Genomic DNA, 71,670 nt, shown 5'->3' with positions numbered 1-71,670 from the left:
TTCTTATATGGGCTCCTATTACCCTCACCCCCGTCCTGATTTTTCTCATTTGCTATCTGATCACCCTAAATCAGGAGCGTCACTGCTAAATACAAGGTGGAATGGATTGTTTAGCATAAGTAGTTAACACATTTCAAGGGACTGTTCATGGTGAAGTGGCCCGTTAACACCCCTCCAGTTATAGGGAGGAAGAGGGTTGGGGGAGAAGCAGCTGGAGAGGGCTGTTAGTGGGTTGCAGATTGTTGTAATAACCCGCATGGCTGCAACAACACTCCGTGCAGATATGTGGCATTTATAAGTTGTTATTAGAATGATTTCTTAGGTGTACATCACCATGGTAGCTGGGTGCTATTACAAAATTAGCTATCTAAAAACACACTCTTATTTGGAAGCTGCAATGGGGTGTAGTGATGAGTAAGTGCAAATTGCACAAGTTTAAGCTGCATGACAACTTTCCAGAGCTTGAACTCACCCACTGCAAGAGGATGTGTGTATGCAGATCATTTCACAAAGGCCTTTAGGCCCTGTAGGTGAATGGGGAGCATGAATATAAATACTTGTGGTTGGAAGGTTTGGTCCCATTCAGAGGGTGTTTCAAGCAGGTCTCTAAGCTATAGATAAGCAATGCTAATGTCATCCATTATTCATTAAGTGGTATGCATCTCCCCTCTTTCATTCTTCTACAAAGGAGAGCTGCCTGCTACCACTCCAAGAAGACACTGGAATCCATCTTCTGACCCAGGTCACAGAGGTCTGTGGTGTGGTGTGAAGGGAAGGTTTCAAAGTGGGAGTTACAAGGTAAATTTGGGGGTCGGTTTACTGGCGCAGGAAAGAGCGCCTAGTCTGGTGAAATCAGATAAGATAATTTTCCAGTGACTAACCCGATCCTCCCCAGAGAGAACCATGTTCCCCCCTGAAAGGGTTGGGAACGCAGTGTGTTGAGAGAAAGCATATGCCTACACTGCACTCCGGAGGTGTGGCTGCAGCATATGTAGATACATATGAGTCACAATAGCAGCGTGGCTAGCCTCCTGAATACAGTCCTAGCTGGGATCCTGGGGATCGAATCTAGTGGCTAGCCCTGGCTGTTCCCCATGCTGCCATGGCTACACTGCTATGGTTACTTGAGCTAGCCAGATCGGTCTGTCTACATGTGCTGCAGCTGCAGGGTAAACATGCCCTTGGAGTCAGCAGGTGACCCAGATTCTGTTCTAGCCCTGTCTCTGACCAGCTTTATGACCTGAGAAAATCACTGATTATTAGCATGGATAAAATTCACCCCTCAGCAGAGGGCCTAGCATGAGACCAATGTCCCAGTTTTTTGCCACATGCAGTCCTTGCTAATGCCACTTCTTAAATTTTATATTAAGCCAAACATTCACAGTCTGTGTCATGATCCATAAGCAACAGGAGGCAACTTCTGGTGATGGAATCAATGCAAGAGGAGAATTCATTCAGGATATTGGATCCCTTGGCAGGAGTTAGCTGAGGTCTAATTTTCTAAAGCTAACACCTGTGTAATCTTCTTGATCCCTGGAAAGATTACTACTTGGATTAAGGCCTAGATTGTGACTAGGAGTATGCACTTGTGCAGGGGAGTAAGAATCCCAGTTGAGCACATCTGTGAGACACTTGGACTTTGCATCAGCGCATGCTGGGATGAGCACAGGGCACTCACTGTTTCCTCCACGCTCCAAGGGCAGGTAGCCAGAGAGTGGCAGGACCCTTGACTTCAATCCCCTGCCTCCCCAGTGGACCAGCCAGGATGACTGAGTCATATATGGGGGGTGTTTTGCTCCTGGTAATAGCCAACAGCAAATTACCCAGTCCCCCTTCGCAGTACAAACAGGAAGTTGGGAGGAATAGTGACTCTGAGGAAAAATGACTTCTGGGTAGAACCTTTTCAATAGAAAATTGACACAGTAAAATTTTCTGTGAAATCATTTGCTCTCTCTGGAAAATTTTGACTTTTTTTTTTGGTCAAAAATGGAATGCCCCCAAACCAAAATATTTCTATTTGGAAATACTGCCATAGTGCTTCATGGGAACTGTAGTTCAATTGCCTGATATCTCCATTCTCCCTATGAGCTGGGCTTCCTAGCTGGACTACCTCTCCCACTGTGCACCATGGCCAGTGACTCCCATGATGCATTGCCTCTGCTCTCTAAGAGGGGGGGAGACGATGGTGCATCATGGGAGATGTTGTCCAACCAAGGAACTCTGGCCCAAGCCTCTAGAGGAGAATGGTATCCACATTGCAACTCCCATGAGGCGCTAGTGTGGCATTTCCAAATCAAAATATTTTGATTTTCAAATTTCCACTGCAAATCGAAATTTCAGTGGAAAAAGTAAATGAAAACGAATTTTTGTAATTGAAAACTTTTGTGGCATCCCTCCAGGAGCTGCTTCTGGGGAGGTGCAGTTTATGTACCACTTCTTGCTCAGAGTTGTGCCTAAAGAATAATCTGTCCTTTAAATGGCACTGTCTGTGGCTGAATTCCAATTGTGGGGCCTGGTGCTGAAAACACTTAAGCATATGAGTAATGTGACTCATGTGACTAGTGCCATGGAAGTCAATGGAACAATCTGTGGGAATGAAGTTACTCATATGTTTAACCATTTTCAGGATGGGGCCCTGATGCTTGTCCTTCCACATGTGCTATGTGCAAGCAAGCATATTACCAAATGGACCGTAAAAGCAGCAACTTCAATTTGTGCTGCCCTGAGAATGACGAGATACTTAAAGTGAAGATATTTCAGGGGATATTGGGATCCCAATTTTTTATGCCTCAGATCTGGGAAATGGCTTCTTCCCAGAAGTTATTGCATAACCAGAGCATACGCTATGGAGATATTTCTTCTCTACAGTCATCTGACACCAAGTAGAGTTACTTCTTACGAAAGAAGGCCATTGCACTGGCATGAGATATACAGTATGAAGAAATCTAGATGTACATAAGTGTTATAAATAACATGAAATAGATGAAACCTGTTTGAATGCAACAAATCAATCATCTCCCCTATAATTAAGGTTTAGTTCTTCCAAATTTAAGAACCCCTGATATTAAGATGTAATTGGCAAATTTTAGAAATGGGCTTGCATAAGGACTGTCCTATCCAGCGTATCTTTTCTAGAGCAGTAACAATCAGTTTGTCTTAATCTTGCCCTAAGTTCAGTTAAATCATGATGGATCCGGACATGGTGAAAAAAATGCTCTGAGGCTGGGATATTCCCAGTGGCTCTCTTCTGCTCGAATAGTTTCAAATCACCCTGTGGATTCAAGCCCCCTAGCAATAGCTAGTTATTTGGAGACCAGTGTAAGGGCAGGGTAAAATTGCAGTAACAGTGATGAACCAAGCCTTAAATTTCTCGAGTGAGATCCTCGTCCATGCTGCAGCCCCTGTACATGATGTAAAAAGGTTGGCGCAGCATAAAACATCTTTAAAAGCTGTAGTTCCAGTTAAGGAAGGTTCCTTGTAAAACCACAGAATCTAGCTTCCTTTACTTTTAAAACACCAGTCATATTCAAAACTCTCTCTGGCCCCATACATTACAGTCCAGAGCAAAAGAATCTCATACAAGACCAGTTCCAGAGCATCTCCCGGGGTCTCCATGACATACTCAAAATCACTTTTTCCACTCCCTCTCAGAACATCCCACATCCTCCTGGTTTTGTGGGTATTCTGTCTGATGGAATAATTTCTACCGGCACAGAACAGTCCCATAGACAGACCTGATACTCTTCTTTGGCTTTTTCCATAATCTCTTCCACAGGCACCTGCACTGAGCAGCTGGAACAAGATGTCACCAGCAGTATTTTCTTTGTAATCCATATTGATTTTGATAATTGACAATAGAGTCCAGGACAATGGAAATAGGATGAATAGGATGCTGCTTTTACAAGACTTTTCCTAGTCCCACTCTCCTATATCGGATCTCTCTATCTATCAAAGAGTAGCAGACTCAGCTGATGGCAAGATATCTGCAGTTTCCTTCCAGTAATAATTAACTTGGGTGGCGTGTGAAAGTACTCAAGAAACAAGTTGAATCTGCAAAGGAAATGCTTAGAGGTAGTATTGCATTTTTTTATTTATTTTTTGTTAAGCAGATGCTGAATGCAATACTTTTAACTGAATCTCCACTACATTCACAGTGAGCATTGAAATGTAAGTACTTTATGTCCACATACTACTCATTAGCCATGCCTGGTTTGGATAACATCTGGCATCAAAAGAGAACACAAAAAGAAATCTGTCACTTCAGCAATAAAACACAGGGTGTGCCATGCCGAAGATCACTAGGCCAGGTAGATCATTTAGGTACAAAGCTGTAGGCTGATTTATGCAATCATTTGAAGGTGGTGATGTCCTGTGACACACTCCCTGTCATAGATAATTGCCTTTGAAGATATTTTTGAACAGCAAACATATGATTACATACAAAAATACAATTCCATAACCCAGGATAAATTAAATTAATTTATGCACATAGTAAGAATTAAGCCTTTTAAAACTAAGTTTTCTTGTGCTACACAGAAGCTGGCCTTAGAACTGATTTTCTTTTTCGTTTGTTGTTTATTCATTTGATATCTGTTGGTTTTCCAGTCTGGAATAGAAATGAGCAACACACACAAAGGAGTGAAGACAAGAATACAAGCTGGCCCAAGCAGCCCAGTGCACATCACGTAGCCAGGTGACCCCTTGAAGCAGACTGTCCTCAGGGCAAGAAGCTCACACAGCTTCCACCTCCCTGGGTCTGACCTTGGAGCATTCAGCATCTTCTGCCTGTCCGTGCGCTTCCCACAGTGAGTCCACCCAGGTGGAGTCCTGGGAAAGCCACAGGGTCCTGCACACACACCCACTTCACAGTCAGATGTGACTCTTAACTAGCCAGTAAAACAGAGGTTAATTAGATGACAGGAACATGGTCTAAAACAGAGCTTGTAGGTAGAGAGAACAGGACCCCTCAGCCAGGTCCATTCTGGGGCCCAGTGAGCCAGACAACCCTGTCTGCACTCACTTCCCATCCCCAGCCAGCTCCAAACTGAAACCCCCTCCAGCCCCTCCTTTCTGGCCTTTGTCTGTTTCCCGGACCAGAAGGTCACCTGATCTCTTTGTTCACCTTTAGTCATCCTCTTGCAGGGGGGAAGGGCCCCGGCCATTTGTTGCCAGGAGACAGAGTGTCCGTGATTTATGCACACTGGTCTTTATCCCACCACCTAGAGACTTAAGAAATGCATAGGGGAAACTAAGGCACCCACACAGTAGTCAGAGGAAACATTAAGAACAGTCCCACTTCATCACAGAGTATCCAGTTTTAAAGCTCTGTAAGTGCAGTACTGTTCCTTTTAAGAAAAATAACTCTTAGTAAGGAAGCTGTGAGTTGCCAAATTTGGAGAGACCATCAGGAATACTCTAGCAGCGAACGAAGGGTGAATATTGAAAACAAAACAGCTCCAAGTATGCATCTGAATTTTAAACCAAGTTTACTTTGCACTTCTTGAAGTGTTCCCTGTCAGCAAACACTCTTCCAATGAGTGTACTGGCAGAAAAGCTCAGTGAACAGGGGAACATCAAGTGACTAGTGCAAAATATTCTGATAAAACAAATTCTGAAATTGCACTGTTGCCCACTCTCGCAATATTTGATGTTCTTCTTAAAGCCCCAATTCCTGGAGTCATTGAATTAAGTGAGAACCTCAGCTTTCATTAAAAGAAAAAGCAAGTTTCTAGCCTAGGGGTTGGCAAACTATGGCCCACGGGCTGGATCTGGCCCATCAGGGCTTTGGATCTGGCCTGTGGGACTGCCACCGCCATGGCACCGTGAGCCTTGTACAGCTCCAGGAAGCAGCCAGCCCCAAGTCCCTGCGGCCCCAGGGGAGGGGGGAGGGCAGAGGGCTCCACGAGCTGCCCTTGTCTGTGAGTGACTCCCCTGCTGCTCCCATTGGCTGGGAATGGGGAACTGTGGTCAATGAGGGCTTTGGGGGAGGTACCCAGAGCTGAGGACAGCATGTGGAGCCCTCTGCCCCCCCCCTCCTCCAAGGGCCACAGGGACATGGTGCAAGCTGCTTCTGGGAGTAGAGTGGGGCCAGGGCAGGCAGGAAGCCTGCCCTGGACCCAGTGCATGCTGCTGCCACTCCGGAGCCTCTCCAGTTAAGTGGCACCAGGCCGGAGCCTGCACCCCAAACCCTTCCTGCACTCCACACCCCAACTCCCTTCCCTGAGCTCTGCAGCACCCTGCCTGCACCCCAACCCCCTGCCCTGAGCCCCCTGCATCCCAACTCCTTGCCCTGAGTCCCCTACTGTACTCCAACCCCCAGCCCCCTGCTGTACCCCTCCTGCACCCCAACCCCCTGCCCTGAGCCCCTTCCTGCACACCTCACCTCCTTCCACGCCTCACATTCCCTCCCGCACCCCAATCCTCTCCCCAGCCCTACATTCATGGCCCTGCATGCAATTTCCCCACCCAGATGTGGCCCTCAGGCCAAAAAGTTTGCCCACCCCTGTTCTAGCCCTAATGATTGCAGAGAAAAGTTTGAAAATGTGAACCTTAAAGTCTCAGATACCAGAAAGCAAATGAAAATAAGATATTTTTAAAATCTCATGATATTTAGACCAATCTCATGGTTTTGGTGGCCTGCTCGTTGAATGTTCAGAGCTGGAAATTCTGAACTCATGATCACCAGCACCTGCAACAGAAACTTGATTCTAACCCTTACACAGTAGGGAACAGAAACATACCATGTGACCTATGTGCACAACGCTGACTATCAGACACTTGTAATGAACTGCTCTCAAAGAAGTCGCAGACCCAGAATTACTTGTAGGAATAATTTAACCAATAATTTTGAACAAAGTCAATTTGCAAAAATCATGGTCTTATCATTAGGCTTAGCAGAATTTGATTTTTATTTCTATAATTTTGATGGCTAATACCAATGTTTATTTTAAGCATTTTTTTCTATTTTTATCTATTTACATTTTCATCGTTGTGGGAAGTGGTGGGGGGGCAGACAATTATTTAATGGCATTAGATGTTGAGATTCAAAAAGTAAAACCCCGACACAAATTGCCAACATCACATCAAATTATACAAAGTAAATATCCTTAAAACAAACCCTAAGAAGTTCTGAAGCAGCATTTTTCTTACTTTGCCTATTTGTACATTTCAGTTATTGATGGAAATATTTGTTTTCAGTTTGTGTATGTGGGGTGAAGCTGACGCTTACTGACATTTACCAGTAAAAATCTAGTCCTTCGAAGCCTACTTATAATGGTCTATTCATGATCAAAAAATAGGCATAAAGAACCAAGAAATTATTTATGTCTGACTCACCCAAACCTCTACAAGTGTCAATGCACAATGTGAGTCCATACCTGCTCTTTTAGAAAGCCTACTTTCTTCACAGCCTCTTTGTACCAGGTTATGTTTTTAACCAGCTCAGCTTTTATGCTGATGACTGTGACCAAAGTCATCCTCTCATCACTGTTCTTCACTATGGTGCTTGCTGCTTTTCCACTCAGCTGTAGCTTGCCAACCAAAGGGCAGATACTTTTCAGGGATGCTGTGTGTTAGGCCATTCTCCTTTAGCAAGAACTGGCTGGGCAGAGGCCCACTGCCAGATCAGAACCAAGTGTGTAAAGCATTCTGGGATCCTTCAGAGTGGAAGGTGACCTAAGTCACAGTACTTTTTGCAGCATGGAAGAATATTAAGGAAACAAAGGAAGTGAGGGGAGACCAGTTGTTGGTCCATGGTGCTGTGAGACAGCATGCAGACCAGATCCTTAACACAATTATCAACCAGGGGAAAGGAATACAATCCAGAATACGGAACGAACAAATTAAAGAATTTTTCAATAAGTTAGATGTATTCAAGTCAGCAGGGCCTAACGAAATTCCTCCTAGGGCATTTAAGGAACTAGCTGAAGCACTGTCAGAAGAGCTAGCGATTTTCTTTGAGAACTCATGGAGAAGGGGTGAGGTTCCTGTTAACTAGAGAAGGGCAAACACAGGACCTATCTTTAAAAAGTGGAACAAAGAAAATTTAAAGGATTATAAACGAGTCAGCCTAATTTCAATACCTGGTAAACTACTAGAACAAATAAATAAACAATAAATGTGTAAACACCTAGAGGAAGGTAGGATAATAAGCAATGGCCAAAGTGGTCTTGTCAAGAACAAATTATGCCAAACCAACCTAATTTCCTTTTCTGACCGGGTTATTGGCCTAGTGAATTGGGACAAACATTAGATGTGATATATCTTGATTTTAGTAAGGTTTTAGACACAGTCCCACATGACATTCTCATCAGCAAACTAGTGAAACGTGGTCTAGATGAAAACACTAGAAGGTGAGTGTATAAATGGTTCAGAAACCAAGCCTCTATGAGAAGGATGTGTTTGACTCTAGCTTTTGTTGTACAGTTAATCATATGCAAAGACACAAGAGTTCCATCCACAGATGCAGGCTGTTGATGGCTGGGATATGAATCTGATGGAGTTACTCTTAATAGTTATTAAGATTTATAAAAGTTACTGGGAAACATCCCAAATTATCATAATCCCCCCCCATGCAGAATGTATTATTCTGGGATGATATGAAAAATGTTAGAGAAACAGAATTAAATTATTTGCTCTGGAATTAAACCAACCAGTATCTGCAGACTGCAAGAATATATTCTCAAATTTTGAAGCATTTTTACCAAATAAAGCCTTTTTCTTTTGAGCAGTACTTTTCCTTTAATTTGCATCAACAATCATTTGTAAAATTAATTTTAAGAAAGAAATTAGCAACACAGCATTTCATGTGGTTAATTGCCAAACTGGGGAAATCAATGCACTTGATAGTGGTATCAAATTTTCCTTGATTTCTGAGAACTTCAAGGACTGGATCCCACCTCAGGGTATGTCTACACTACCCACCAGATTGGGAGGCAGCAATCGATCTAGACATGATAAGTCGACCCCCGAGCACTCCCCGTTGACTCCTGTACTCCAGCGCCACAAGAGGTGCAGGCAGAGTCGACGGGGGAGTGGCAGCAGTCAATTCATTGTGGGGAAGACATCACGGTAAGTCGATTTAAGTACGTCGACTTCAGCTACGTTATTCACATAGCTGATGTTGCATAACTTAGATCGAACCCTCCCCTCTGTGTAGACCAGGGCTCAGTGAGTCAGTGAGTGTTTTGTCATTGACTCTAAGTGGAACAACATCAGGCCCTACTTTAAATAATACAGATGGACAAAACACAGTTCCTTAATAAAAACCACAGCAACAGCAATAACCACCCTGCACTTTGTGGATGTGGATTGTGCATCAGTTTGACCATGTAACTCCCCTCTTTCAGTCTGTCGTCACTATCACGTTGGCTTAAAGCATATTTTCACCAGCTCCAAAGTTCTATCAAACTTGTTGATAAATTATATAGTCACTTGCCTGACCACATTTTGGTTCATTATGAAATATACCAAAGAGACCAAATAACCAACCTCAGTTAGACAGTAATAATAATAATATCGGACAGGAAAATGGTTCTATATGGTACTCGTCTGCGGGATGCCGTCATATGCAGTGTTGCTACGTTCACCTTACACAGCGCGTTCCCGAAGTTACACTTCTTAAGTCATCTTTTTATAACCTGCCTGTCTAGAAGTAAAAGGTATCGTGTACGACATCAGAAACGAGATTTCACAAATCAACTTTCTACCTTGTTTTTCTGAACATATCCATTCTAGGTACCAGCGGGCATCAAGGCACCTCCCTAGATTTGTACCAGGGTAACATCGGGGTTTATAAGAACATAAGAAGGGACATAGTGGGTCAGACCAACGGCCATCTACCCAAGTATCCTGTCTTCCAACAGTGGACAGTGCCAGATGCTTCAGAGGGAGTGAATCCATCCCCAGTCCCCCAGTTTATCAAATAATCCATTCCGTCCTAGCCTCTAGCAGTCAGAGGTTTAGGAACACCCAGAGCATAGGGTTGCATCCCTGATCATCTTGGCAAAGACATTCATATGTCTTGTCCTCTTCTTTTGGGACATTCCAGGACAGGCCTGTGAGAATAACTCCCTACCTGCTGCCATAGTAAAATACTCATATATCCTGGTCCTGACTTTCCTATCTACCTAAGCCAAAACTTACTTCAGCTAATGCAAGGTGTTATAGGATATTTAGCATAAGTGAATAGGATTATAGGACATGTATAGGCCAATTTAGGCTATATAACTGCTATAATATTTGTGCTTAATGCTATTTGTTCTTAATGCAAACTAATACATATATGGTGCAGATATTACACATTATTAATATAATTATATACATGCTTGCCAGCAGATATTGGTCAACAGGACCCTGCTTGTCGCCCTGATGATTGTAATAGTCAAGGAGACACCTTTGCCAAATTAACATATGGAGCAGTGGTGAGAGCCTTTATATGTGATTTAAAGAGCTTTAAGTGGCAATACATAATTAACGCAGCCAAAACGAATACACCTTGTAACACAAGCAAAGCCTTAAGTGCAACTTCTATCCAAGTGTGGGAAATTAGTATTTCAAACCTCATCATGGATAAGGTTACTCACGTCTTGTTTTACCTTGTGCATGTCATTGCTAATGTGAATAATGTCTGTGTCTTTTCTGTCTAGTACTGTTTTTAAATTTAAAGTGGGTGGATTAATATGCATGTTAAAACTTGGTAGGTAAGTTTCAGCTTCATCCTGATAGTGGAGCTCACTTTGGATGATAGATTTATTTTGAAAAACTGGGATAGGCCTTCTTACAGTGCATCCCACGGTGCTACGGACATGAGGAGTAAAACAGAGATTTGGAGTAGTGACATTAAACGCGAGGCTTCCATATATAACTTCCTTGTAAGTAGTTACTACACGGTACTGTCCATCCATCGTATACGTCACCTTATTGCTGACTTGCCATTGCTGCGTTGTGTTGCTCCCCAGCCTTCTCTGCCTATCTGCCAGCTTCTCCCACCATCACCTCTGTGCCTTCTTAGACACAGTCCCATGTGCATGGTAAGACTTCTGTGAGCCCATCCCAAAAGCCCCTGCCCTCTCTGCAGGTAGAGCCCTCTGACAAGCTCACTTTCTCCATGCTGTCTGCAGGGAATCCTCTTGCCTTCAAGAGCTGCCTCAAATAGTTTGAATTTTTTCATTATTTTGCTTAGCCAGCTATAAAAATAGCTGCATTTCCTGCATTTCTTAAACAATTTTCTTGAGTTAGGCAAATTACATCCATCATTCCCTGTTCTCTTCCCCATAACCTCAGCCTACCTGTCTGTTGTCTGTCTGCCTTAAATTGTGAGCCACTCAGGGCAGGAACCACCTGTGATGGGTTTGGAGCTGCTCTGTAATAATTTATGAATACAATAGGTTGATTAGTTCCTGGGATGGTTACTGTTTGAACATACTGATTAGTCTAATGGGGGCGATCAGGAAACACGAGCAGGAAAGAAGCAACCATTTGAGAGTTGTCAAGAGCCAAAGTCTGGACAGGAACATAACAGATCAAAATAACTATAATGGCCTTTGAAAGGACTCTGTCTCAAGCAGTGGATGGGAGGGGAGTTGTTGAAGGAACCAGACTGAGACAGACGACATCTGTTGGAGGTGTCTGAAGAAATTAGGCTGGCTGAGGTTACCATGAAGGGATGGTAAGAAAAACTAGGTAAAATAGACATGCATGTACACTGTGCTTTAACAAAACCCCTTTGAAGCTTTGTTTCTACTATTAATATAAACAATACTCTGGTTTTAAGAAGGCTGTTTGGTCACTCAATTCACCATTGATTTAAGACTGCCAAAGGGAAGAAGTCCAGGATAAGAATGGCTAAGCTCTGATCTACACTACAAACTTGTGTCAGTATAACTATGTTGCTCGGGGTGTGAAAGTCAACAATCCCCGTATACCGACTGAACTCCTAGCGTGATGTTGACAGGAGAGCTTCTCCCATGGACATAGCTACTGCCTCTTGGGGAGATGGAGTACTTAAGCTGATGGGAGAAGCTCTCCCTTCAGCGTAGATACTATCTTCACTAAGCACTACCGCAGTGTTGTAAGTGTTGACAAGCCCTGGTACACAGGATACTGTAGCCCAGGGCCCAGTCTTGGAGTGGGAGAACTGAACACTTAGAAAGCTCCTAGCATATAGTGGGCGCTACCATAAACAAATAGTAATGAGGCCTGAAACCAAACCAAAACCTGACTGACAAAGCTTTCGCAAAACTGTCTCGGTTTCGTCCATTTCTAATAGTCAGCACTGCATTGCCTTACCTTATATTTACCTGTGTGATGCCTTTACTACCACCTTGCTGGGCAGGGATTGCAGAGGAAACAATGACGTACACAATGAATAACGCAACTGAAAGACCAGTCAAAACCAACAAACTGGTAACGCCCCATCCAAATTCCATCCCAGCCTATGGAAATGGGAATAGGTGGAAAGTCTGTATCGTTAGGTGGAAGTGACAGAAATAAAACGTAGACTATCAAATGCGAAGGAGTGAGGGGTTAAGAGGGGATTTCAAATGAAAATGAGACAAACAATAAGCACAGTGGGAGCAAGAGGTTTAGGGACAGCCGTCTGTGTCTGAACTCTGATCAGGTTCTGAAAAGCTGAAGGAAGGAAGAGGGTGAGGAGTGCTGAGGGAAGTACAGTATGTGTCAGCTTGAGAAGTAGGACCAAATGAAAATAAAGGTATAAACCTGAAAGCAACAACACAGAGCGATAAGTCAGTGAGTAGGAAGGCAGATCACAAAGTTAGGTGTGCTGCATAATTCAGAGCAAGCTAGCACATGGAATTGACTAGCACGGATAGCGCTGCAAAAGCTGAGGGCAGAATACTAAACCTTTTAGCACTGTCAAGAATAAGAAGCTTGAGGATATATTCAACATTCGTGAGATATGTGCACGGGAGGAGTGGTATTGGTATGCTTCAAAAATCAAGAGTCGGGCCTTGAAAATCACAAGATGGGTTTTCAAATAATGTTACATTCTTTGTATTTGTCTACTGGTTTTTGAACCTTTTGAGGTTATGTTTTCAAACTTCTTTTTGCAGCCATAAGGGCAAGAAAGATACTCTTCTAAAAAGGGAATCTAAAATTCTCATGTATTCATGACTCTAAAAGCTGACACTTTAAGATAAAAACACACCAATTATCACGAGACTTGCCATAGAACCACAAGATTTGGCAACACTGAGAATGGATTTTAAAAAAAAAGAGTTGCTGATCAAAAATGACAGCTAGATTTCTGGCAGTGGAGATAAGAAAATTGACCATGCTGTTAGTTGGAAAGGCAAGGAAAGGATTGGAGAGAGTGGGCAGAGAGAAGATAATTTCTCCTCTATCCTGTAGCTGCTGTATCAGATGACATCAGGCATTCTGTTGAGTCACTGGAATCCTGTTTAGTTCAGTCTCCTTTCAGCCTTGTAACAATGTGAATTTCAGGGTTGTGATTCATTCTAAATGCCAGCTGGTAAGAAAACTGGTCTAGCAGACTTTGGAAACTGTTGAAGCCATTGACATCTCCTTCACAGGCAATTGCTTAGACAACTACTCGTGATACGGAAAACTCCAGCAAGAGCAGGGTGCATGCACATGCTGCTGAGTGAGAGCAGGTAGAGCAGGTTCTTCCCCTTTTATTGCAGATTATATTTTCCTTATCACCTCCCATTGCTGCTACTGGTTTGTAAGTTGCTGTTGCCACTTCTTGTCTGGTAGCTTCCCTCAGGGATTCCCCTTTGCTCTGGGAACTAGAGGCAAAGCATGACCAGTGTTGCTTGCTTCCATGGTCTGCCTATATTATCATACCCTTAGGGACTGTCTGGCTAACCGTGATTCCCTGTCATCCAGATATGGGGTTGATGGAGGCGCTCTATGAGCTGATCCCAACCCCACTGAAGTTAATAGGTTTCAATGGGTTATAGCTGAGGCTCTGTTTGAAAACCCAGCACATAGGAACTATGCATGTGAGTGTTTTAGGAAGGAAAGGAGAGGCTTCCCTGGAAAGCCTATGCAAATCTCTGCAGAGAACAGAAGCACTTACCTGTCTGTAAGAAGATGAGCAATTGGTATGGGGTTTTTTTGTAATGAGACTGAGCCCTGTTTAGAAAAACATGGATAAAACAGGGAAGGTTTTGGGTGATGCTCTGGAAAAATGAGGAGAAAATCTAAACTATGACTACAACAAAAAATGCAGATGGTTAAGCTTATCCATGCTGGAACACCAGCAATTTCAGTGCACTTGCACCAGGGTAGAATTTAGCCCAGGATTCACACAGGAGGTCTGTGCCTAATCTGGAAACAGAACCCAGGACTCCTAACTTCCAGCCATGGCTATTATCATTGTTACTGTATACAGGTGGCACCTAACACCAATCCCCGTTGTGCTGGGCACCATACAATACTATAAAAAAGGCAGTCCCCATCACGAAGGGCTTACAATCTAAATTTAAGACTATAGGCAACAAGTAGTCACCTAATCCTGTGCGTCCAATAGTTGGTGCTGGTGCTTGGCTGCAGGATTTTAGCACTTTAGGAATAGACTTGGAATAGAGAAACTCCCCACGTTACCTTTAAAAGATGCTTATCGGACTTATTGTGATTAATCTGCTCTTAGTTAGGTTAAGGCCTATTTTTTCCAATGTCTTCTTTCATTGTGTTTTTCTGTACCAGGGTGCTAAGCCTGCAACAGCTAACTATGGCTGCAACCAAACCATCATTTTTCAGATTCTGCCAAAGTTTACTTTGCTTTTAAGCATTGGGTGAAAGAATCCTTTGGCTATCAAACTCCCTCGCTAAAAGCTACACACCATCAATAAAAATGTACAGGATTCTGTCCTTAGAATGTTAAATTTAAACTCTATTAAACTCGTCAATGGAATATAGCCACATTCTGCTCTTTGATAAGTCCACTCTGCACTAGCAAGTCATTGGACATTTATCCAAGGGCACAATTTGGTGGCTAATATCCAATAACTTCCTTCATTTCTCCAGTACAACAAAAACTGAGAAGAAAATAAGCAATACTACAATACACTGAATAGTCTGGGTGAAATTCTATGGCCTGTGGTATACAGGAGGTCAGACTAGATCAGGGGTAGGCAACCTATGGCATGCGTGCCAAAGACAGCACACGAGCTGATTTTCAGTGGCACTCACACTGCCCAGGTCCTGGCCACCAGTCCAGGGGCCTCTGCATATTAATTTAATTTTAAATAAAGCTTCTTAAACATTTTAAAAACCTTATTTACTTTACATACAACAATAGTTTAGTTATATGTTATAGACTTATAGAAAGAGACCTTCTAAAGATGTTAAAATATATTACTGGCATGCGAAACCTTAAATCAGAGTGAATAAATGAAGACTTGTGTATGGTACAATTCCCCACTCTGAACCTTAGCGTCCAAAACAAAGTCAGAAGTTCTAACGGGGGTGGTAGAGGAGGCCATGTTTCCTCTCAGCAGCCTTTTCCACGCTTTTCTAAAACACGTGTCCTTGGTAAGAAATGGCCTCCTCTGTCTGGCGCTGGGATTTATGGGGTATTGGTGGAGGGCCTTGGGAGGAGTTCTTAGAGGGGTCACCCCGATTGGTCAAAATCTCCTCTCGGGGTGGTCCTTTTGGGAGAAAACCCTCTCCTGATAGGTAGAGGGTGGTGGGAGGAGTTCTTAGAGGGGTCACATGAATAATCTTTTAAACGGGGTCACCCCACCCTGGAAGTCACCCTATTGGTCAAATCTCCTCTCGGGGGTGGTCCTTTTGAGGACCATTTAAAAGTGCTGCCACCAACCAGGAATTCCAGTGCCTGGTACACTCTGGTCTCCCCAAGACCTTGCCCGGGGAACCCCAAGACCCAGACCCTCTGGATCTTACCACAAGGAAAGTAAACCCTGTCTCCGCACCATTGGCCTCTCCCGGGCTTCCCCTCCCTGGTTACCCTGGAAGATCACTGTGATTCAAACTCCTTGATCTCTAAACAGAGAGAAATTCACCTTCCCTCCTCCTTCTCTCTCCCCTCGCAGACTCTCCCTGAGACAGAAAGTAATCCTAACACAGAGAGAAAATTAACCTCTCTCTCGCCCTTCCCTCCTTTCTCCCCCACCAAGTCCCTGGTGAATACCACCCCGTTCCCCTGGGGTCTTCTCACCAAAATAAAAAACAATCAGGTTCTTAAACAAGAAAAAGCTTTTAATTAAGAGAAAAAAATTATCTTTGTAAATTAAGATGGATTGAGGTAAGGGTTTATTTCAGCTATAGACCACTGCGAATACCCCCCAGCCTAAGTATACAAGTACAAATTAAAATCCTTCAGCAAAATACAATTTGAACTCCTTCCAGCCAAATACACAATTAAACTCCTTTCAGTCCAAATGCACATTTGCAAAAAAGAAAACAAACATAAGCCTAACTCAGCCTTATCTACTAGTACCTCACTATTTTGAACTGAAAGAGCCTGTATAGAGAGATTAGAGAGCAACTCTGGTTGCACGTCCTGTCCTCTCGGAAACCCAGAGAGAAACAACAAAACTAACAGCGCACACAAAAACTTCCTCCCTCAAGATTTTGAAGTATTCTGCCCCTGATTGGTCCTCTGGTCAGGTGACAGCCAGGCTTACTGAACTTGTTAACCCTTTACAGTCAAAAGAGATATAAAGTACTTCTGTTCTATTAACTTCTACTATCTGTTTATGACAACTTGGCACAGCACTTCTGAAAGATTGCCAACCTCAGTGCTAGATCATTCCAATGATCTCTTCTGGTCTGAACCTCTGTGGGTGATTCCTGGCCCCAGTGAACTCAATGGAAGGTTTGCCATTAACTTCAAAGGAGCCAGAATTTTACCCCTTGAATGTATTAATTTCCTTCTGGAAAACAACCATAGCTCATCAGACCCTGTAGTTTGGCCTCACTTTATTTCCTGTTCCCTACCACTGCTTATGTCTCTCTGGCCCTAGGAAACATCAGTCACCGGACCGAGAAGACAGTCCTTCCATGCTCTTTGCCCATAGGTGGGGCACATCATTTTCATGGAGACTCCTCCAGCTTCTGCCGAGTAGCTCCATAGCTGTCCTGTGATGCAGGTTGCGGGAAGATACTTGTGGCCTGGTTATTCAGCCATGGCCATTTGCTCCATTTTGAAGGCAAACAAGAGATAATAGCTCTTATTTTTTAACCCCACTTAGCGCTTTCCTTTTTGTGCTTACAATTTGCATTCAAAATGACATCCGTGATTATTTGCACTGGGCTAAGGCCCCTATGGAGAGAAGGCATTAGAACAGTGAAGGTTGAATCCTAACAAATAATTTGTAATGTAATTGTTTGTAATTATTTCTCTTTGAAAGAAAAAAAATACCCCCCCCCCCAAATTATAGCCAGCTTTATCATTAGCATCAAATGACTTCAGAACAAGAACCCTCCCGACCGCTGCACGCAAACTGGTGTACAGCCATGCTTCCTGCTCATGGAATTTAAAATAAAATAAAGGCGTGTGTAGGAAGGTAACGCGAAAGCCAAGCTAACAAATCACCCTGGAGGGATTTGAGGTACAATTCTTCTACTTTGCTAATCTGTGGGATGCAAAAAACAAGTTATGACACAGCTCAGGTGCTGACGAGAACCATAAGAATCAAAACTCTGTAGCTTGGAAATAATTAGCACCTGCCTGAGCTCTGTTTAATGAGGGGTGGTGTTTGAGGTCCCTGCACTTAGTGGACAAATATAATCACAAAACTGCCTTTTTGTCTGTTTTTGAACTCCCAAAAAAGAATTCCGGGGAAGGTGCTTTTTCTTTGTTGCAAAACTAAAGGTGGTGGAACCAAATTACTTTCAACTGTGCCTTTTTCAGTCTGGCCATTTAAACCACCTACCCTTTTCTAATGTGGCTGGTTTTTATAACTAACCTGCTGCTGCTTCCGATGACTGAATTGTTTTTCTAAAACAATTTGTTAGCCCATTTTTGGGTGGGGGAAAAAAAAGACCACAAGCTTGGTTTAGTACATCCTGCCTTGTCCCATTCTCCCCCCCACCACCTCTGCAGGGGACTGGATGTTATAGGATTATGCGGTAAGGAATGCACTGCTGAGCATAAGAGTGCACTAGCACAATTGAAAATAGAAGTGGCTTTCTTCTTGGAAGCAGACCCAGAAATCAAACTGCACCAAAGATGAACGTGTCATAAAAAATATCAGATAACCGTATGCCCACAGCTGGTACTGTTGCTTAGCACATGCTCTTGTCCTTTACATCAGTGGCTCTCAAACTTTTTTACTGGGGACCCCTTTCACATAGCAAGCCTCTGAGTGCGACCCCCCTTATAAATTAAAAACACTTTTTTATATATTTAGCAACATTATAAATGCTGGAGGCAAAGAGGGATTTGGGGTGGAGGTTGACAGCTCGCGACCCTGAGGGGTCTTGACCCCCAATTTGAGAACCCCTGCTTCACATGCTTTGCCTGTCTTGTGAGTAGCAGTTCCTCCAACAGCGAGTGTAGATGTTGCCTAGTCTGTACTGTTTTCTACAACAGTATGTGCCATATTTTCCAAACAGCTCCACACTTTGGATCAGCTCCTCTGATTTTATTTTGGTGCATAAACAGAAGCTGAACTTGGGGAAATCTGGTCCCAGTTGTGGGTTCTGAGCACTTCTGAAAATTCTGCCCTAAATTGCTTTGAAGAGCAACACTCAGCTGTTGACAAGCAAGTCACTATAGTTATATTTGTGATCCTGCTGCCAGACATGCCAAGGACAGCCAGCAGAACTGTCAGCCTGTGCTGTTGTATGAAAAGGAGTTGAGTCAGTAATACTTGCTAAGGATAAACTGAATGTAGAATCACAAGAATTGCTTGCGCAGGGATAGACAATGGATAGGGGAACTGTAAAATAATTACAGCTCTCTGTCTCTCTGGTTACTGTGGGCTACGCTTAGCTAGTCTTTTCCTCAGCAAAGCTGCTAAATAAACCTCTGTTAATTAGCTACCGAAAGCTGGTGGTCTGTTTAATGTGGAGCAGCTTTTGAACAACATACAATAGAGCAATGCTTAGCTTAACTCCAGCACTCCATGTTATAACCCAATAGGTGATGCTTCATCCTGCAGTAGTAATGATCCTTTCTGAAGTCACCATAAATCTGAGAGGCAGTTGATCCTATGGGTAGGATGCTGGATTGAGACTCAGGAAAGCTGGGTTCTAATTTTCTGAACTTCCGTGTGATGCGGGATAAATCACATCATTTCTCGGTGCCTCTAACTTGTGTATTTAAGCCTTGGCCCTATAAACGCATAAGCATATGCTTATTTTCACTTTTGTGACTCATCCCCTAATCACAGAAACGTAGGGCTGGAAGGGACCCCGATAGGTCATCACGTACAGCCCCCTGCACTGAAGCAGGACCAACTACACCTCCTAGACCATCCCTGACAGGTGTTTGTCCAACCTGTTCTTAAAAACCTCCAACAATGGAGATTCCACAGCCTCCCTTGCAAGCTCATTCCAGAGTTTAACTCTCCTTACAATTAGACAGCTTTTCCTAATATCTAACTTAAATCTCCCTTGCAGCAGATAAAGCCCATTAGTATTTGTCCTACCTTCAATGGACCTGGAGAACAACTGAACAGTCATCTTTATAACTGCCCTTAACATATTTGATCACTGCTATCAGGTCCTCACTCTGTCTTCTTTTCTCAAGACTAAACACACCCAGCTTTTTAAATCTTTCCTCATAGTTCAGGTTTTCTAAACCTATCATCACTTTTGCAGCTCTCCTCTGGACTCTCTCCAGCTTATCCACATCTTTCCTAAAGTGCGATGCTCAAAACTGGACACACCGCTCCAGCTGAGACCTCATCAGCGGGACAATTCCCTTCCAGATCTTACAAACAACACTCCTGCTAATACACCCCAGAATGATATTCGCCTTTTTTGCAACTGCATCGCATTGTTGGCTCATACTCTGGTTTTTATCCACTCTAACCCCTAGATCCTCTGGAGCAGCACTACTGTCCAGCCAGTTGCTCTTCACTTTGTAATTGTGCATTTGATGTTTCCTTCCAAAATGTAGCACTTTGCATTTTTCTTGATTGCATTTCATCATGTTGTTTTCAGACCAGTTTGCCAATTTATCAAGGCCATTCTGAATTCTAATCCTGTCCGCCAAATGTTAGCGACCCCTCCCAGTTTAGAGTCATCCTCAGGCTGTATCAGTATACTCTCCACTCCATGATCCAAGTCATTAATGAAAACATTGATTAGTACCAGACCCTTACGGGACCCCACTAGATACAGCCTACCAGTTGGACAGCGAACCATTGAGATCTACTCTTTTATTGAGGTCTTTCAATCAATTTTGCACACACTTTATAGAACTTTAATCTAGACCATATTTCCCTAATTAGCACATGAGAATGTCATGTGGGACCCTTCCAAAAGCCTTCCTAAATTCAAGATACATCACTTCTACAGCTTCACCCACACCCACAAGGCCAAAAACCCTGTCCAAGAAGGAAATTAGGTTGGTTTGACATGATTTGTTCTTGACAAATGTTTGTTGGCTCTTCTCTTTATAACCCTACTATCTTCTCAGTGGATAGTAAATAGTAACGTTAAGCACATGCATAAGTGTTTGCAGAATTGGTGTCTTACCTTGTAAGATGTTTGGGGCAGTAACCATTTTTTGTGTGTGGTTAGTACAATGAGGTCCTTATATCAGAATGAGGACATTAGGTGCTACTGTAATGCAAATAATAGCAATCACCTTTTAAAATGTAGTTCTCTTCCTGAATTGTACGTTGGATTCTCAATTTCTGATGTATTAAATGACTATTAGTATGAAAAACAGTTCATATGGAAAAGATGTTGCATATTGGCTCTCCTTAAATTATACAAAATATCTGTGTCTGGATGCTATTAGAACCGTGATGTTTTTAGTGGAGTCACATAAAGAGAATAAAGGAAGACAAAAGATTTTTTGAACATGATTGACTCAAATGGCATAGTCTCTGAATTGCTTTTATTTGCATGAACAATTAGCAAAACAATTAGTTATTGAGAAGGACCTAAAAAAAAATATTTAGGCCACCCAGAGGTTCTTTTAACTTACCAAAATTAATAAGTGATTAAATCAACCTCTTTTTTCCTATATCCTGTTAGTGTGCTGGATACAGAAACTGAGCATTACAATAGTGATTTGAAGCCAAGGAAGATAAAGAGCATTGCCATTAGTTTCTACCCTCTCCAGAGAGGGGAATCTGGGGTATCGCCTTGACAACTGCAAACACTGGAACTGTATTCTTCGTATATCCCTATTCAGTGTTGACCTGCTTTTCACTTTTCTCCATTAAAATGGCAGAATGCACAGTTAATTAAGTCTGATTGTCTGTGCACGGATGTAGAGCTTGGTACGAACAAAGTAACCCGTTTATATGATGTCTGTGATCCTGTTGTTACTGTTTGTCTTACCCTAGTCTCTCCTTATAATTTTCAGTACAATTCTCTTGCATTCTTGGACCAAACGAGCCCCTGGCGGTGGCTCAAAGCACAAGGCAAAACTGTAGTGAGCTCCTTTCTTCCTGCTGAAGCTTGTGATCATCACCAAAAAATGTATTAGCAGCAATTAGTAATAATTACACCTCTACCCCGATATAACACTGTCCTCAGGAGCCAAAAAATCTTACCACATTATATCGAACTTGCTTTGATCCACCAGAGTACACAGCTCTGCACCCCCAGAGCGCTGCTTTACCGCGTTATATCTGAATTCGTGTTATATCGAGGTAGAGGTGTATTCATTTTAAAAAGCAAATTAGTACTTAATAATTTTAAAAAGCAAACTAAAACCCAGGAAGGCGTTGCTCTTATTTCTTTGTTTTCTATTTTTTAAATGTCTGTCATGAATTGCGGAACATGCATGTCACATATAAACCCACATGGGTGACTAAAGCACAGCTAAACTGTCAGCTCAATAAAATCAACTAAAATGTCAATTCACAAGAAGCATCCTGTGCCAGAGAACAAACTCAGCCCTGGTTCCAGCTACCCCACCAGGAGAGGAATTATTTAAGCTTAGTACTAATGTAGGCACAAGGACAAATGGGTACAAACTGGATATTAGGAAGTTTAGACTTGAAATTAGACTCAAAGAGCTTGGCTTGTTTAGCCTGGCCAAAAGAAGGCTCCGAAAATATATGCTTGCTCTAGATAAATATATAAGGGGGATTAACGTTAGGGAGGGAGAGGAATTATTTAAGCTTAGTACTAATGTAGGCACAAGGACAAATGGGTACAAACTGGATATTAGGAAGTTTAGACTTGAAATTAGACGAAGGTTTCTAACCATTAGGGGAGTGAAGTTCTGGAACAGCCTTCCGAGGGAAGTAGTGGGGGCAAAAGACTTATCTGGCTTTAAGACTAAGCTTGATAAGTATATGGAGGGGATGTTATGATGGGATAGTTTAATTTGGGCAATTGATTTTGGATTATCGGCAGATAAGTCTGCTCAATGGTCTGTGAGGGGATGTTGGATGGGATGGGAACTGAGTTACTGCAGAGAATTCTTTCTTGGGTGCTGGCTGGTGAGTCTTGCCCACATGCTCAGGGTTTAGCTGATCGCCATATTTGGGGTCGGGAAGGAATTTTCCTCCAGGGCGGATTGGCAGAGGCCCTGGAGGTTTTTCGCCTTCCTCTGTAGCGTGGGGCATGGGTCGCTTGCTGGTGGATTCTCTGCAGCTTGAGGTCTTCAAATCACAATTTTGAGGATTTCAATAACTCAGTCATGGGTTAGGGGTTGTTATAAATGTGTATGGGTAGGGTTTTGTGGCCTGCCTTGTGCAGGAGGTCAGACTAGATGATCATATTGGTCCCTTCTGACCTACGAGTCTATGAGTCTATGACAGAGCCCTTGCAACGTGCCCTGAAAGACAACAAACTGCTGGATCAGCTGGGAAAGCAAATTCCATCATTTACTTTGACAGTGTCCCTTGAACTATTTTTTTGGATGCTGTGTCTCCTCTGCGCTTTTGTGTGTGTAAGCATTATGGCACAGGAATGGCTACATGATCAAATACTTGTTCTGTAATAGTACAATATAACCTATTTCTCAAATAACATACACAGTCTCGCTCTTTATTGTTTCTCAGATAGTGCACTACAATATTCTACAATTTATTTTACATCCTTGGATAACTGTGTCGCAGTTCAGGGCAACTGCAACTGTATTTTCCTCGTATACTCCAACTAAGGGCCCTGGGCCCTAACCCGTAGGCGTTTGGCACCCACCCATCACTTCTCTTGGGCAGAGACATGCATCTCTCTCCTTCCGGACCAGGGTATTTCAAAGCTAAACAGTTCCCTACCTATACCGTGAATTCACAAGCAAATCCAACTGCCTAAGCAGGCCTGCTTTGCTTTTCCCCCGAGAGGCTACCAACAGTGTAATTGCCCACAGTTAATTTACCATACTACTCTTTCTCTGCAAGCATATTTATTCCAAGGCTAAAAGCATTACAGAGAAAACACTGAAAACAATTGAAGAATCTACATGCATGCTAATAAGCTTATCAAAAATCACCCCAATTTCAACAAGGGATCTGCCAGGTCAACCTTCAAACCCCTTTTGGAGCCTCTGCTCTTGTGCTCATGTACCAGGTGACAGTGGGGTTCTCCTCAGGACGCAGCTTCAAAAGTATGGGTCCAGAAAGAAAACATTGCCTTCCCTTCTTCCCCACGAATGTCATTTAATTTGTGTGTCTAGCATATTGTTTCAAAGAGTTTGTGGGAGCTCATGAAGCTTTCTAGGGTCTATATTAGCCATGCTTCCTCCTTAAAGAAGTTACATACAACCCCACAATAACAGATAAGTATTTGCATTTTTAATACAATGAATTCCTAAGATACTTAAATTTAATTCAGTCTGGTTTAACTTAATTCAATAAGGTTTGTCCAGGATTATTGCAGGAAATTCCCATATCTGTCACAAGCCGTGCATAACATCTGACAGTTTTTCATTTTTCATACATTAAATGTCCCAAAGGCCCAGCATAACTTTCTAAATTTCTACTCTTTATGGAAGGTTTATTCTCTCTGAGGTGTAAACTATAATAATGATGACACTATTTAACAGTATTTTTCATTTGGCCACAGATACCCTTTGGAACAGATTTATTACTGTATGTCACAAGCTGCTTCTAAGAGTAATACACTTACACAGTTTTGTCTATCTACTATTTCCTGTTTGTCTCTTACAGTAGTAACCTAAGAGTTCAAATATCAAGAGAGAAGCCCCCCAAATTTGGGGTTGTTTTTATTTGCTTTCCAGTGTCTGAGCCTTTAGGTTGTACTCACTTCATGTTCTCCAGCTTTTCTTGGCAAACATGATACCTAGAAACTTTTTTTTTTTTTAAATGAAAAGCTGAAATTTTCATGCAGTCTCTTGATTCTAGCAGGTCGAGTTTTAAAATAAATTCCAACTGTTGTAAGACTTGTGATAAAATCATGGATTGGCAATATTGTGTCTAAGTATCTACATGGGGAACAAATATTTAATAATGGGCTCTTTAATCTAGAAAGGCATAACACGATCCAGTGGCTGGAAGTTGAAGCTAGACAAATTGAAACAGGAAATAAGGCACGCATTTTTAACAGTGAGGGGAGTTGACCACTGGAACGATTTGCCAAGGATCGTGGTAGATTCTCCGTCACCACTGATCATTTCAATATCAAGATTTGGATACTTTTCTAAAATATTGTCTCTAGCAATTATTTTTGGGACAGTCCTATGGGCTGTGTTATACAGAAGGTCAGACTGGATGATTGCAATGGTCCATTCTGACCTTGGACTCTATGAACTTGTAGTTTTTTTATGTGACCTCTCCTCAAACTGTCTTCATAAAGTGCAAATGTTACTTTTCAGTATATTGTATGTGCGTTCTGCACACTGTCAAACAGTTTCTTTAATTTCAGAAAAGAATTTGTGTACACAGCACTGTTCACTACTGATCTGAAAATTCTGTATTTGTAATTGTACGGGAAAGCTGAAAACAGGTTTTTCTCCACCATAAATGTTGGGCCTGTCTGTTTCTTGCCTTCTAACTTGTGCAGCCAATCACACTACTGCAAAATGTCTGCTATATGGATGTCAAATGCTACCAAACCAGAAGTGACTTTCCACTGGTGTAAATGACTGCACAAAGTATGGACAATGGAGAATCAGGCCCTGTGTGTTTCATAGTGCTATGGAGATAACCGTATTAAACAGGTACAGTATATTTACAGTGATATGTGTATTTGTAGCGCACAACTGATAGCTTCTTAGGCCTTGATCCCTCAAACAAAGTACACACTTAACCAAATGTACAAGTAGTCCATGAAGCCAAAGGTACTCTTCAAATGCCTAAAGGAATGAATTGTATGATCACAATCGAATTCTGTAATAATACAATAACTTATTGATCAAACAACATATGCGATCTCTCTCAATGATCCTCAGATAATGCACTATAATATCATACAATTTAAATTATGTCCTTGGATAACTGCATAGCATAGTACAATTTTTCATTTTTCATACATTATTTGTTCCAAAGGCCCAGCACAGCCGGATCTTGGCCATTTTGGGTCTCTCTGCACAGCAAAGAAAAACCCAGGGCTGGCCTATGCTAGTCGACTCAGGCTGCGGGGCTGTTTCATTGATATGCAGACATCTGGGTTGGGCTGGAGCCCAAGCTCTGTGACACTCCCACCTCACAGGGTCCGGAGAGCCCAAGCGCAGAAGTCTACACAGCAATGACACAGCCCTGCAGCCCGAGCCCCATGACCCCCAGTCAGCTGGCACAGGTAGTAGGTGAATCCACAAGCACTTGGTCAGCGCGAGGGGCTCTCCACCCTTCAGACCCCCCTGCACGTACTCCAGGATGTGGAGGCAGCCTTGTCACCCACCTCTCAGGTTTTCTTTGAGAGGGTCCTGTGAGAGGGTGCTATCCTCTCATCCCAGGCCCTCCAGACCTTTAAATCAGGCCCCTGTCCCGCAAGCCCCCAGGGTCCCTCCCCGCCGTAATCCGAGCCAGCCGCGTGCCATGCAAGCGGTTTGCTTCTGAACTGCGCCAAGGGAACAACTTTACATGCTCGTGCTCCACACATTTCACTTCCTCACCCTGGTGTCCTGCCCCGATGCCAAGTTGTGGGACTTTCTACCACCTGCACAGGGTGAGGAACCCCGGTGCGCCAGCCTCTATTCCACCTTGGTCCTGTGGCCCGCTGGGGAGATTGGTTGGCGGCTCCTTCATGGAGCCATGAGCATGGGCGTCTGCCCCTTTTGCAGCATGATGGAGACCTTGATGCACGCTTATCTAGAATGCACCAGGTTTCAGCCCCTATTCCGGCTCCTCCTGATGAGGTTCTGGTTGCACTTTTCCCCACACCTCTTCATATATTCACACCCTGTCAATGGCCCCACAAAGTCACGAGTCCTCATCAGCCTCCTCCTGGCCCTAGCCAAAGTGGCAACCTACAATATCAGGAGGAGGATGCTGGATGAGGGGGTGCTCTGCGACTGTGGGGCCTATTTCTGCTCCTCCCTGGTCTCACACCTCTGGGCAGAGTTCCTCTGGGTGGCGTCCACTGGCTCCCTAGACAGCTCTGAGGAGCAGTGGGTGCTGTCCGGCGTTCTCCGCTTGGTGTCCCCCACTGGATCCCTAGTTCTGCACCTGTGACTACCACTCCCTGCCCGGCTGTTCCTTAGTTGTCCCCCAAATTCAGTTGGGTCCTGGGTCCAGTGGTTCCTCCCGCAAGGCTGGAAGAGGGGCCTTTAGAAGCGGGAGGGCACCTCCCGGAATTTCTGATAAGGCTAGCTGTGGGTGTCGAGTTGCTGTGTTGATAGTTACCGAGAAAGTCCACATTATAATTTAACTGCAAACCCCTTTATACTTTTCCCCATCTGTAAAATGGGGATAATGATACTGACTTCCTGTTTGAAAAGTACTTTGAGATCCGCTGATGAGAAGTGCAATATAAGAGATCAGTATTATTATATTGGCCAGCATCAGCACACAATATTTCTCACTGTAGCTCTGCTGTTACACTTTAGCTATATTTAAGCTGTCAACTTATTTTTTTTAAACTGGCTATTTTTTTTTTAATCCATTTTCGGTCAGCATGCCCAGAATTTTATATTCTGATGTTAAGCTTCAGACTGAGGTGGTCTGCAAGGAACCGAAGCTCTCTGGCGTCCCCTATAGGACAAAATGAGGAAATGCATCATCTTTCGTACAGGTTTAATTTTTCAGTTGCTCTCAACCTTTCCAGACTACTGTACCCCTTTCAGGAGTCTGATTTGTCCTGCGTACCCCCAAGATTCACCTCACTTAAAAACTACTTGCTTACAAAATCAAACATAAATAAAAGTGTCCCAGCACACTATTACTGAAAATTGCTGACTTTCTCATTTTTACCATATAATTATAAAATAAATAAACTGGAATATAAATACTGTACTTACATTTCAGTGTACAGTACGCGGAGCTGTATAAGTCATTGCCTGTATAAAATTTTAATTTGTACTGACTTCGGTAGTGCTTTCTGTGTAGCATGCTGTTAAACTAGGGAAACATCTGCAGGAGTTGATGTACCCCCTTAAAGACCTCTGTGTATCCCCAGGAGTACTTGCACCCCTGGTCCAGAACCACATCTGCTCATGGCTCATTGGTACATTGCAGGGGTGGGAAAGGGATGTTTGTTTTGAGACTAAACTGCAAAGATCCTTTTACTCAAGAACCAGACTTTGCACAAATGTTGTTATTTTATATCAGGTCCTTTAATTGAAATTCAAAATACTTTTGACATTTTTAATTGAAATTTGGAAAAGTTCTACCAGCTTTGGACCTTTTGAGAAAGACCTAGGATTTGTGTTGGGGCAGGTCTATGCTAGAAAGTTTTACCAGCATAGTTGTCAGGTGGGATTTTGCCACACAACATAGCGTTGCCTGTCAAAGCCTTAGCGAGTGGTATAAAAAGTTAGACCTGCAAAAAGGTTTTGCTGTGTGGTGGGTTGGTTTGGGGGTTTTTTGCTAGTAAAACTGCATCTACAATTTGCTGGTACAGCTACGCTGGTAAAACCTTCTTAGCTGAGACTAGGAATTAGGATCCGAAGTTTGCTTTGCATGCAGGCAGTGCCGGACCGGCCAACATTTTGGCTCTGAAATTGGCTCCAAACTCAGCCGGGGCCCCGCAGCAGCTTTCCGAGGGGCGAGCAGGCCCGCGGCCTTGCCTGTGTGATGCAGAACCACAAGGGGGCTTGCAGCAGGCATACGGCTCTGCATTCACTGCACTGACTGTCGTATTCAGCTGGTCCCCGCCCTTCGGGGACGTAGCTGGGTCTCTGCAGACGGCTCAGCCGCTCCCAGCATGCAGCTGCAACCCCACTTCCTGCGCGGGGCTTGCTAGGGCCGCCCCACGTGCACTTCTCTCTCTCGCCCCCCCAGTGCAGCAGCCGCTGCCGCCGCCAGGATCGGGTCCACCGCAGAGCATGTCTACGGGGCAGGAGCTGGGTAATGCCGCGCGCCCCGGGGTCTTGCAGCGCCACCCCCCGATTGCAGCTGCAGTGTCTGAGCCTTTCCTGCAGTAGCCTCCGGCCTACCGGGGGGCTTTAACCCTTAGTGATCTGCGTGGGGCACAGCGTGACTGGGCTTCAGGGGGTTTAAATCCGGGGCTGTATTGCATGGGCCTGACGTTGCATTGCTTGGATCTGGAGCTGACGCTCGATCCAGCCAAAAGGGCTTTGAGATGCTGGTGCCCCAGGCCATGGGAAAAGCGGGGAGGGGGAGAAGAGCCAATGATGCTTCTGAGCAGGTGTTTGAAACAGGATCTCTGTACATCCCTGGGCAGGTTGAAATGGGGCCTGTGAGCATTTTTTATGTCAGGCATTAAAAATATTAGTTGGATTCTCCCACCTCAAAATCCCCCTCGCCCAGCAAGGGTGCAATGAAATCCCATTTGAAATGTAAGAAACAACCAGCACAGGGGGTTGGGTTTGGTTGGGTTCCCTTTGCAATTGTCCAGGGTTTCCAAATCACAGTCATTTGCATCAGTGCACATGACTGTAAAGCATGTGCAAAATGTTTCTAAATAGCATTTTAGATTTGGGAGTGCACCATTTCATAGCATCATAGAAGATTAGGTTGGAAGAGCCCTCAGGAGGTCATCTAGTAAGATGCACAGATATAAATAACTGCACAATGTGCAAGGCACAAGCATGAATTGCCCCATGCATGACTGTTAACATGGCATTTAGGCCGTGTCCGCACTAGCACTTATGTCAGCAAAACTTTTGTTGCTCAGGGGTGTGGGTTTTTTCATACCCCTGAGCAACATAAAGTCAGTGTAACATGGCTACACAACTGCTCTCACAGCAGGGCTGCTGTGAGCTTGTAAGTGTGGACATGGCCCTAGTTATTAGTTGGGGTGATGTCTGGAGCTGAGTAGAACCCAGCTTGCTCTGTAGCTGCGCTGGCTCTGTAGGGCTGATAGAGTGAACAAGAGTTTTTTAAGAAGTTTTATTTGACTGGAAGTATAAGCAGATGCAGCTATGAATACACAGAAACTCCTTCAAAATAGTGAATAAAAAACTGCCTCCCCGCTCATTACTTGCACATTGATCTTCTGGGACCTGGTGTCCTCACTTAGAAATGTTAAGAGCCCCAGCTTTGCAATCAGTTCTTTGGTGCTCTGGGGGTCTGCATGTGCTGATCCAAACACCTGGTCAGAGCCTTGGTTAAGATCTTGTCCTGGGCCTGAGTTTTCTATTCCTTACACCAATTTGCTGTGGCACTTGTTTAGGCAAGTAACTTAACCTTTCTTTTCCTCGGTTTACCCATTATAAAATGAAGATATACCAACGAGTGTGCGTGTTTAATGCTTGTAAAGCACTTTGAAATATAAAATCTGGTTAACTCGGAGCAGCACTGCTCAGGACAATAGCAACTGCATCCATTCCCGCTCGGTCCAGATAGTCCCCGACCCTGTAAACACTTCTGAGTAACTTTTTTATGTATGAAGTTACTCAGAGGTAAATGTTTGCAAGTTCAGGGCTTAATGATATCAGTGTGCTGGATCTGTGAACTGTGGGCTGTTGGTGCCATTAATCTGCACTGCTAAGATAATAAATAGGAATTCACAGTCACCTTGTGCCACCGTTTGATAAATCCATTCCTAGACACTGTTGTTCTTCTCTTGTAAAGTTTCCATTAGCTACTCCCAAGCCAAGTGAAATAAGCAAGTTGCTATTTTGCAAATATCCAGGGCCTTATTTTTCAGAGTTGTGGACATTCAGTTTGAGTACAAAAAAAATTTGCAGTTGTATGGTGGTCTTGCAGGTGGAATTAGACTAATTTGAAATGCCAGAAGGCAACCATTGTGGTTATTTCAACTGACCTCCTGCATTACACAGACCAGAAAACTTCAGCCGGGAATTATTCTTCCTTCCTGTGTAAGCGAACACCTTATGACTAGAGCTAAGCATGTGTGTTAGAAAAAATATTCTGACTGAGCTCTTCAAAGCCATCAACATAATTTGCGTCCCTCCCCCCCCATAATTATAATTAGTTTTAAAATGAATTCAAATCTCACCCCCAAAACCTCACTTAAACACTATTATAATAAATGATACCCAGCTCCTATCTTTTCATCCATAGATCTCAAAGTGCTTTACGAAGGCGGTCAGTGTCATTATTCCTGTTTTACAGATGGGGAAACTGAGGCACAGATAGGCAAAATGACTTGCCCGAGGTCATCTAGCAGGCCAGTGGCAGAGCTAGAAGTGTAGAATCTAATGCCAGTTGAGTTCTCTTTCTTCTAGGCTGCACAGCCTTCCAGGAGTATGGGCAAATGTTTAATGATACTGTTAGATTGTGCAGTTACTCAGCAAGGCAGCAGACCCTGTTGGCATTTGAACATGCAGGTTGTCTACAGGAGTAATTTCTAGTTTTGATTTAAAAATTGTTTAGTGAGGTTAGTTGCATATTTGGCCTCAAATCTGTTACTTTATGCAATGTGGTAAAGGGAGAGGAAATCCACCTGTGTGTTACCAAAATGCTCCCCCTCTTCTCTTCTTCTCCTAGCTTTATTCAGTGTCTCAGACAAGACTGGTCTGGTAGAATTTGCAAAATGCCTCAACTCTCTTGGGTTGGGTTTGGTTGCCTCTGGAGGAACGGCAAACTGTCTTAGGAATGCTGGCCTGAACGTCAGGTAAGAGCTCTCTCTCTCTGTGTCAACGTTATTCCCAACAAAAAATATATCCAACCATCTGAAAATGTTAAAATCATTTGATTAGTTTGCTGTGATTTGAGGCGAAGATGGGGAAGGAACTATACCATTTAAATGGAATAGAACTCAAGGTCTGGCTCCTTGGCTGGAAACAGATTGAGTCCAAAGACTGTTGAGATGAAGGAGTGTGTGTGGTGATCATGGGGAAGTGAGGGTTCCTGCAATCCAGGTGTTCTCATATTTGCCCTGACCCAGTTCCTCTCCTGTGAGGCAATGTGTTGTCTTAAAAAATCAGAGTAGGAAATGTTACAGGGTTTTATGGGGATTTGGAGATTATTTCTGTTCAAAACCACAAATTGTCTGTCTGCAAATGATGGCCTGGCTTTTCAAAATGGCAAATGATTTGGGGTGTCCTGTGTGTGACAGGCAGGAAAGCATGAGCACTCCTCCACTGAAAAGAGAAGAGCACAGAGTCTTTAGCCAGTTCAGCCTGTGATTTGAGGAAATGTTTTGATTCTGGGTCTCCGCACTCTACCATTCAAAAGCAGTTTCAGTCAAATATAAATAGTTTCCAGTGTATTGATGGCAAATCCGTTAAAGCGCTCGGCTTGACTGGCTGTTGGTCATTTGCAGAGAGGGTGAATGTGGCAAGAGAAGCTTTGGTGGCATCTCCATTAATTTATGTTTCCTCCAAAATTCCGCTGAGGTTGTGTTTCTGGTCCCTCTCTCTAGAGGTGACAGCACTTAGGGATGGTCACGTTAGTCTCATTCCCTCCCCAATTTACAGATCCTTCTAATTATAAACAGTCACGAGGCAAAGGAAATGAAAAGCAAATCCATAATTTCATAATGCATTAGCTATGGCTAACTATGAAGAACAGTGAACAATATAACAGCAGTGGGATTAAAGCCACATTTTCCAGGAGCAATGGTGCTGATACCTTGAACATGTGTCTGAGAGTGGAATAATTATACTGTATCTAAAATGCTGGATCTGTAAAATGATTGTGTCAGCTTCCTCATGTAACGTTTCTTCTAAGATTGATCTCACTGCTCATTTGTACAAGTTCTTATTCAGTTATCTAGCTCATATCTTCCAGGATAAAATAGTTTAAGACAGAGATAATGCTGTTTTTTTGTAGGTCACATTGACTTGGCTGGTTATTTCAGTATAAAAGCCCTTTCACAAAATAACTGTGCAGGTCAGCTTAATTTGATTAAAAAATACATGCTTTGTTTCCATCCATGGGAAATGCAGCTGATGCCCATTAGATATATTTATTTATTTTGGGAACTCCTGCTATGCTGTTCAGGGCAGATATGGAAACCAGTGACCTTCCTCTTTTATGCTGTGTTGGATGTAAGTTTTACATAAAATACAGCTCTATGCCTTGTTAAGTGTAGGAAATCAGTTAAATTGTGAAAGAGAGTTAAACGAGCATTCCTAGCGTGTTTCTGCTAACAACGGTTACTTGCAGGACCATTTTGTTATCTAGTGTCAGAGAGATGCCAGTCGTAATGGAACCATAAACCATACCAGCCTTAACGGAGAATAGTTTCTGTGACTCCCTTTCCTGAAACGTCTACCAGCCCTTCACAAGAAGGATGCAATACTGGAAGAAACTGAGTTGTGTGATACACTGACAACTTATTTATCATGCCTTCCATCTGCTCCAGTCTTGTGAACCTACAGGGCCCTGCCACTTCCGAGAATCGTGCTCTCTCTTCAGTAGTGACTGGAGACAGAGAAGTCGTGATTTTCATCAATGCAAAGCTGCAAAGTCTTATTTTTGGCCTTCCTAATCTTGGGCATCCCTTGAAAGTTTGGAGCTTTTTAGGGTCTGAACCTCTTCCCATTACAGGCAGTGTTAAAATTCCCATTGACTTAAATAGCACCAAATTGGGTTATGAATGAGAATATGGAGCCTGCAGAACCACTCAGTCTGTCAAGTGCCGAGCAGTCATTACAATGTTTTGTTCCCCCTTGAGCAGAGATGTGTCCGATCTTACCGGATTTCCTGAAATGTTAGGGGGACGTGTGAAAACCCTGCACCCCGCAGTCCATGCTGGTAAGTTATTGCCAATGTCCTTCCATTTTGAAACGGAAATCAAGGGGGCTTGCTGGATGGCCCTTCAGGGGTTTGGGTGAAGGAACTGGGGAATGAGGATCAATGAAGCTACAGGTCACGCAGTTGTAACCCACATGCAATCAACGGAAGCTGCATCATTCTCTGGCTGTTAGAATGTGTGGCACACTGACCAGCACCCTTTCGTCAGACTAGTGTCTTCCCTCCAGGATGCTGGAGACTGAGGAGTCACCTCTCATCACTCTAGCAACAAGGTAGGAGGCATTGTTCACTCAGTAGGAGACATGCCAGGAGGCTCTTGCATGTGCACTGGCCACCCTCTCTGTTGATGATGTTTGACCACAATGAATGGCTTGTTGTCCTGGGCATAGCACGTATCTACAGGAAGAATACTTCAGCTTGGTTTCAGCTGCGAGCAGAGCTGCTCAGCTCTGACAGTACTCGAGAGTTGTGACATGCAGCGATCTTTCTGCAATGCAGTGTGGCCTGCCTTGGGCTTCCCTTGCAAACTCCTGGCAGACTGAAATTTAAACCTGTTCCAGCAGGTGCAGCTCCACTGAACTTGGCCTGTAGATGAATTTGGTCTGCAGAATGGGGCCCCATGGCAGCTTCGGCTTTGGTGGGTGATTCCTGCACTTTGTAAGCTTCACTGGCTCCCCGTTCATTGAGGTGATTCAAGCTCTTACTTTTGGAACAACTGCAGTTATTTGGCCAGTCTACTCAATGAGCCATCTCGTGCTTCATCTCCTGTTGCAGCACTTGAGATCCGTAGGGTTGGACCTGTTAGCCATCTCATTTCACACTCTTGAGAGGACTGGAAAAGGAAGGTCTCTTCAGGGGACATTCAGCTCTGGATTCCTCTCCCATTTACTATACGCCAGCCTGTCAGGTCTCTCATTCTGCTCAAGGCTCCACTTTGTTACCTCCTCATTTGTTTCATGGGGTTTATGTATTGTTGGGTGGCAGGTCACGGGTGGCTTTTTCCTCCTTACCTATGCACCAAAACCTTCGGTGACCATTCCCATGTTTTAAGATAAGCAGCTGGCTGCTCATTAAGTGCAGTTGTTTTGGGGTTTTGTGTTCAGCACTTGGAGTTCCCCTGGAAAATCTATTAAAAATCTATTAGAGTGAAAGTTGAGCAGCCAGAAAGCCAATACTATGGGATTTTTGCTGCTGCCGTTGTAACTTAAACATAATCAGAATGTGTTTATGGAATAAAATCTCAGAGAAAGCATGTACTCTGAAGAAAGAGGCTGAGAAAGTTTTAATTATCCTTTGTTAAAAAATCTACTGTTTTTGTAATCAGGAATCTTGGCTCGTAATATTCCAGAAGATGGAGCTGATATGGACAAACAGGGGTTCAGCCTTGTAAGGTAAATGTCTGAATACGTGGCGCAGCTAACCAGTAATCATGAGAAAAAGTTTATAGAGACCAATCAGGAAATGCCGGTGAGTGGGAGTGAAAGGGATCGCAGCACCATCCCCAAAGAAGAAAAGGCACATCCGTGTTCTTTTTCCTTTTCCCTGTTGGAATCACTGGGTAGGTGGTTTTATTGGTTAGTTTGTTGCAGATCTGTGTTTCTAGCTAGAACTATAGCAGATAGGGCTCAAGGGGGTTGATCTGATCCTTTTATTTTTGATTTTGAAATGTTTGCTTAATAAGCATATGCTTATTTCAAACAGAGCTGTTTGAATCTCAGCACGTAGATAGATGGATTAAACATAAGTATTGGGATGGGCCTCTGCAAAGGTTGTTGGGCTAGATTATAGACAGCAAATAGCTTTTTTCCAGAGTCAACATGAAAGAGCAGATGGGATCCCAAGAGGTCAAAACACTAAGCAACATAGATCCCTTCTGTTCACCTTGCTCTATATCTGCATTAGTTTCTTTATCAGTATATTCGCCTGGGGGATTGGTCACCTCAGAGTAATGATCAGCTTTCACTGGCAGACATAAGTAACCACTACTTCTCTTGTAGTGCATTCAGTTTAAAAACGAGTGGCTGAATTAAATTATTAAGGGATTGATCAGCATGAAAGGAGGTGGAATTGAGCTGTGATAAATAGTCTGCACAGATCGGTCTTGGGCTGGATTTGAAAGCCTAGGGCAGGGTAGTCAATTATTTTTTTCTGTCAAGCTATAGTCAAGGCTCAGAATCCAGAGAAACATTTTCCCACGACAATAATGATAATAAGTAAATAAAAAGATCTCGCAGTCTGTTCAAACGTGTCTGGTGGTCCAGACTTGGCTTGCGGTCCATCTATTGACTACCCCGGCCTAGGGTGTAAAAAGAGGGAATCAACATAAGTAGTTCAGTGAGGATGCCAGCCCAAGGCACATAGGATGTTAGAAAAGGCCTGGCTAAATTCAGAAGGGAATAAATGTCCTCATTGTTCTGTATTCCAGTAAGCAATGATTTTACCTTCACTACATCTGGTTTTGATTAACTGACTTAAAAGATATGGGACTTCATCCTCAGCTAGTGTGATTTGCATGGCTCCATTGAAGTCAGGATGGTGAATGCAATGGCTTACCGTTTTGACTTGCATAGATACAGGTGTTAGCAGCCACAAAGTCACTGGGTGAGGGTGCGGCTCTTCACGAAGACTGTGAAAAGACACACTGGTGGGTAGTAAAGGTGATTAGAAATATGGTGAGGCCCAAATGAATGGGACGTAGCAAAATAGGACTGTCTGGAAGATGAAAGACTTGTGAAGGTCATATCGAAAATGGTTAGCCCAGGGTAGTTAATCATTGGAACAATTTAGCAAGTGGATTCTCCCTCACTGGAAATTTTTAAATCCAGAATGGATGTTGTCCTAAAAAAGATGCGGTAGTTCAAGCAGATCTTGAACTGAGAATTAATACAAGGAAGTCCTATTGGCTGGGTTATGCAAGAGATCAGACTAGATAATCACAATGGTCCCTTCTGGCCTTAGAATGTATGAATCAATGAGTTTTAGCAATCTCCACTTCCTTAGGAGAGGCACAGATCTGAGTTTAGGATTTTGCGCTGGTTTCATGTCAGAAACGAGGACATAAGGAAAGAACAGTGACTGTACTGTGAGAACAGCTAAGTCTGACTTGACTACCCTACTTCTTGATGAGTAACCCAGGCTTTTCCCCATCACTTTCCAGAATTGTGGTTTGTAACCTGTACCCCTTTGTGAAGACTGTGTCTTCCCCAAACGTCACTGTACAGGAGGCGGTTGAAAACATAGACATCGGTAAGTCCATGGGAAACTGAGAGAACAAACCTTTCACCAAGGGCTGACATGATAGCTATGGGAAAAGTGATAGCTGATGAAAGGCATTGATCTCTGGTCCGTTAGTGACCTCTGTCCCTCTTCCTGGGAGACTTCATGCACCCATAAAGGTCTGCAGTGGTGATAATGATATTGTCACTCTGAGCACTTTTTTGGTTGATCTGTGGTACCATGTTAACACAGTTCGCTCAGGTGGTCGTGACCACTTGGCAAAACATTATGGCAATTGCCAGTCGAGGAAGGGCAAGTGTTGACCAAGCTTGGGTGGCAGGGTGAAATGGGGATGCTCTTCAGGAATAGAATAATGAAAGTGAATCCGTGTTACTGTAATTCTAACTGACTGGTGAGCTGCACTGCTCAGCTGGTGGAATAGCGCAGTCTGGCTTACAAAAGCACTGTGTGTACATGCAGGGGCTTTGTTTAGAAGAGGCAAGTTGGGCAGACTCTCTTGCAGTGTGGAGAGCAGGTTAAGTGTCTTCCTGCAGCACATGGCAATGCAATGAGAAATAGATGGGCTACTAGATGAGAGAAGGGCTACTAGATGATCCGTGGACTGGAAAACCTATCTCATGAAAGGAGACTCAAAGAGCTTGGCTTGTTTAGCCTAAAGAAGGTTGAGGGGGGATATGATTGCTCATTTATAAATATATCAGAGGGATAAATATTAGGGAGGGAGAGGAATTATTTAAGCTCAGTACCAATGTGGACACAAGAACAAATTGATATAAACTGGACGCTAGGAAGTTTAGACTTGAAATTAGACGAAGATTTCTAACCATTAGAGGAGTGAAGTTCTGGAACAGCCTTCCAAGGGGAGTAGTGGTGGCAAAAAACATATCTGGCTTTAAGACTAAGTTCGATAAGTTTATGGAGGGAATGGTATGATGGGATTGCTCAGGTTAAATGGATCGCCAAATTTGGGTTGGAAGGAATTTTCGCTCCAGAGGCAGATGGCAGGGCCTGAGATTGTCGGCCTCCTCTTCACTTGCTGGAGGATTCTCTGCAGCTTGAGGTCTTCAAACCACAATTTGAGGACTTCAATAACTCAGACATAGGTTAGGGGTTTGTTACAGGAGTGGGTGGGTGAGATTCTGTCGCCTGCATTGTGCAGGAGGTCAGACTAGATGATCATAATGGTCCCTTCTGACCTTAAAGTCTATGAGTTTATGAGATGCTTTGGGGAAGAACAGCTAAGCAATTAAAAGCATCAGGAGAATCACCATTGTAAGGAGCAGTTACAAATACAGGGGCTTATCTTTGTGCGCCATTTACTCCCTTGTGATATTGGGAGGGACCCTTGATTTTGTGCTATCTAGGGAGGGCTTGCAATTGTGGATTTCTCTCTGATACGTAGCTTTGCTCCTCATGTTAGTTACTAACCTAACAGGACAGCATCCCTGTTCGACGTCTCATGAAGAGAAAGCTTCTGAATGATGTCCTATCTCTGGTGTCTGCTCACCAGGTCTCTTGCAAGGACCAGGCATCTTATGCGATCAAAGATATTTTAATAGCTGTGTGTGATTGGGTTTAAGAGGGAAAGATGATCTCAGAGCTTACATACAAGACCATTAATATTTGCAAAGGGCTTTGAGATCCTCAGATGTCAGGCACCATAGAATATTAGTAAAGAAGGGAACCGTGATACCTTAGCTCTAGGTCAGAGGGCATCAACCTTACACTAAGATGTGGGTTTCCAAGTATTTTGGATATGGAAGAGAAATGTTACACACTTCTGCGTTTCTTTTTTTGAAGGAGGAGTAGCCCTGCTACGTGCTGCTGCGAAGAACCATGCTCGTGTGACAGTCGTGTGTGACCCTGCAGATTATACCTCTGTGGCTGAAGAGATGAAGGCATCGAGTAGTCAAGACACCTCCTTGGAAACCAGACGTCAGCTGGCCCTGAAGGTCCATCTTCTTCTTTAGAAAAAAATTGTGCTCCCTTTGGAGAGCGTGTCCTAGAAACTAAACGGTCTTGCCTGTTTTGTCCTCAGGCTTTCACTCACACTGCTCAGTATGATGGCACGATCTCCGATTACTTCAGGAAGGAGTACAGCAAGGGGGTTGCCCAGCTTCCACTCCGGTATGGCATGAACCCCCACCAGACCCCCGCACAGCTCTATACGTTGAGGCCTAAGCTTCCTTTGACTGGTAAGACAGAGGGATTGCCTGAGCTACAGCAGCAGAGTCCACCCTGTGGCCCTCCAGGGTGACTGCTGGGAAAGTGTGTATTTGATTCTGAATTGGGAATGCCTTCCTGTGCTGTGCTCTGTGACTTTAAAAGGGAAGGGTTTGGATCAGCTCTTCTTCTACCAAGAGGGGGCGCCACCTCCCAGCTTGCCCTCTGCAGGCCCAGGACAAGTTGTGCGAAGGTATGAGGCTGGAATGTCTGTGCAGCTGTTATCCCTTGGTCAGTAGCTCCCCCCGTGGCTGCCTGCTGTATTGCGGGGGAGTAGGCCAAGTGCAGCTCTGGCTGCTTTCTCCCCTGCAAGGCTGTGGGAAGCCCAGGGAAAGTAAATTTGATGCTTGATTAGTCTTGCCTGATCCTAGGCAATATATGTATTTATTTCCCTAGGGTTAAGCAGAACCAGTGACGTGCCTAACTTGTTCTCTAGGATTTTTTGTTCCTCGTTTTTTTTTTTAACTTTTCTAACTAAGGGCTTCTGTTTTATGCTTTTCCAGCTAGTTTCCTGCAGCAGTTTCCTTTCCCTGTCCCCATGACAGTGGAACATACATAACAATCAGGAACAAAATAAATCCTAGCAATGGATTGCAAGGCTCGTTACTAGGTGGAGATGGTAAAATTGTTAATGCTGCAACAAAGGCAAAAGTGTTTGATAAATATTTCTGTTCTGTTAATTTTAAAAGAAGCAGGATGATGTGCTGGTATCCTATGAGGATGACAAAGTTCTTTCCAGACTGGCACCTCAGTTCTAGAAAGATTTGTTTCCATTACAGTAGCAGGCTTGTTTTGTGGCATGATGTTTGCCTGGGATTGAAGTGTCTTGCAGTTGCTTAGTTTGAATGCCACACAGCAAAAGTCTCTAGTAAAGAGTTGGTTGGTGAGTAGGAAGCACTTTGAAATTAAATGAATGAACAGCATGAGAGACAGTAGCTGTCATGAGGAAATTCGGTATCTACAGTTTCTGTTGAGTTTTACAGTAATTTCATATTAAAGGGTAGATCTTTGACTGGTGTAAATCTATGCAGTTCCATTTAAGCCAGTGTGTAAAGACTGAGTTGCAACAGCTTATTTTGTCCTAACTTATTAGTAAAATCCAGGAAGAAAAATCTTTTACTGTTTCTTAAAATGTTCTCCTTCCTCTTCTTCTTATTTAGCATCCTTTCGGACATCTGTGGCTCTAAAATTTCACCAATCGGTTACTTTCACTTGTTTTTCTAGCTGATCCTTTAATATAGACAGGGCTTCTGTTTCATGCTTCTCTAGATAGTTTTCTGCTGTTTTCCCTTTCCTTATCCCCGTGATATCAGAATGATCCTCAAATATGGTGGGGATAGCTCCTTTTTTTGGTCTCATAATAGTGTTTGCCGTATCACTGTTCGGATGTTCTGGCTTTCGTGCCTCACGTGTAGGCAGTATGCCAGTAAGAAATGGTCTTAATGATTCACATTGCCTTGTAGTTTTAATTAAAGAACCTCATAAGAGACTCAGACAGGAGTTGAAAGCTGATTTGCTAGCAAGTCTACATTGCATGTCAGCAGAATGGTATTAGTTTTAGGTGTCCTAGTCTCCTTCAGGAACACAAGAACAATTTTTTTCCCCATCATCCTTCCAATCCCCCTTCTCCCCCCACTCCGGTTCAGAAACACAAATACAGGTGGTTCTCTGTGTTTATAGTTTTGAGTGTGCAGATGCCATGGTAGTGTTAAAATACGTAGAGATTATTTCACATTTGGGGCACTGGGAGAGATTGTGCTCTTCTTCTGGTTTAGCATGTCTGATTAAAGGTCCAGATTAAGTACTTTGCTGAAAAGCATTTGCTTAACTTTATCCCTGTGTGTAGTCCCACTGAAGTCAATTGGACAGCGCATGTGTTTAAAGTTAGGCATGTGGTTAAGTATCTTGCTGAATCAGGGCCATATCCACTTAGTTTAGAAAAAAAACAAAACATCTTGGGTTCCTCACTAGAGAGAGAGCAAAAATGTACATATTTGAATAAAGTATTCCCATGTTCTTTAACTACTTCTATTACAATGTCCTCTTTAGAGATTAGGACTCCACACTGCTAGACTGTATATAGACAGGAAGAGACAGTTTGTGCCCAAAGTAGACATGTGAGACTAATGGGTGGGAGAAGAAAGTGCTATTATTCCTATTTTACAGGTGGGGAAACTGAGGCACGGGGCTACTCAGTGCTTGAAAACCTGAAGATCTGGCTCCAAACTCCCATTGGAATGAGAGTTTGAAATCAATGGGAGTTGGATGCCTAAGTGCCTTTGAGGATCAGGGCCTAAGGGGCTTGTCCAAAGTCACACAGGCAGCCTGTGGCACAGACAGAAACTGCACCTGGTTTTCCCAAGTCACAGTGCAGTGAGTAAACTGCAGGACTATCCTTCCTCTGTGGGTGTCCTGTAGAACCTTGGCCTTGTGTTTCAGCTCCGCTCTGTGAACTCTATGCTATACAATGTCCAAAGCAGCTGGGCAGAAAACAGCTCATTCTTTCCCTATGTGCTCGGTGTGTTTAAAAGAAAACAGCTTGTATAATTTTCAGTTCTAAGCAGTAGCAGTTTACATTTAAAATAACTTATACTCGGTGTTCAGGCTCCTTGGAGAGAGGGACCTTTGCCCTTTAATGTGCATTTATGATCTGTGTGCAGTTCTCAATGGATCCCCTGGGTTCATCAACCTGTGCGACGCACTGAATGCCTGGCAGCTGGTGAAAGAACTCAAGCAGGCTTTAGATATTCCTGCAGCAGCCTCGTTCAAACACGTCAGTCCTGCAGGTAAATGGGGGTTCTTATTGATATTCATCTTATGGAAGAAATACAGGCACTCTGTTCTTTGAATGCCACTGCAGTGTCCATCCTCTTGCCTCTTAAAATGCCCCAGCAACTTTGCTGATATGAAGGAGTTGGACCAGAATATAGTTCTCATTTTCTTCTTCCACCGTTTTTGCTCATTTTATCCACCAGGTGCTGCTGTTGGACTGCCACTCACGGTGGAAGAAGCTCAGGCCTGCATGGTGTATGATTTACATGCGACCCTGACGCCTTTGGCAACTGCATATGCACGAGCAAGAGGTGGGATGGCAAGTGAAAAACTAATCTGTGCAAAGAACTGAGAAGACCAATAGTACTTGTTCCTGAGCAACGTGCTGTGTGGTTCACAGGTTCTTCTCTTTGCAAGTTTATGGTGATATTTAGAAGATCCGAGTAGCTCTTGTGTTTTTGGTTTTTCTCCAGAAGTGTCTAAATAACTCTGTTGATTAATGCGCAATCCATTCTCCTCTTGAGGGACCTAGATTCAAATCAGGATTGGCTCTCAGTCAAAGTGAGTTTAGCTAGTTCAACCAACTCCTGATTGTTTTCACTTCAGAAATCTCTTTCCTGCTTTTGCTGGCAGAATCTGGACAATTGGAAGCTCTCAGCCCTCAACTGTGGGTGGTGTACTCTTGAATCGTTCACAAAGAAATCTTTTCTCCCAACTGTTCGTTTATATTTGAGTTTAAAGTATTGACAGAAACAAAAAAAGGAAGGCTATAAAAAATGTTTGCCCCTTCTCAGGGGCTCAGATTTTACTCTTGATATTTTGATGTCATTCTGCTCATTCTCCCGTTGTCTATCATGTTCCAGGAAGAGCAGGTAGATAAAATCTCAGTTTCAAAAGGGAATAATTGACACACACCCAGTTTTGCTCCCCCAGTTTTTAGGTCACCTCTGATGGTCATTTGTTCATGTAAAAGCACTACTACACAATTGGCATTCACTGTCACAATTCGAATGGCTAGGTTGTTGCAGGGTGACACTAAAGACCATTGACCTGACTAAATGGGAAACCTCCACAGTGTCATCTGGTGCAATTTGTCTCTGGTTTTAAATGAGCACCAGTTCATTAAATATAAAATACAAAATGGCTATGATGTACATTTGACTCTGGTTTTGCTTAGAAAAGTCAGTGTTATATAAGACATTTATTACAGAAGCTTTGTAAGTGAGAATGTGGAGGAGGAAAATAGGAACCTACAGAAATATTTTAGGATGAGTTTGTGGCAGGGAGGCTGCCTTAGATTTTTTTTTTTTCCTTCCTTGTGATTCTTAAGTGTCCCTTTCTTCTGCTTTGTGATGAAATTAGCAAACTCTGAGGAAAGAAACTGAGTCATGAATGGTTTGGTGGGGTGTAGGTGTGGGTTTGCTTGTGTGCTGCAGTTGAATCACTTTTTAAACATTATTTTGCAGGTGCTGATCGGATGTCTTCATTTGGTGACTTCATCGCGCTCTCTGATATCTGTGATGTCCCGACTGCTAAAATCATTTCCAGAGAGGTTAGTAAAAGAATGGCAAGTTATTCTGCAAAGGTGAAGAGCTCTTCGTGAGCCCATTGGTTGTAATGGCAATTCCAGTCATACTTTTTTTTTTTTTAATTGGTCCATTTTTGTTTCTGTCCATTTTATTCATTTGTATTTATTGGTCCATTCCAATCATTTAATATCCAGGGTGCAGAATTTAAACCAGTCTTGATTATTTTTTTCAAGCTGTGGTTCATAAGTGGCAGCAAATGTGAAAACTGAACAATCAAACCACTAACTTCCAAGATGGATCATAACCTTCACTGTCCACTTAAGCAAGTCTCTAAACCCCTGATTGTATTGTAGTAATAGGTGATTCAGCAGCTCTGGTGGAACAGTAGGGAATTCCTAGTAGTCCCTACAAGTGCCTGCCTACTTCTTCCTGGGGGAAAAAGGAGTGCATTTGTAGATTGCTACCTACCCAGTAGACTGAGCCTACGAACCTATAATACTCCTAATTCTGCTGGGTTCCCCTTTGCCCGTGTAACTGAGCATATCGCATAAGTCACTAGAATAGATGACAACCCTGAAGGCAAAATTAAATCAGACAATGTTAATACTTAACCAAACAGTGTTCATGTTTGTTGTAGGCTGAGCTTCGTATTGCTGAGCGTTATTTAAGAAGGGAAGAAAGCAGCGTATGAATGATAAGGAAATGTATCACTTTATGGCCCTAAAATAAACCACTTCTGTCAGTTTTTTATTCTGTTTGGGCCAACGCGGTTCCATTCTGTCACTATTTGTGTCCTCAAAGTATCCAAGAGTTTGAAATAATGAGTGCGTTTGAAAGAGGAGTTTCTTTGTCTGTCTCTGACCCGTCAGAGCTTGGGTCCAAAACGTGCTGCTCCATATATGCATACCACTTCTGTTGCGTAGGCAAGTGTTAGTTGTTTTTAGAAAAGAAGACCTGCCATCATCAAAAAAGCATCTCTTCTGAACCCAATTAGACAAATACATTCACAAAGGTACCAGGACTTTTACTGATCACCCTGAATTTCAGAGATGCTCAAAGTAAAGAGAACGTAATACAAACGTGCCTTCTGTATAGTAGGTAAAGTATTTCCAGTATGCCATTACAAGAAACCTGTTTCAGATAGATACAGGAATGAATTCACCCATAGGAAATGTGTGGGAGGTGTGTTTCCATTGACTTCACTGCAGAAAAACACATGCTCTTGTAGGCATTGTGGCACCCGTCCATATGGTTGAAACCTGCAGACACGTAGCATGTGAGTATCCTGTTGTCCTTAAATGGATTATGCTCATTTGTAATGCTACTTGCACTTGTGAGCAGTTGCAGGGTTGAGCCCTCATCCAAAATCTATTGAAATCCATAGTCTCTTGCTGGCTTCAGACCAGGCGTCTAATATGTTTCTAATGACAGAATCTAAAATGGCATATTAGTGTTGCTCTTTCCCCTCAGGGGCTAACGCTATGTGTATGTGTGTGTTGCAGGTATCTGATGGTATAGTGGCCCCAGGCTATGAGGAGGAAGCTCTCAAAATACTCTCCAGAAAGAAAAATGGGAGTTACTGTATCCTCCAGGTGGGTGTGCTACATGTTTCATGTTACTTGTGGTCTAAGTGTAGACTTCTCAGCCCACCCAAAGCTCCATCTTCATTATAAGTTGCTTTTCTGTGGCCATCTCTCCATACTACTTGGAAATATTGTTTCTACCAATCAGAGCTTATAGTGCTAGAACTACACACAGATAATGCCTGATCCAAAGCCCATTGGAGAGCATGTGAACGTTCCCATTGAGCTAATTGGGTTTTGATTCAGTTTGGGATTAGATTTCTAAAGGATCTAGAATTTCACAGAGTGGCATGTCCATGAAGATACAGTAAAGACTTATATTAAACAGGACATTTTTCATAATGTGTTCACTGATTTTTGTTGTTGTTGTTGTTGTAATGATACACACATTAGCAACAATACTTTACAGAAATACAATTTCTGGATTGCTCTCCGCTTCGCTGCAACCTCCCTATCTGTTCCTGACATTTATAGGTACCTCCCCTGCCATCTATAAAATTCTCCAGCTTTGTCATTAATCTTATAATTGAGATACGCATTTGGAGCAATTTGTTACATCCGCGCGCCCAGCCTTTTAAAACAACAAAACAGAAGTTGTATGTTCTCAGGATCAATCTGTGGGTACAACCAAAGATGACAGCAAGCCCTTTTTTAAAAAAAACCACCATATTTGAATCCCATGTGATGAAGAATAATCCCATTGCAGGCACAGTTTAGACGCCGCGGTAATGCATGATTCCATATTATGTTGATAGCAGTACTTGTCAAATATTTAACAAGACGCTGCCAGATCATGCAGATTCCCATCCTCATGCCCCCTGCTCACAAGTGCTGAGGAGCGTGCATGGGACTTTAAATTCTGCCAGTTTCATTGTAGATTCCATAGGAGATTTTATACTATAGCCAAAGGATCCATGTAGCTCCTATCCCAGTCCCTCTCTGAGAGGCTGACGCACACAGGAAAGCTAAGAACTTAAGTAGCAGCACATAAAAAATTCCAACTTTAGATGAGAGGCGGATTCAAGCATTACTGTCAGAGGAGCTCTAGAAGGTGGCTCAGGTGCTTCAGGCAAGCAGGAAAGAAATTACAGGCAGTCTTGAAGGCTGATTCCTCCCAAGTTATATCCGTTTTGCAAGGATGCAGTAGTAACTAGTAAATCTTTAATGCTTGAGAGACTCTATCACTGCTTGTCACCAGATTCCCTATAAAGACCTTATGCTTGGTGTTTGGCTTAATGTTAGAGTGAAGAGACAGCACACATTCCCCAAGTCCTGCTTCTGCTCCACCATCTATGCGCCCTGTAAAGGTTGGGGAAGTCTGCAAAGATGGTTGCCCTCTTCCACTGCCACACGGGAGGGGGCAGTTTTGTGCAGGGAAGGTCCTTTCTGCGTGTGGATCTTTGTGGGTCACAGTCTGGCCCTATGTGTCTAAACATCCAGTGTGCACACGCCTATCACCTATGTTCTCCCTTAAAGTGACACTTCTGTTTTGGTGCTGAGAAGTTGGTGCTCCAGTTTGCTGGTACTACCTCTGTTTTGGCATCCCATCCCCATTCCACTCATCTCTTTTGGATTATGTAAAAGATTTACATTGTGTTTTAAGGTAAACTGTTGCTGGAAGTCAGATTTGAAAGGGTCATTGCTGGACGTTGGATCGGAAGGGTTCAAAGAGCATGAATCACTACTTTCTGTTTGTCTGCTTTTAGATGGAGCTTGATTATGAGCCAGATGAAAATGAGATTCGAACCCTTTTTGGGTTGCATCTCACGCAGAAGAGGAACAACGGCGTTATTGATCGGTCCCTGTTCAAGAACATTGTTAGCAAAAACAAAAATGTAAGTGTAAGTGAATTGGTGAGAAATGAGAGGACCGTTCGAGTGAACTGGTGGACTCCAATCAGGAAAGGAAGTGAAATTCTATCATAAGAGACCCTAAAACGTTCAGGCAAACTTGTGTTTTCAGCAGAATGATGCACTGGGCCAAATCTACTCATGCAAGTAGAGCCATTGCCTTCGTTTTAGCTACTTGCCTGAGTAAGATGAGCAGGATCTAGCTCTTTATTGCTGATTATCAAGATTATAAATAGGAAGTTCCTCTTTTAATTTCCACAGTTCCACACCAATATGGTAAGAAACCATTGTAGTCTCATTCAGAGTCACTGTTTAATAGTCTCATTGGCTTGCATTGTGTTGTATAAACTCCTAGATCTCTCTGTTCCATGCACAGATGGTTTACACATCACCAGTGGGCAGTTAGTTACATGTGTTTTACATTTGTCCTAATTTTTCACTGTGAAGTAGCAGACCTATATTAATGTAGAAATAGTCAAATATGTCCCGGGGAGCTGAGAAACGTCATAAATGGGGAAACAGTTTAACAAATTAGTGGCAGAATGAGTGTAAAATAAAATTGTCAACAGCATTTCAAATAGGGTGACCAGACAGCAAGTGAAAAATTGGGACGGGGGAAAGACCCAAAAATCGGGACTCTCTCTATAAAATCAAGACATCTGGTCAGCCTAATTTCAAACTATGGCCTTGATCTGGCAAATATGTTAGCACAAGTTTAGCTTTGTACATGTGAGTAGTGAATTCAACAGGACTGTTCACCAGTGTAAAGTTAAGCAAGTGCGTGAATGTTTGCAGAATTAGGGCCAGTCTTTGACTATCAGTCACTTAGCTGTTGAGACCTAAGTTTAGGGTTGGTTTGGGCTACAAGAACTGATGACATTAGTAGATAATCAGATTCTTGGTAATTTTTAGTCATTTTGCTCTGGTATTATGTAGAACATGCAGTGGTTTTTGGTTTGCAGATTTATAGCCCATTGCAGAACGTTTTAAATATCAGTTACTGAAGTGATACATTCATTATCGCTTTCTGTTGTTTCAGCTGCCCGAGTCTGCTGTCCAGAATTTGACTGTGGCCACTATCGCTGTCAAGTACACCCAGTCCAATTCAGTTTGCTATGCTAAGAATGGGCAGGTAACCAAACAGGGCTGCTTATGGGGGACTATACTAGTATCAGCCAAACTGGCCTATAGTCCGTTTTATCAGGCACCAGCTTTAAAATCACTTAGTGTACTGGAAGCTATTAAACAAGTATAAGCAGGCTGGCTTAGCCCAGGTCTACGCTAGCAGAAGGAGGGGAGGGGGTCGACCTAAGATATGCAACTTCAGCTACGCAAATAGCATAGCTGAAGTCGGCGTATCTTAGGTCGACTTACCTGGCCATGAGGATGACGGCGAGTCGACCGCTGCCGCTCCCCTGTCGACTCTGCTTTCGCCTCTCGTGAGCTGGAGTTCTGGAATCGACGGGGAGCATAATGAGGGATCGATTTTATCGTGTCTACACTAGATGCAATAAATCAACCCTCAATATATCGATCACTACCCGCCGATCTGGCAGGTATTGAAGACCTGCCCTTAGACACTGTTACGTAGAATAGTACAAGTTCTGTAGCTCTCAAGTGGCCACCTGTGAAAGCAAAATCATGGGATCTTTTCACAACCAAGGAATGGATGGTGATTTAGGGACTAGGGGGTCAAGCTTGCAAAGATTAAACACTCGAATAATTTTGTGCGTGTTTTAAATGTTTGCAGGATCAGGGCCTGAATCTTTTTTAAATCTTCTGTCCAGGTTTTTATCAGGGGTCTTTTTGTTGGTGGGCATTCATTTGAGAAAGGCCTTTTAAAGCATTAGCATGTTAGAATCGGTTTCACACTTGGTGTCTGACAGTGTTTAATTTAAAGGCAACCCGCAAAGGATATATTTTAATTGCCTTATTTTGCTGCTTTGTGATCTATAAAGAAGGGCTTTTTGCAAGTAGATGAGGTTTTTGTTCTGTTTGTCTTTTAACTTTAGAGTATCAAGAATGTCAAGTCTTCCTTGATTTTGATGGAAGACTTACCTTAGGGGGTGGGCTTTCATGTGTGTTGTCAAAAGTTACACCATAAATGAACAGATGGGGTGTGAATGTTTAACAAAAACATTTGCTCCCAGGTTTCAGAGTGGCAGCCATGTTAGTCTGTATTAGCAAAAACAATGAGGAGTCCTTGTGGCACCTTAGAGACTTACATATTTATTTGAGCATAAGCTTTCAAAGTGGGTTTTAGGGCATGAAAGCCAATGCCCAAATAAATTTTAGTCTCTAAGATGCCACAAGTACTCCTCGTTCTATTTGCTCCCAGGTGTTCTTTACGCATTGTATTTAAATGTTACCAAAGACTTTTAAACAGGCTGACTGAAATTCATTTCCCCTCTCAATTGCTTGCTGTTGTGATGTCATTATTCCACTAACCCTGTGAGACAAAACCAGAATTTCTCACATTCTCCCCCCAACATATATACTTCTACCTCGATATAAATAACACGACCTGATATAATGTGGCAAAGCAGCGCTCGGGGGGGGGGGTGCTGTGCAATCTGGCGGATCAAAGCAAGTTCAATATAATGTGGTTTCACCTATAACGCGGTAAGATTTTTTGGCTCCCGAGGACCGCACTCCATCTGGGTAGAAGTGTAGAAGCAAAATCAGTCACAATCCCAATTTATTTCCTTTGCATGTCACCTTTAAAAATACCTTGTTTAATCCATCCTCAGTGTTATTCATTTGAATGCACCAGATTGTCATTGTCTAGAGTTAAAATGCACCCCTGTGTTACTTCACTGTATTTTCTGGTGTCATGTGCTACACAGCTCTGACAAGGCATTTGGCTGGAAAGTTGGCATTTTCTCTCTCTGAGGCTTTTTAAATAGATCTCTATCTCTGAAAGCATTCATTCTGGTTGCCCCAGGACAAAGGTCTGATTGGCCTAAGTTCCTCTTCTGCTCACTCAGTACAGCAGCAGCCCCATCAACCCCTGTTGCCTTTTTACTGATGAGCTTAATGTGCTACTGCAGATGTTTCTGCAGTGGTTGGAGTAATGCATGTCCCATGTGTATGTGAAAAGGCCCTTGTGATGGATTAGAAGTGGACTAGAATCATGTCTGTATAAACAGAATTGCAGCTGGGTCATTGTCCTAGGTTTGCTTGATAATTTGCTTATGCACATTCATGGGGAAATCTCTAAGCCAAGCATACATGTTTCTCTTCTTGGTTTTTATTGTACATTCTGCCTTTATTTTAATGGAATGACCAAGATCTGATGGTTGGAAGCAGAAGCTACGCAATTTCAGACTAGAAATAAGGTACAATTCTTTTTACCAGTGAGGGTAACCAATGGAATCTCTAACACTTGCGGTCTTTAAATCAAAATTGAATGTCTGTCTAAAATACGCTACTTCATGGGCTTGATGCAGGAATTACCTGGTAAAGTTCTGTGCCCGTGTTATTCAGGAGGTCTAGGAAATACCCTCTGGGATTCTAAGGCCTGGACTACACTGTGGGCGGGGGGGGGATCGATCTAAGATACTCAACTTCAGCTACGAGAATAGCATAGCCGAAGTCAACGTATCTTAGCTTGAATTAAAATTATTTACTTCATGTCCTCGCAGCACCCTGTGGCTCTCCCATCGACTTTGCTTCTGCCTCTCGCCGAGCTGGAGCTCAGCACCGGAGAGCGATCGGGGATCGATTTATCACGTCTACACTACACGGGATAGATGATCGCTACCCACCAATCCGGCATGTAGTGTAGACGTACCCTAGGAGTTGACACCACCCTCCCTTATTGTTGAGATACACATAAAGGAGAGCTTATGTCCCTGCATATAGCATTCCAATTAAGGAGTTACCTAGCTCAAGCGATTCCCTGTATGAAGTGCTGTCTGGAGATAACTGACTTGCTGATCACTCACCATGGCTTTAAGATCAGCTTTCTTCTCTGGAATATTCAGTGTTCACCTCCCCAAGTAGAAGTTGAGAAGGGAAACTTGATTGATAATTCATGACAAACTGTTTTAAAACATAGTCTAGGCATCTGATGTGTGCAGTCTCTGGACTACTGGCTCAATCCTACACAGTGCTGAGTGCTCCCAACTTCCATTCCTTTGATTCCCATGGGGTTGCCTTACCTACAACCCACCTCTTTCAGAGGAGCTTTTGTATCTCAGTGACCCATGATTTCTTTCAACCAGATCGGTTTCTTTGGAATTGTACGTGGAACAGATGCTGCAAGCAGGGCAGGTTGCTAATTAGGTTTGGGGAGGATTGGGGTGGGAAGCAGCATTTGTAGAACTGTCACTTAATTTGCAGTAAACCAACAGTCACCAAGAATTGCAGGAAGGCCCTTCTCCCTTACTTTGGTCTGCTTTCCTACAATGGCAAAACCAACCATTATAATGCTGGGCAACATGTTGGTTCGCACTCCTTAATGACACAGGAAAGAGAGGACGACTCAGTGGTTAGAGCACTGGGAGACCAAGGTTCATTTCCCTGCTCCGCCACAGACTTTCTGTGTGACCCTGGGCAAGTCATTTAGCCGCAGCTCCCCCATCTGTACAGTGGGGGTTAATACTACCTCACAGGATCACTAAGACATTAAAGCACTTAGTGATCTACTGATGAAAAGCATGATATGAGAGTTGGGTATTATCAGTATTACTAAATTAAAAATCACAATTGAGCCCCCCCTTTCCATTCAGAGTGTCTTAAAGATAAAACAGTGTCTTAAAGATAAAACAGACCCATTTATCTTTTATTTTAAATATTGTAGACATTTTTCAGCTATCATGCTGCATTTTGTCCATTCGGGAATATATACTACAACATTCTTTATAATCTAAACTTTAAGAGGGCATTAGACTTCGCTCATTACTCAGAATGAATCCAAGGCGTAAAAGTAGATCTCTTAATTTAGCCAGACTACATAGGTTGCCAGGGAAATAAAAAAGATAAAGCTCTGATGCTGAAAGTGCATCAATGGAGGTAGTTTTCTGTGGCCAGGTAGAATCCCACTAACTTCATCGGGGTTCTGTGTAGGTACAGGGCTTCTTCTGGGGGACTTGCAATCTTCACCCATCCACTTCCTTCAGTGGCAACTGCAGTCCATTGTTCTGGGGCGGCTTCCCATACAGCTCCAGCACCCTCTTCTGTCCTTACCTCAGGGCCTCAGCCTGCAGGCCCTAGCAGCCAGCCAGGAGCTCTCTCTGTCTCCCCCGGTTCCTGCTTGCAGCACTGAATTGTCCCAGGTGCTGGGGCTTCTTCACCCTACTAGGAGCCTGGTCCCCTCCCCTCAAGTTCCAGTCAGCTTCTGAACTTTTGCTCTGCCTGCGGGCATTCTTATATGGGCCTGCTAGGCCATGATTGGCTACTCCTCTCAGCCCCTTTCTAATTGGCTGCCTCCAGCACAGGTTCCCTAGGGCTGCTTTTAACCCCCTTTCTGCCAGTGAGGGGCAGCTGCCCCATCACAGCCAGTCACTCAGTTTCCCCATCTGTAAAACGATCATACTTTATAAAGTGCTTTTGAGATATACTGATGAAAAGCACCATTAAAAAAAGCCGGGCACTATTTTTGTTATTTCATATCATGACATTAATAACATTGCTCATATTCGACTCCATGGATTTATTAAACACAGTAGCAATAAATTAATTATGAGCAAATGATAGAAAGTGTCAGCCCAAGACAGACCACAGCCTGAGTCCTTCATTTACTCTTTGGGGGAGGTGTGTTTTACAGCTCTGGTAAAAGGTGAACTAATTACATCTTGATGAATGAAAAGGCAAATGATTCATTTCTTGCTACTCAGCCTTTGACTTATAGCTTTAACATCTGTTGCAATCTAGCTGCGTCGGAAAGTCTGAGGAATTGGCCAGGGCTGCTGGTCTCATCACAGCATCTCCCATCTGGTTAACTCTTCAGTCTCGGCTTAATGGACACAGCTAGAAACCATGAAAGGGGGTTTCTACTTTCCTGCAAGTTTTGGTTTTGAAATAGCTGGGGATGTAAGCCCAGCCCAGCCTTGCAAAACTGCCCTGAAAAGCAACCAGCCCAAGCACAATCCATTCCACTCCCCTGCTATAGCAGTGAAAATGAGAGGACAGATTAGTGCTTTACCGGTAAATGAAAACAAAATGTACTCACCCTGAGCCAGGGGCTAATGAGACTTTTCAAAAGGTGTGTGTTGGGGGAGGAGGGTTAATGAACTTTTCAAAGGGTTGAGGGGGGCGGTGCGCGCGCATGCGCATTATGCTGTGTGCCCAGTCTGGGGCAGTTAGTCCCACTGAAGAGACAGAACTAGAGGAGCATGATGATCATAGATTCTGAGGCCTCTCTGATCATCTAGCCAACCTCCTGCGTAACACGGTCCTACAATGTCCCTGAAATAATTCCTGGCTGAATTAGTGTTTCTCTTAGGGAAAACATGACCCTTGGGAAGTTGTTCCAGTGGTTAATTATTCACTGCTAACAATGTACCCCTTATTTCCAGTCTGAACTTGTCTGGCTTCAGCTTCCAGCCATTAGGGGGCTGGCCTGGTGAGACTCAAGACCCCAGTTCGGCTCCCTGCTTGGTCACAGGCTTTGTTTGACCTTGGACAAGTCGCCTAGGCTCAGATCCAAGGTATTTAGGCACGTAGAAGAGTGGACTCGCCACTCGTTCGCCCCCTCATGACTGGGCGTGGGCACAGCGGCTCTTTGCTCTCTAGCATCCACGGCCGTCAGTCACTTCAGTCCTGTGGTAGTCTCACTTCTCATGGCTTGGCCCAGGTCACATTTAGCCCCACAACGAAGTCCAACAATCAGTCACCCTAATCCTTACATCTGATTTTCGGTTCTCAGCTCTGGACCCAAGGTCCCTGCACCCCTTCGTTCAGGGCTTTAAATTGCCCTCATCCTCTTTTGTCAGGGGGCTGCATGCCACCTTCCCAGCTGCTGAAGGGGAACTCAGACCCATCTGCTTCACTGGATTCCACTCCGGGGACCCTAGGCTGAGCAGCCATGTTCTGCTCTGTCAGATACCTTGATGCTGCTTCCCTGGACTCCTTCCCACCAGTAGCCTTTCTTCAGGCTTTTCCCCCTCCCTGACAGCTTGCTCCAATCCTGTGTCTTCCCACGATCTCAACCTGCACCGGGCTTCGTCCTGGTCCTCCAGTCTTCTTCCTGTTCTCCTCAGGGCTCTCAGCTACCAAGAGTGACTGCAGAGTTGTACACTACCGCCCTGCAGTCTCTTTCTGCTCCAGACGGCCTCTCTTTTCCCCTCACCCAGCTTCTCCCCAGCTGGGCTTCATCTTTCAGTAGGTCTGGCTTGCTCTCCGGATAGGTTAATGGGCATCTCAGGCCTACATTAACCTGATCCTCTCCAGTGTGGGTAGGCAGACCATCCATAAAGCACTAAAAATCGGTGGACATTAGGCACCTCAAGACCTGTAGCTTCTGTACCTCAGTGCCCATCTATAAAATGGGACTAATATCACTGCCAGGAGCGTGGTGAGGATCTTTCATTGGAGATTGTGAGATGCTCAGATACTGCAGTGATGGAGGCCACATTAATACCTCATACAGACAGGCACATGACTGTAGACGTGATAATGAAGACTGTGGGACTAGCAGTAGTAAGCACTACACCCAGTAGTAATTGTGTGCTGAGTCTGGCCCTGCATGCGAATGCCTTCAAAGAAGAAGGCTACGCGATTCAGTCAGTGCACGTATACATTAAAACCTTGCTTGTCATTTTGCACCATGTCCAGATGTCATGTGGCTCACTGGCTTTTGCTCCGCGTGGCTTCCTAGCATGCTCTCTGCTGCAGAGGGGGGCAACGGGATGCATAACACAAACCCCAGAGACACCTGTTTTAAATTCGCTGAGGTGTAAAAACATCACACCGATGTTTCGACACCATGAACCACGCAATACTGTAGAATGAAGAGTGTACCTCATCCTCGGGGCGGGGGTGGGCGGCAGCTCCAAGGTGTGCGAATGACCCAGCTCAAAGCATGCCAGGGCTTTATAAGTAGAAGGAGCCAGCGGGGCTGGAGACGGCAGGACTTGTGATAAAAGATGTGTCACAAAAGTGCGACTGGCCCTCTAGGTTGGGGGGAAATTCAGCAGTGTAGTCCGGGGTGGGGTGGGATTTATTTATTTATTTTTTAAACATGATAAATTTATTTTAATTTTTTAAAATAAATGATGATTTTATTTTAATATTATCCCCTCTCCTTTAATGGTTGTAGTTTCCAATTGGCCACATAGACTGGCATGCGTAGGTGTGCAGTTAATGGCACACTTAGTTAAACAGTGCAAACTGCTATCAGGGCTTACCCTTCAGGAGAGCTGAAGATTCTCCAAAAATAGGAACTCCAGGGTGTGCCCCAGTTGAAAGGAGAGAAGGAAAAGCTGTATGCTGATTGAAGAATCTGTCTGACAAGAGCAGGGCTTGAGAAGGCAAAGCAGATACACTGCCTCTTTCATTCTAGGTGGCTTGAAAAGGTCCCATTTCAAACGTTGCTCCCCACCGCCCGGGGCCCGGTTTTATATTAAACTCCAAACCCACTAAGTAAGGGCTTGGTTTAGTGTGCAGCTATTTTAAAATCTTCCTCTTTCTGGCAGATGGCAGAATAGGAAATGTATTGGCAGCTGCAAAGCTTTGATGTTTCAAGTTATGCCCTGATTTGACAGGCCAGTTGTCCAGATTGAATACTTGCTTTTCCTCCTTATCAGGCGTGACTGGGGCTTATTTGTAATATGCCAGAAATTGCATCTAACCCATATAGTGGTTTTATACCATGCCGACCATGGCGCCTGGAGAGATTATACCCGCAGGGGTGGTCTGGGCACAGACCTGAATTCTCTTTCCAATACCTTTTTCCAGGAACAGGTAGGATGGCTAGAATCTCTCACCAGCCCATGTCATTCGTAGAGCAGACAGAGCGCTTTTTAACTGAAAGCTAGAACTGCACGAAACCTTTTTTGGGTGTGACAGTTTAACTCCCTTGGCAGAAGGTGCGTGCCGGTACTTGTCAAATGCAGGAGGCAAAATGTAGCTAGTCCATTTCTCCAGCTGTTAGCACAATAGAGACCTGGTCCCTCTCTAGGGTGCTGTGGTAGCACAAATATCCTAGAATACTCAAGGAGTTAATAGAGGAGGTATCTGAGCCTCTAGCTATTATCTTTGGAAAGTCATGGGAGACAGGAGAGATTCCAGAAGACTGGAAAAGGGCAAATATAGTGCCCATCTATAAAAAGAGAAATAAAAACAACCCAGGAAACTACAGACCAGTTAGTTTAACTTCTGTGCCAAGAAAGATAATGGAGCAAGTAATTAAAGAAATCATCCTGCAAACACTGAAGGCTGGTAAGGTGACCAGGGAATAGCCAGATGGATTTGCTAAAGAACAAATGTGTCAACCCAATCTGATAGCTTTCCTCTTGATAAGATACACAGTCTTGTGATAACCGGAGAGAAAGAAGCGCGTGCATGTGGCTTCATAACCTAGACTTTTAGTAAAGGCATTTAGATAACGGTCTCGCATGATATCCTTTATACGATAAATAGGGCAATACAATTTTACGATGGGGCTACTATAAGGGGGTTGCAATAACTGTGCTACGATAACCGTACTCTAGTAGTTATTAATGCTCGCATTCCTGCTGGAAAGCTATACACGTGGGTCTTCTGCAGGGGTCTGTTTTGGGACTGGCTCTGTTCTATATGCTTCATCAAATGACTTAGATGTTGGCATTAGAAAGTACGCTTCTTAAGTTTGCAGATTGATAGAAACTGGGAGGATTGCAATGCTTTGTGAGGGACAGGGTCAAAAATTCAAAATCAATTCTGGCCAAATTGGAGAAATGGTCTTGAGGTAACATGATGAGTTCAATAAGATATCAAAGTGCCTCCACTTAGCAAGGAACAATCAGTTCCACAAATACAGATGGAGAGCTGTCTAGGAAGAGATATGCGCAGAAAGAGATGTAGGGGGTCACTTAGTGGACACAAAGCTAAATTTATTGAGTCAACAGTGTGATACTGTTGCAAAAAAAGCGAACGTGATTCTGGGATGGCAATTAACAGGTGTTGTGTAACAAGACACCGAGGAAGTCACTCTTGCCGCTTCTACTCTGCGCTGGTTTTAGGCCTCAACTGGGAGATTATTGTGTCCAGTTCTGGGCACCGCATTTCAAGAAAGATGTGGGAGAATTGGAGAGGGTCAGAGAACGCAGCAACAAGAATGATTTAAAGGTTCGTGAGAACGTGACTATTTGAAGGATATGCTGAAAGAATTGGGTTTTATTTAGTTTGGAAAAGAGAAGACTTGATGAGGGACATGATAGCAGTTTTCAGGTATCTAAAAGGGTGTCATTGAGGAGCAAGGGAGAAAATTGTTCACCTTGCCTCTTAATGATAGAACTAAGAAGCATGGCCTTACTTAACTGCAAGCAAGGTCGAGAATTTGGTTGGACATTAGGAAAAAGTTCCTAAACTGTCAGGGTAGTTAAACACTGGAATAAATTGCCTAGGGAGGTTGTGGAATCTCCATCTCTGGAGATATTTAAGAGTAGATAAATGTCTATCAGGGATGGTCTAGACAGTATTTGGTCCTGCCATGAGGGCAGGGGACTGGACTCGATGACCTCTCGAGGTCCCTTCCAGTCCTAGAGTCTATGAAATAATAATAATTAGTGACAGGGCATGGACTGAATGGGTGAGAGAAACAAACATCATTGTGGTGAAGGTGGGGTCAAGTAAATTTTGTGCCTAGGCTAGAAAATGTTGATTTAAGAAAATTGGGAGAGATACTAGTAAGCGTGGGGTGGGGAATTGAAGTAGTTGAACCTGGGAGCCACGTAAAGAACTTGGGAGCCTGGACAGAGCCTGTTCTCAACACAGTGCCAGTCCTGGTTACTTGGGTCCCAATCCTGCTTCTTGTTGAACACAGGTAGAGCCCAATGTCCACAAAGAACCCAGTTATGGAGCCCCAGTGAAGTCATAAGTGCTGGGATCTGTCCCAGATGCAAGTTGCAGGCTGAAGGGCTTAGGTATCTCTAGTGCACTCATCACCGTCAGGGGAGGGACTGGAAGGCTTTTCTCTGCCTTCATATCTGTGAATAATGGCTCTGGGGTTGGGGCTGCTCTGATAAAGATCACAGTGCGCAGGGACGTGCATGTGCTGTTCATTAGAATTCTGTATGTGCTGCAGGTTATCGGTATAGGGGCAGGCCAGCAGTCCCGAATCCACTGCACGCGTCTTGCCGGCGACAAGGCGAACCACTGGTGGCTGAGACATCACCCCCAAGTGCTCGCCATGAAGTTCAAAGCTGGAGTGAAGAGGGCGGAGATCTCCAACGCCATCGATCAGTATGTCACCGGGACCATCGGCGAGGTAACGCGCCAGGATTTTCCCTAAAGACCGTCCAGGAGGTTCTGCGAATTTTCTTGTGGGATCAGTGTTGATGAATGGACCAGGGCAGGGATTCTTGGATCTTGTAGGTGTTCTCTTCCTTTGCCCCTTTTTTCCCCCTTCCATCTCTCATCCCAGTCTTGCATCACCATCCCGAGAGGGCTGTATCTTTCAGATCACACTCTTTAAATGTTGTTGAGAGAGAGGAGCCGTTCCTTGTTCCCGCCACACTGGGCATGCTTCCTGGGTTGCACTCTTTGCCCCCTCAAAAACCAGAGGTAATAACTAGGGACAGATTTGGGTCTTTTGGTTAGCGAAGCTACTCATCTGTCTTCTGCAGTCAATTTGTATGGAAAGTTGAGCATATTGGAGGGCTGGATGGGTAATGGGATTCAGTCATTCACTTTTGGGGACAGGTCAAATGAGATCCAGATTGTTAATGGCCAGAGGTCGTTCGAGTTTGAGAACCGTCTGGCCTGTGTGAAAATAATCTCTGCCCAGTTCCTAGGGGAGACACATTGTCCACACCCCAGGCGCTGCCCCCACAATCATAATCCCTGCAGTCCTAGGTACACAAGTGGGCTGCAAAGCTGTAATAGTCTTTCGCAGCCAGAGGTAGCAGGAGGGCTGTTACTACTGGGCAGCAGGACTTCCAGGACCCAGCCTAGCATGGGGCCTCTATGTATGTGTCCAGCGCCTGGCACAAAGACATAGGCTTTGCCCGAAGAGCTTCCACTATAAATAGACAAAAGGGGTGGCTGGAGAGGCACAAAGATGGGAAGTGACTTGCCCATGATCCCATGGCAGGTCAGTGGCAGAGAGCCAGGAGATAGAACCATGTCTCCTGATTTTCCCCATCCACTGTGTGCTGCAGTGGAAGGGAGCATTGACTTTCCACCTGTTCAGAGGATGTCTGTCTCCAGGGCTGTTTTATCTGCCAGTCTCCAACAGGCACTAAATTAATTCTGAATCTTAGAAAACAAAGAATAAAAGGTTCAAAGTATTGCCAGCACTTAAACTTTTCCTGCTGTATTTTCACTCTGCTTTTTGCAGCTCATTTCTATGGCTACTTAGATTCGCAGAATCAAACTGGGCCAGGCTGTTACAGGCAGTGAGAAACTGTCTCAGTAAAGCATATATGCCCTTTTAAAGTATAAACTCAACAGCTGGAATGGGAACCTTGTGAATCATCCATACATCAGCAACTGCTTGTTTAACGGAATGGCATGGGAGGTGGATTAGTGCAGTTTAAGAAGGTGATTCATAAGGCAAGCTCCTGTTCATCAGACATGTGTGAAGCTCCTTATACCAAATCCTGTTTGTGTGTGTGTGTGTCCTGTGTTTACATCGAGCGGCAAAGCACAAACAGGCCAAAGAAAGCATATGGGCCGGAAACGAGCGAGGAGCAGGGAGGGCAGCAGGAGCGGTGGTTGGTGATCTCTTTCCACAGTCACTTCGGATCTAGTAAATTCCTGGTGTGAAGTGCACAGCAGCAGAGCACCACGTAAGATCAGGACTGTAGAATAGATGTGCACCTGGATGTAAAAGGGATGTGACATTGCTTGTATGAATAGGTGGCTGGGAGGGTGGCCCAGAAGCCATTGCTGGGATGGTGACAGCCAGGGAGCAGTAAAAGGAGCGAATGCCATCAGGCTAAGCTGACTCTGTTCCTGCAGGGGGACGATCTGGTGAAATGGACGGCGCTGTTTGAGGAGGTCCCAGCGCAGCTCTCTGAGGCCGAGAAGAAGGAATGGATTGGCCAGCTGGATGCAGTCTCCCTCAGCTCAGACGCATTCTTCCCTTTTAGGGATAATGTGGACAGAGCTAAACGGGTAAGGTCACTATGAGGCCTGGATGTCAGGGTGACGTAAGCAAAACACCCAGGTGGTTTTTTTTGCTTTATTTCGTCATTCAATTTGTGCACTGTGGAACGTGTCTGCATTTTATACATGTGATGTGTGAAATGTGCCAACTAGCACTGCTGCATTCTAGGAGAGGTTTTTCTGGAGCACAGTGGTTCTCCATGAAGAGACGTTCGATAACCACCATGGATGTTGGCTCTAGAATTAAAGGAGTGTAAAAGTATGACAAATGTAGCCAAAAAATACCCAGATAATGCTGTTAAGTTCAGAGGAGCAGATTGTGAACCTTTCACTCACACTGAGAAGCAGTTACTTACTAGTCCTGTGAGTAACTTACTCACTGGCTTGTAAGCCCTTTGGGGCAGGGACCATCTTTTTGTTGTGTGGCTGTACAGCACCTAGTGCAGTGGGGTCCTGGTTCATGTCTAGGACTCCCAGGGTATGTCTACAGCTGGCCTGGGCCCTGACTCCGGCTAAGAGGCTGTTAAATTCCAGAGTAGACTTCCAGGCTCAGGCAGGCGCCCAGGTTCTAGAACCCTGCAGGGTGGGAGGGTCCTAGAACTCAAGCCCAGGAGTCTCCACTGCAGTTAAACAGCCCCGCAGCCCATGCCCCCTGAGCCCAAGTCAGCTGGCATGGGCCAGCCACGGATTTTTAATTGCACTGCAGGAATACAGTGAGCTGGGGGCTGACAATCCAGGCGGAGAAGAGCATAAGTCTGTGCTGGTTGTATCATATTTCCCAGTTTCACTGCACAATTCGTCCAGTTGTTTTTGCTTTCCATCACTAACCTTGAGCTTCTCCAAATCTTTGTTCAGAGTGGAGTACAGTTTATTGCTGCCCCGTCTGGCTCAGCTGCCGACCAGGTTGTGATCGAAGCGTGCAATGAGCTGGGAATAACTCTCATTCACACCACTCTTCGGCTGTTCCATCATTGATTCCACCATGGGCTGTCGCAGCTGGTTGCTGTGACTCGCTCAGCCCTGCGCTCGGCGTACACAGTGACTGTAACTTCACCCATTACGTCTGGAAACCCAGTCTGCACATGTGGTAGAGTATCCTTGTGTAGTCAGTAAACAAAGCCCCTGCTGCTGGCTTCAAATTAGAGGAAAAAGAAGCTTGTTACTTGCAAAGGAATTCATTTCTTTTGAAAATAAATACGCGGTTCCTGGCTGTGTTGAGTATGCAGTCTTATGTCTTCCACATTCTTTGTGTGTTCAGGAAAAGAGGCTTCATTTTATGAGTTACATTTTATAGCCCAGATTTTACCAATTAATTAAAAAGCTGATGGAACACTCTGAAAGTCCTGCCTTGCAGCCACATTTGTAATGGATTGATAAAAATCTGTTATAAACTGAAACTACACAGATTGCTCTTGAGTTAGCAGCTTTCTCCCAACGTGTCCCATCCATTATCCTCATTTCTGCTGAGAGTACGTAATTGGCCCTGTCTCTGAGATAGATTCAGGTTCAATACACCAAATCCTACTCTGGGAGTGACACGGGCGGCTCTAGGTATTTTGCGACCCCAAGCACAGCAGGCAGGCTGCCTTCGGTGGCTTGCCTACGGGAGGTCCCCGGTCCCGCAGATTCGGCGGTAGCCTGCGGGAGGTCTGCTGAAGCCGTGGGACCAGCAGACCCTCCGCAGGCATGCCGCCGAAGGCAATGTGCGTGCTGCCCTCGCGGAGACCGGCAGAGCGCCCCCCATGGCTTGCCGTCCCAGGTACACGCTTGGAGCGCTGGTGCCTGGAGCCGCCCCTGGGGAGTGGTTTTGCCTAAGGACGGGCTTGAATTGCTTTCTTAGAGGTGAAAGGGGAAATACCAGTTCCTGTAAATCTTACATGCTTGGTTCTTGTACCAAGTGAATTCAATTCAGAGTTCATACATAGGCGTCTTGCCTAGAGCTATTTCTGTTTTCAGATGTGTACAGTTCACTTTGTCGTGCTGAACTCCAATTAGAAAAACTAGTGCAAATCTGGAGTTAAGCAGTGTGCACAAAGTAACATACTGGTTATTTGCTACTGCCAGCACATTCCAAGGGATATCTTTTTATTGCACTTATAAAACCTGTTTGTTTTTGTCACTGGTACAGCTCAGAGTTTTGCAATAGCTGTCTCTATATTGTGCGTTATACATGCAAGAGGAAACCTCAGACCCGTTCAGCCAATTCCTCTTTCCTCCCCTACAGAGCTTATAAACTCCAAAGTGGTCCTGGCCTCAATAGGTTGAATTCGGTGGCGACAGACTCTATGCAGAGCAGTAAAGAGGATAAATAGCAGCTGCTCTTGGGCCTGCAGGGTTTGTTATCCCCACAGATCCGAGTCTGAGGAGCTCACAGATGTGGATTTAAGTCTGCATTGTACTGTGGAACTTAAACTCCACGGCCTGGACCCGAAGAGGGAGTATCTGGTCTCAGCCTGTGACCTGGCTTCAGTAAAATCATAGTGCCATGCTGTGATGCTCCACACAAGGCGAGGAATAGTGTGACAAATGGGAGTTATGGCTGGACTCCAGTACTGTTGCTTGCTGCCTTTCTGGCTTTCAGCTTGAAGGGGCAGCTTTAATCGGCACAACCTCAAAGGCTGCCCTGGCAGCGAAGGCTGCGCAGGGGTGATGCAAGATCAGTGCATCCCCCATGTTGCCCTAATTGCCCTTCCTGGCCAGCATCGTCCCGCTGTGGGTGTGAGATGGGCTGATTGCAGCACCCCCACTGGATGGGAGGTTCCAGACGGGGTGCGCTTGTCCTGTATCTTGGCAGCAGTTTGCAGAGTGATGGTTGTTACAGATGAAAGATAAATCCTGGCCTATTTGCCCTGTCCATCTTCCTACCAGGGCAGGAGGGATCGTTCTTTGCCCTGTATTCGTGAGTGCTTTATCCAGGCGAGTTTGAAATGAATGAAGCAATGAGGCTTCCACCACTTCCTGTGGAGAAACTAGTTGAGTCTAATAACAACCCTAATCAGTCTGTGCTTTCCTTCACTGCATTACATACCAGCATGCACCTAGTTATGTAGCCCCTTACATCACCCTGTAGGTTGACCAGATGTCCTGATTTTATAGGGACAGTCCCGATATTTGAGATTTTTTCCTATATAGGCTCCTATTACCCCCTACCCCCTGTCCTGGTTTTTCACACTTGCTATCTGGTCACCCTATCACCCTGCTCACAGCTCACACCCGTCAGTTCCTTGGAGCAGGGTGTCGTGTTCCCCGAGTTACCATGTGCCACCCACGTTTTATAGTCAGACAGCAGTAGCATGAACCCTGGCATCCCAAGTGCTGTTACTCTGCTCTGACAACTCTCCAGTTTCAGTATGAAGGTGCCTATAGTGGACAGGATCGTCAGTACCTCTGCTGCAAAGCCACATTAGAGGGCTACCACCTCCTTGGGGGACTTGTGTAGAGGCCTGTTCAGCTGAATTCATTAGGGGCCTGATTCAAGAACAGGGGGGCCATAAACCACTCCCCCCTCCCCACTGCAGACCCCCAGCCTAGGGCAGGCATAAGAGCTATTGGGAGGCAGGGGAACGTGGCCATGGTGCACAAGGGTCTCATAGTCCCCTCTTGGAGACAACATTGCCAACCAGCATAGATTAGCACAGCCCTGAGTCTGCTCTGAACTATGCCGGGCTGAGATGGGCGCAGAACCACACTTGTGTCCTTTGTGCCCCTCCCCACTGAGCCTGGCAAGGACAATGTATGTATTGTTTCTATAATGTGCATCCCACTGTTTCACTATGAGGTGAATGAATACAGGCGGTTCCATTTGATATCTGCAGTGCAGCCATTTTGGAGTGGAACAGTAGACAGTATAGACTCATGCTCAGCCATCAGCGTGTTTCACGTAGGAGGACTGCTGCTGTGGCTCTGTAGCTGAAGTGATGGGGGATTTATTCTTTCAGTCACCGAGGGATTTGTGCTTAGAGGGTGCAGGCTTTTCACTCTTGTTGAGCACTGTTAGCTAAGGCACTTGAGCGCCGATGTGTCTGATGCTCGCTCAGTGGCATGGTATGCTGGTAAGGTGCGCTTACCTCCCAAATGGTAGGAAAAGAATGTTGCAAGCTAAGGAATAACACTGCCTGTCAGATGCATTGAGCTTGGCACAGAACTGCAGTGCGCCAGTGGGGACACTTGACAGCACACTGCCTCTGGGAGCTGCTGAGCATATGGGGAGGTGCATGGGAGGGAGGGAGGAGCATGCTGTCCCTCCTATGAGCTGGTGTGAAATGGAGTGCAGAGCAGTGCTTCTCCTGCTCCCTACCCACTAGGACTAGCCCGTCCCTACATGCAAGAGAGTGCAGATACTGTATTAGGCTGAAACACAGGGCCGACCACTACATAAGCATCGGATTGCAAGTTCATGTGTCCAGATGCATCCTTCACACTGTCACTGAATGTAGTTTGGGGTTGCTAAGGTTTGTTGACTTTGAATTGTATGTTGCCACAAGAGCGGATTGGGAATATTTTGACCAAACATTTTGTGCCAAAAAAATGTCCATTTGTCCAGGGTGCCCACAGAATTCAGGGGGCCTGGGGCAAAGCAATTTTGGGGGCCCCTTCCATAAAAAAAAATTGCAATACTAGACAATACTATATTCTCATGGGGGCCCCTGTGGGGCCCGGCACAAATTGCCCCACTTGTTCCCCCCCCACCGGCAGCCCTGGGAAAAATAAACCTTCTGCATCATGGCACAAACCCAGTTTTGAGAAAACTTCTTTACAAGGTCTCACTGGTTCTCAGCATCAGCTAGTGCTAAAAGGCACTAAAGCTCATTAAAAGGGTTGGACAAATATTTTCCTTCAAAACTTTTTCTGGATAGAAAACTAGGGGTTTTTAAAAAACAGGAAAAAAATCACAGACAATGTCTGCTTTCCTTCAAAATCTGATGTGGCTTTTTTAATTGAAAAGCTGAAATTAATCTGCCAAAACCTGAACATAGTTTGAGGTTTCAGAAGTGTGTGGCCAAATATTTGCTGCTTGCTGTGTTTGATTGTTTAAAGAAAGAATAAAAAAATTGTTTAAAAGAAATCCAAAACTTTTGAACCACCTCAGCTTGTGACCAAATGCCTGACCCCATCCAGTCAGATTTTTCCAGGTTTCTGATACTCTGCTGACTTCCTTGACTCATATCTGTCTCCATAACTTTGAGTTCATTTAGGTTAGAACATAAGAACAGCCATACTGGGTCAAACCAAAGGTCCATCCAGCCCAGTATCCTGTCTACCGACAATGGCCAATGTCAAGTGCCCCAGAGGGAGTAACCCTAACAGGTAATGATCAAGTGATCGCTCTCCTGCCATCCATCTCCATCCTCTGACAAACAGAGGCTAGGGACACCATCCCTTACCCATCTTGGCTAATAGCCATTAATGGACTTAACCACCATGCATTTATCTGTTTCCTAGAGACTGACTCCATGGGGTCCTTCACAGACTGGAGATGGTTACTGTGCGTTTGTCTTTAGTATAGACTATGTATGTACTCCACGAACTGAGCATTTGAGCTTGTTCCAGAATCTGAGATGAGCCTATGTTATGAAAACTGAAATGCTCAAAATAGCACATGCATGTGAATGGACACAGGATACTCAAATTAAATTAACCTAGAGGTTCTCAAACTGAGAGTTGGGACCCCTTGGGGTCACGAGCTGTCAGCCTCCACCCCAAACCCCGCTTTGCCTCCAGCATTTATAATAGTGTTAAATATATAAAAAAGTGTTCTTAATTTATATGGGGGGGGTCGCACTCAGAGGTTTGCTATGTGACAGGGGTCTCCAGTACAAAAGTTTGAGAACCACTGAATTAACCCCTCTGAAGCCTCAGAGAATGCAGGGGAAGGGGGTCTCCCTTGGTAGGGTTGGGAAGGATATTGCTCTTCTCATGTGATCCCTCCCCCAGTGGCTAATTGTAAATGAAGCTACCTCCCCTGACATGAATCTCCCTATGGCTCTGAAATTAAATGTACACTATAATCTGGCATTTGAGAACGGAAAGGGATGGTAGCCCTAAGGGAAAAGCTAACAGCTTGGCTCTTCTGCAAGCCTCAAACTGCTGAATAAGCTTTAGGGCAGGGAAGGCTGTGCCTCCCACACAGCCTGGCCCTGCCCCCTATCTGACCCCCACCCACTTCCTGCCCCCCCTCCTCAGAATCCCAACCCATCCTGCTCCTTGTCCCCTCACCATCCCCCAGAGACTCATGACCACCACCCGGGACCCCACCCCTGCTCCCTGTCCCCTGACTGCCCCCACCCCCCGAATCCTGACAGACCCCTGGAATGCCCACAATCCAACCCCCCTCTGTTCCATGACTGTCCCTGGGATTCCTGCCCCTTAGCCAACCCCCGCCCCCGGCCCCTTACCGACGCCTCCCCCCTCACCCGGAGCCTCAACGCCTCCAGGAGCTTCCCTGGACAGCCGCACCGTGGCTCCACCGACGCTCCTGAGCTCCGCCCCGCTCAGAGCCACGTGATAAGGGGGCGGGGCTGCGAGCCTCAGGCCGAGCGGAGGGAGCTGAGCTCAGCCTGGAGCCCGCAGCCCCGCCCCCTTATCACGCAGCTCTGAGCGGGGCGGGGCTCGGGGGGCCAGCTGGAGCCGCGCTGCAGCGCTGTTCTGGGGCGCTGCTGGATGCGCTGAGGCTCCGGGAGAGGGGCGGGGGCGGGGTCAGGTCAGGCTGGAGACGGGGAGGGAGTCTCAGCCATTCTCGTGGGGACCCTGTGGAGCCCGAGGAAATTGCTCCATTCGCCCCCCGCCCCCACCCTGCATTTGTCAAAACTGAAACTGTTTGCGGGACCAGGCTGGCTTCAAAGAATTTCCCAGCTTGAATTTTTTTTTTTTTCAGGGGAGAGGAGGAATAATTTTGAAATTGTCTAAATGTCCCATTTTGATATTTTTTCCAGCTAAAAGTTTTGGTTTTCATTTCAAAATGACTTTTTGTTGAGCAATTTAACTGGATTTAGAATAATTTCTTTTTAAACAGCTCAAATTTGAAATATAACATGTTTTAAGATATCCAAACAAAATATTTCAATTGAGTCAAATGAAAAGCAACGAAAATGGCCAGTTTGTGAAAATTGTAGAGATTTTTGACAATTTGTCCCAATTTGGGATGGTGTAAGGGGGCAGGACTCACCCCTGTGGTGCCTCCTGCTGGTCATCTCAGGAATTAGCTCTTCCAGCCTCCGGAGTGCCCTCTGCAGGCCAGTGTCCCACTGCCACTGGGCCCCATGTCCCTCCTTGTGTTTGGGGTGCTGCCCCCTGGCAAAACCTCACAGATCTGGATCTCCTTTACCTGGGGAACCCCCAACCCTCTATCCCCCCCTTGCCTCAGTCATGGGCTACTGCCAGTCACCATCTAACCCTTGCTCCCTGGGGCCAACTGCAGTGTGAAAGCCACTCATCATAGGTGAGGGGGTTTTGGACCTGCTGCTTCTGCCTACCCATGGGCTGCCCCCTGCAATCCCAGTACCTAATTGGCCTTCCCCTAGGCTGCAGCCTGGGGGTTTCCAGGCCAGAGCTCCCCAGCCCACTTGGCCTTCCCCTAGCCCTACGTCACGTCACGTCACAGCTGCATGCGGCCAAGTCCTTCCCTCTCAAAGCTATAGAGAGTCTGTCTTTAGCTTCTGGCCCCAGCCCTCTTATCAGGGCCAGCTGGGCCCTGATTAAGCTGGCTACAGCTGTGGTCAGCACTCACTCAGCTTCTCACAGCTGTCCTCACTCACATTCCCTGCTGCAGCCCTCTCCACCCTGCTTTTAACCCCTTCAGGGCTGGAGTGGGGTGAAACACCCCTCTACAAATGGGAAAAATCTTTTGAAATGTCAAACATTCTCATCATCTGGGGAAATCATTTTCTGGCCAGCTCTACTTTCCAATCCTTCTCTTCAAAGTCCTCCAGCGGTTTTGTTGTCCCATTCTGCAATTGAGCTGGATGGAATCATCACACAAACATCCTCCCCTTTTGAAAAAAAATTTGACAAGAAAATATTGCTTGCATTTCAGTTTTCTACAACCTCTATTCTGCCCTTAACTAATGGTTATCAAGGGCACCCCCAAATACATCATTTAGTCCCATGACAAGAATATCCAGAGTTAGAATATTAAAAGAATAAATGGGAGCTTTAGAAGGGATATAAACTTTCATGTTCCAGGTTATAAACCAACATCTGACTAACTGGGCTCAATGAGGTGGAAATGTTCTCTAGGGACAGCTTATCCCACAAATAGCTCCTACAGGGGTTTCTTGCTGATTCTTCAGGTGCATCTGGTACTGGCCACTGGCAAAGACTGACCCCAGTCTTTGCAATTCCTATGTCATGGGATTAGAAGAGACTGCAGGGCTCATCTAGTTTAACCCCCTGCCAAGATGCAGGATTTATAGGATCCCGAGCTAGTTATCTGCAGCTGAGGTCATAAAGGCATAGATTCCTCTAGTGAGGTCTGGATGGACATAAATAACACAGCTTGGGAAAGATACAATAATGGAAATCTAGTTTACAAGAAAATTAATTTTCTCTCCGTAGATTTAACCCTGGTATTTTTAGGTACTTATTTAGCTCATCTATTGGAGCAACACTGAGATACTGCTCATTCTTACTGCAACAATTTTACTGGTTGCAAACAATTCAGCTGCCTTATAGAAATCTGTTAAAACAATTGCTGTCTATTGCCATACTTCTCATGTCAACAAGCCAAATTCCATTCTCATTCTATATTTAAGTAAATCCAGAGTAATTCTATTGACTTGAATAATGCAACTCTTGTATAACTAAGAGCAGAATCTGGCTCCAGGAATCATGAGAGAAGCTTTCACATTTGGTATTTCCTCATAAGTGTTGAGCTTGAGGTTTTTGCAATGCAGACAGTACAAACCAAAGGGTCTTATTCCTAGTTTAATTCATTGCAAACCAACGGACTTTGCTTTAAAAAAAAGAAAAAGTTCTACAGGGATAATATTTTAAGAGTTGTGGTAGTCTGCTGGATGAATGTAAAATTAAATATCTGAATGTAAAACTGCTCTTTCAGTAAACACCAGAACGTCTCTCAATAGGGTGTAGTAGGGATGCATCTTTTCAGCAGTAAATAGAAATCATAAACTAGGAAGTTTGTGAATAACTGTGATCAGACTGTAACATTTTCATTCTCTTAACAAGATCACAGCGAAACATTCTTCTAAATATTCCATAGTTGTCCATTTCTTTGCCCTGTTCCCATATTATATATATCTGTAATTTATCTGTCTTCCCTTACTGTGCAGAATTTCTGCTGAGGTGCCATAAAATTAATTCCTTCTCTTGTATGTATTACAGTAGCACCTAGAGGTTACAGCTGAGATCACTTACTAGCAAGAATGTCTGAACAAACTGTATTCTGCAGTTTTTTTAATTTGCCGTGTGAGGAATGTAGATGTAGCAGCTTATTTTCAGAAGACAAGTGAAGTAATATGAATCTGTAAATTCTTGTAAAATTGAGACCAGTATCTTTTATACATTTCCATCTCTTGCTTAGAAATGAGAGATTAAATTATCCTCCATCAACAGTTACAAGGAGAGATGAGTTAAGATCATTTATAATCTTTTTTCCCCAGTGCTTACTCTGTCTGGGTGATCGTGTAGCTATGGCATAGGCCTGATCTGAAGAGACGTAGGTTTAATTCCTGGCTTTGCCACTTCCTTTGGGATGCTGGGCGAGTCACTTGGACCCCAGTTCAGTAAATATTTAAGCATAGGGCTAACTTTAAGCATGTCAGTAATCCCATTCAAACTGATGAGACAACAATTGTGCTTAAAGTTAGTCACATGCTTAAGTACCTTGTTGGATGAGGCCTTACGTGCTGTCCTGCAGCTTCCCATCTTTAAAATGGAGATAATACGTCCTGTCTCCCGTTCTTTGTCTGGCTCATCTAATTAGTCCCTGCCCTGAAGGTCTCAATCACTTCCTTACTGTGTGCCAGCTCTAGGGGCTTTGTACTAACTCAGTGGTGCTTTGATCTCCATGAGTGTCTCTAGGGCAGGGGTAGGCAACCTATAGCACACATGCCGAAGGTGGCACGCGAGCTGATTTTCAGTGGCACTCACACTGCCTAGGTCCTGGCCACCGGTTCGGGGGCCTCTGCATTTTAATTTTAAATGAAGCTTCTTAACATTTTAAAAACCTTATTTACTTTACATACAATAATAGTTTAGTTATATATGATAGATTTATAGAAAGAGATCTTCTAAATACATTAACATGTATTACTGGCTCGCAAAACCTTAAATTAAAGTGAATAAATGAAGACTTGGCACAGCACTTCTGAAAGGTTGCCGACCCCTGCTTTAGAGGCTACTGTAATTCAAGTAATGTTTTCTATGCTACTTTAAGCAAACGATCAACAAATATTCTTCTATTTTCAACTTCATATTGCAGAAAGACGGCTGTCCTGTCTTCTTTCCAAAGGCAAAGCTATTTCCGTTCAGTGTACACCTTCTTTCCCTGAACCCCCTTGCAACAACAAAAATAAAAAAATCACGAGCCACACATTTGGTTTGTAAATCTTTTTATTAAAAGAGTTGTCTTTCCACAGTAGTAAAGCTTTGGCACTTACAGTATAAAAAATAATCACCGATCATAATTACACCAAATTCCTCTTTATCAACTGCATACTAAGTTTCTTCAGTACATTTTTTCCCATATAAAAACACTTGAGAGACAGGGAACAAAACTGATAAATAACAGTATGAGATACAAAGATACAGCTAGAAAAATAATAGGATCATTTAGAAAGAATTAGGACTGTGCATATTTTAAATATCACAGTGATGGGGTATGCAGTCACTTAGGTTATTGGTGGCTGCATGCTTAGGTGAAAGCAGAACAGTTTGGTGGACTTTCCTTCCTCTAAACGTTAGTAGTGTCATTTTTGTTTGCATGGCAAGGGAGCCTTCCATCTCATTTACTCCCCCAGCCCTGGTATTATTTTGATCCCCAACCAATTCACAATTTAGTATCGTTTTTTCATTTGAAAATACTGAACGGTATGAAACACTGAGAAAAACAAAACAATACACACTGCTATCAATCATGAGAAAAGTCTGAAACGCGCCAAGAATGATTTTTGGAGAAGCTGTGAGTTGAGCTTAAGCTGTGAAAGTGACTCCGGAGCAGAAGGCCATTCTTAAAGATCTGGTTTTGCTAGCATCATCGTTTGGCTGATCATCTTGGTGGACAGATTTTTGTTGGTGGTGGTCTAAGACTTGCTTGATGTTACTTTCCTGGTCGATGTTGTGTGTCTGCCTGTACATCTAAGGGCATGAAGCACTCAATTGGGCAATTGACATTCTGTCGGGAGGAAAGGAAACCAGTTAGTGCTCAATACTGTAAAAGACAAGTGCTGTAACGTGGTAATCTCAGCTGAAAACTGCAGCCAATCTCCTTGCATTTGCAGCTGTTTAGATTTCTCACTACAAACCATTCTATTGATCTGCCTTAGTATGTGAAGGTTTGGAATGGAGAAGAACTCCTATTATTTAGGGCCTCAATCCAGCAAAGTACTAAAGCATGTAGTAAGACTTAAACCCGTGATTAAGTCCCATTATAATCAACAACCTTAAGCGCATGCTTAAAATTTAAGCATGTGCTTAAGTTCTTTGCTGAACAAGGCTTTAAAGATTTTGTGTCAACTGCAGAACAAATGGAAATCTGCAAGCGGTTCTAATCCATGATTATTATTAACAAGAGTTATGGGTAATACACACTCCCCGCCAGGCAAGACTCATAATGAATGGACATGGGGTCTCTATACGTACAGTATTTGTGCTCTGATGGTATCTCTGTGTAAACTGCGAGTAGGAGTGGCCAGCAGCGCCTTCGGGGGCC

General features: G+C 44.2%; 2 protein-coding genes across 5 annotated transcripts in view; one reads left to right on the top strand and one right to left on the bottom strand.

Moving 5' to 3' along the window:
- The first annotated feature begins 28,376 nt into the window (after positions 1 to 28,376).
- ATIC (5-aminoimidazole-4-carboxamide ribonucleotide formyltransferase/IMP cyclohydrolase) lies at positions 28,377 to 60,993 on the top strand. The gene is made up of 16 exons (XM_032805313.2): positions 28,377 to 28,553; positions 31,122 to 31,248; positions 33,259 to 33,335; positions 34,660 to 34,726; positions 36,493 to 36,581; positions 38,373 to 38,524; positions 38,611 to 38,767; positions 41,456 to 41,581; positions 41,771 to 41,878; positions 43,034 to 43,119; positions 44,599 to 44,688; positions 46,386 to 46,514; positions 47,569 to 47,661; positions 57,760 to 57,942; positions 59,637 to 59,792; positions 60,639 to 60,993. The coding sequence occupies exons 1-16, from the start codon at positions 28,532 to 28,534 to the stop codon at positions 60,756 to 60,758; spliced, it is 1,782 nt and encodes a 593-aa protein (XP_032661204.1). The 5' UTR covers positions 28,377 to 28,531; the 3' UTR covers positions 60,759 to 60,993.
- A 9,341-nt stretch (positions 60,994 to 70,334) lies between these two features.
- Positions 70,335 to 71,670, bottom strand: part of FN1 (fibronectin 1) — a 68,857-nt gene continuing 67,521 nt past the window's right edge. For all 4 annotated transcript variants that reach the window (XM_032805311.2, XM_032805309.2, XM_032805310.2 and 1 more), the window contains 2 exons: positions 71,601 to 71,670; positions 70,335 to 71,133 (listed from right to left, as the gene is read on the bottom strand). The exon at positions 71,601 to 71,670 is cut by the window's right edge and continues 41 nt beyond it. In XM_032805311.2, the coding sequence (XP_032661202.1) occupies positions 71,059 to 71,133; positions 71,601 to 71,670 (145 nt within the window). In that variant the 3' untranslated portion in view covers positions 70,335 to 71,058. The remainder of the gene's footprint in view (positions 71,134 to 71,600) is intronic.

Source organism: Chelonoidis abingdonii, chromosome 10 (assembly GCF_003597395.2).
Source record: "Chelonoidis abingdonii isolate Lonesome George chromosome 10, CheloAbing_2.0, whole genome shotgun sequence".
Lineage (NCBI taxonomy): Eukaryota > Metazoa > Chordata > Testudines > Testudinidae > Chelonoidis > Chelonoidis abingdonii.
This window is presented reverse-complemented; position numbering and strand designations above follow the sequence as displayed.

Coding starts and splice junctions, on each gene's coding strand:
- ATIC (XM_032805313.2), top strand. CDS start 28,532: ATGTCTACGGGGCAGGAGCTGG. Junction 46,515..47,568: donor TTGTTAGCAAAAACAAAAAT/GTAAGTGTAAGT, acceptor CTGTTGTTTCAG/CTGCCCGAGTCTGCTGTCCA. Junction 47,662..57,759: donor GCTATGCTAAGAATGGGCAG/GTAACCAAACAG, acceptor TATGTGCTGCAG/GTTATCGGTATAGGGGCAGG.